Source organism: Columba livia, chromosome 4, assembly GCF_036013475.1.
Source record: "Columba livia isolate bColLiv1 breed racing homer chromosome 4, bColLiv1.pat.W.v2, whole genome shotgun sequence".
Taxonomy (NCBI): domain Eukaryota; kingdom Metazoa; phylum Chordata; class Aves; order Columbiformes; family Columbidae; genus Columba; species Columba livia.
This window is the reverse complement of record NC_088605.1, coordinates 13,987,146-14,058,419: the sequence shown is the minus strand read 5'-3', so window position 1 is coordinate 14,058,419 and position 71,274 is coordinate 13,987,146. Positions and strand designations below refer to the sequence as shown.

The following is a 71,274-nucleotide window of genomic DNA, read 5'->3' as shown; positions in this document are numbered from 1 at the left end:
ATTGTGTAGGCCTGGTTTGCTTTGCATTTTGCAGCATGGTGCAAAAGAGACAAAGCCTGTCTCCAAGCAGATGTCATGCAGAGACACTAACTTAGATTGATAAAGCAGTATAGCTATATTAGTATAGCACTGTGCCAAGCAACTAAGCTCTCTCTATCTGTCAGAATGGTTGGTTGTTTTGAACCCAAAAGAACACTGATGTGCCTACAATGTTTCTTTGATATGATGCTTATGCACAGCCTAAATGCTCCTTGAGTCTTCAGTAACCTCAGAGCCTGTGCCTTTCCATGTGTTTGTTCAAGAGTCAGTGAAATGTTCACCTATTTGGGCTGGTTCTGATATGACCACAATAACAAATCTGATCTCAAAAGCTTGCTAAGTCAAAAAGTTATAGAAAGCAATGACAACTTCTTATTTGTGTTTTAGAGGCCATCTGATATATTTTACTGAGATATACTGTGTGTAAGTAAAGGTGTCAAGGGCTAGGAGAGACATCCTGGAATACCTGAGACATTCACAAGAGGCTGGCGGATATGACACAGGACCTGTGTGAAACCCGTATCCTTCTGGAAAGATAGCTGAAGGCCAGAGAATATGCCCTGTGTCATTTTGGGTGATATTAGGAGCCTGTTTGGGGTAACCTAATCACTGGAGCAGGAACGTTATCTGTGCCTTCTCTTCAGTATTGTATTGGCAGCACAACTGAGTGTAGAGGATCCATTCAGGTGGCATGAGCTACCTGTCTCTCAACTGTGAGATGACATGCTGCAAACCAGATGTGAGCTGGAAGCTATTTAGACAAGTTTGGGTCTTGCTGAAAGGTAACGTAATGTTGAAAAGCAGTTCTTATTTGCTTGGGCACAGTACTGAGCTAACACATCTAAATGGCTTCCAGAGTACAGCTGGCTCACCAGCAAGTCTAGCTGGCAATTGTTTGCACATGGCGATGTGGTTGGACCCTAAGAGGAAAAGATCAGTCCGGGCTCTGCTCCACCTTCTGCGTTGCCATCAGAATCGTTCACTGAGTTCACATGACAGACTGTGATCATGAGCGAGCCAGGAGGAGCTGGACTTGCAAAAACTCATTTGGAGTTCGCAAAGGTCAGGACAAAGAAAGTAGAAAGAAAGTATGTGGAAAGAAAGTGAATGGGAACCTTTGTACTTTTACTTTTTATAATAAAAGACACCATCTAAGAAGAAAATTTGAAAAGTGTTAAGGGTGAAATTAAATTGTACAGATGAGATGCAGAAGTTACCCTGCACAGTTCTTCCATTCACCATCACAGATAAAGTAATTCTTCAGGGGCTTATGTGGCGTGTTTAGTTAAACAAATTCCCTTAGAGACATGATTGACTATTTTTAAGCTGAACACTCGCAGTAACAATTACCTGCGTTCTCAATGTCCACGAGCCTCAATAAACAGCTCATGGATTTATGTCTTAGTGAGAACCAACCTATTAGTTTCAGCCATAAATCTCATGTGCCTTGTGTGCAAAGTGAATTTTAATAAAAATCATATAAGGAGCCAGACTTGCTAGGCAGGGTTTCACATCGCTGCCAGCATTTGAAAACAATTAATAGAGACCTTTTGGGGGAAGGTAAGTAGAACCATGTCTTTAGCTCCTGTTGAAATACAGTGGACTCAGTGAACTTGCCTGAAGGACAGAATAGAGGGTTTTTTCTATTTAAAAAAAAAAAAAAAGGAAGAAAAAAAAAAGAAAAAATGGAGGCAATCACTTCTAAATAAGGGCAGAAGGAATGGAAAGGGTCATTCCTTTGAGTTTGCAATCTCATCCTCTCTGACACCCTGCTGCCAGGAAAATGGCAATAAGTATCTTGAAATTAAGCAGCAAAATAAAGTAAATATACATCTGTGCTCCCTGGTCTGAAAATAGATTCTTGCCTCTAATGAACAGAGGTAGCATATGTGTTCAGTTTCAAGACCCTTGCCTTCGGTGCTCATTGTGCTCTCCCTGTCTGAGCATACAGAATGTGTTGTGTCAAACAGAGTCCAAAAGGCTAAATTACGAGTCATTGTTCATTTTTGTGCTGCTGGCCATAATAGTTTTATAAGCAAATGGTTCAGGCATAGAAAAATAAATATAAAAAGTTCAAAGAGAAAAGGTTAGGTCCTGAGCTTCGGATGCTTTGTACTGTCTCCACGGTGCTGAGGGAGGAAAGGTTGCTTTAAAGGGGAGGCCAGGGATTTCTGTAACATGCAAGGAGCCTCCCAGGGTCTCAGTGTTGTGTCTGCCCAGTCCATATAGGAGTAGTTCAGCTGGTGTAAATTAACCCAGCTCACAGACTATAATGTACTGCTATAATACACTGAGGAATGGATGTCTTATCACCAGGCTGGTAAAGGACCTTGGGATTGAAAGGTACCATTTTTATCAAGTTTAACCAAATACAGCTGAGGGCAGGTCCACTTCATGTCTAATACCAATAAATATGTAGACTTGGACCAGGTAGGGAACTCTGGCAGTGATAAGGGGCTGCACTCTACCTGACTGCTTTTAAGAAACACATGACATATGTTTTGAGTTACTGAAATGGCATGTACCAGTACTGTGTACACTGTGTATACTGTGCTGCTACTCACCTACTCATGTTTAAATCCAGTCTGGGATGGCTATAATGAAATTAATATTGTAGTTGCAGATGGAGTCAATCTCTTCCCTATGGAAGATCTTGATGGAAGAAAGTGATTGGCACTTGTTTTATGGGCAATTTTCTTAAGCAGTCAAGCTGTGGGTCCCCTTATCTACTACCACGCATATATACATATTACACTGAAAACACTGAAGCTCGGGTAAATCGTTAAGGAGTGAAAAGATTAAATCTAAACAGATTGAATTTGACTTGAGCCAGCTGTACAACATCCAAACACAAAGAGCTACGTTCAGCTAGCATGTCACTGTGCCTGCAGGTATCGTTAGTCAGTCAAAAAGTGCCTTGAGTTTAGATAGTCCATCTCAATATAGGAAGAAAGACCATGCTATTTTCCTCTTCAGCTGAGTCTTCAGTCATACCTTCCTATTCTTTCAGGAGTGTGATAGCATATTTGTTTGACTTCGGTGTTTTCCAATAGCTGCAATGAAGATGTTTTCACATCTTAAAGCAGTTTGAGGATTGATTTGACATATACAGAAAACCTGTACTACTCCTTGGTGAGGAAATACTAAATAATAGTTTCTGCCTTTAGATATGCGTACACTGCACTGATTTGAGTTACTGCCAGCCAGGTATATGTAATTAATCTCGGATGGGACTGCAGTACTGCATATTGGTGAACATGGGGAAGACAGTTGGAGCAGATGGTCAAGAGCAGTAAGAAAGCCTGAGGAGCAGAGCTGAGAATCAAATCCAATTTGTGGCCCGGTCCAGGGTTTGCTTACTGTTGTAACATATCCTTTAAGACTATCAAAAGATTGATCAGAAAAACAGGAGGTGTCTTTCCATCTACTTCTGTGGTATTTTGGACTTGGGAGTCTTTTGCTATCTTGCAGTAAATGCTCAGGTATAAGCTGTAGTTTCAACCTTCCTTTTCTTGCCTCTGGAGATCCTACGGAGGTTGCTCAAATTACCCAAGAGGGTTGTGATAGTATATTGTTTTCTTGGACTTAACTTTGCGTAATTACACACAGGTAATCCTGGTTTATTTCTGTTATCCCTTAATTGAGCTATAAGATTCTTTTTAAGCTTGAAAAATGCCACAGGCTTTTTAGGGGCTCTAAATTATAATGCAGCAAACCGAAGAAAACCCTCCTTAGTTAATGCGATTGACTGATAATTTGCCAAATTTAATTGTAAAAGAAATGCATTTTTAAATTACAAAATCCCAAACAGGTTCTTCGAAACAACTGTATGGACTTTTTTTATTATTTTATTTTTTAAATTCATTTTTAGCTGCCCTGGAGCACTGTGTCTCTGTTTTCTCACTCTCAGTCTGAGGTATGCTTTTGTGACTAAAGTATCAGAACCCTAAACCAGAGGTTCATAACAGAAATCCCGATAGATCTTTAGCTGCATGGGTGGGCGCAGCTCTAGCAACATGTCTTTTAAAGTCTTGTTCACCCTATCACTGCCGTAAGTGGGGCACCTGTTAGCAGTGCTGCTGCAGTCTCTCACTGTTTCCATTATAAACCTCTCTTTTCATGAGTTCATTTTTTGGCTAATAAAAGTTTCCTCACAGCTGAAACTTGGCTGAAAGTGACTTTGCCTGGGAACAATTATTATTAATATTTTTTTAAATATAAATTTCCCTTTAAAATATTTCTGTTATTTTTAAATTAAAAGATAGAGAAATTTGTAGGGTTCAGATGCCTACTCCATGCAAATATGACCAGGTCTGCTGGCCCTATGTACAGTTAGATGCCAGCTAGAAATTAGAGGATCTGATTGTCCTGTTGGTGATATGGCACAAAGCTAAACTGAACTGCTGTCTGTTGAAGAAAGGGGTGATAACAACGTGCAAAACCTGCATGGAGTGCCTGTTATTCCTGTCTACTCGGATGACACCGATTCCTAGCAAGAGTGCATGCAGACTGTAGGCCAGGGGTTTTGGAAATAAGCATTTCCAGGAATTTACGTTTGAGTGAGGGAGGAGCACAATGGCAATAGGTTCCCTCTCTCAGAAGTGAGTTGTGCACACTAACTTGCTAAAGGAGAGCAATGTAAAGCAGCTTAAGGAGTATAACCTTTGTGTGTCGTGCCCACCAGGCGCACCTGTGCTTTTACTGGGCAGGTAACATCTAGTAGGGCCAAAGAAAGAGCATGTCCTGCCTTCTTATCACACATTACTCGGGGTTTGCTGATCTGTTTTTCCTCTGCTGTTCCCACAAATTCTTATCAGACGCTGAGTTTCCAGCAGCCCTCTTCTCTCATCAGTGCACTGATTTCCTCTCCTCACCTGATGCTCAGCACTGGGAGAACACAGCCCGGCTCCCTGTTCCCCACTTCCCGGCTCCTCGGCTCTCCGGCTCCCCAGCTGTATGTGCCGCTGACAAAGATCCTGCATCCAGCGTTTCTCATACCCTTGCTGAAGGAAGGTATGCTCTCTTCCCCTTCCAAAAAAATGGGCAGAAGGAGGTTGTTGTATTCAATCAATCACTGAAGTAGAGTGTGTATCTGGAAAAACGGTATTTAATCACTGAAGTAGAGTGTGTATCTGGAAAAACAGTATTTCCTCCCTCTCTCTCAAATAATTCTGAGTTAGAGCATATGCATAGTGCCAAAAAATTTAGCAATATTGATGAGTTTTTCTTTCCAGACAGGAAGTGATATGTAAATTAGAAGATTCCTACAAATCTACAAAGGCAGGGTCCCCACCAAGGAATTTTGGACAATCATACTTTGCTGAAATAGAAAATAATACCAATTTGAACTGAGGTATGCAATGAAAACTTACATTGTCTTCTCTTTATATACAGGATTTGAGTAGTAAACAGACCTGCGAGAATGGGGATTAATTTTATCCCCTTTGAAAAATACAAGCTTCTTTTTTTTTTTAAATAGACCAGGTATCAAGTAACTGAAAATCAAAGCAGTAGCCTTGCACTTTTGCATCAGTGGATGTGACCATTTCCTATGCAGTATTTCAGCGTACATTTTCTGGTACGTACCTACCAGATGTGCCTTCGGCTCTGCCCCATCTTTCCCTGATGCAGGTACCTCATCAGACACAGCAGTAGCTCTTGCTGGATGGGAGCGGGGGCGTGGTGTTTGGATACTTGGACAGGGGCTGAGAAGCAGCTCACAGACACATACTGTACTCACGCTGCAGCCAGGGGTCCTGCCGCAGGTGTCCCAGGTTGGGTATGTGTTGGTGCCAGCCACCCAGCCTGCCACTGAGCATCCTGACTGCTGGGCAGAGAGCAGCTCCCCATTTCTCTCTGGGGCTGGTTTATACCACAGGGAATATGTGGGAGCATGAGGGAGTGTGCTAGGGCTAAAGTGCTCAGGTGAGAAATGAAGTACTGATTTCAAATCCCTTCCAGCCCTCATTAAGTGTGGTTATTTGAATCGTCTCAGACACAAAACACAAGTTGGGTCTCCCTGCCCAGCTGGAGTTACCTGACTTGCTTTTTGACAAAGAGAGGGTGAATAACTTTCTTACCAGGCAATGAGGATGTTTTTCCAGGAACTAGGATCTCCAGCTTCCAGTCTCTCCCCAAATGTCAGGTTAAGTACATGACGCAGTATCCTGCACTTCCGAGCAAAGGGGCAGGGACTGTGTGTCTTACAGCACACAGGGAATCAGATTCTCCCTCACATCCAAACTATTGACCTACAGCACCCCAACTTTCCTCTCAGTGGCAGTGTGAAACTCACCCATTTTTTCTTTGCTTTTCTTGCTCACCCCTGAAATACTGTATGTTAAATGCAGCTATTTAGCAAAGGAGGAAACTCAATTTTCCTGTTTTTCATCTTGGCAAGAAAGAAGGTAGGTGTCATCTGGGTTTTTCATCCCATCTTCTTTCCCACCCTCCTTCTTCCTCCCCTTTCACTGTAAACTGAAAAAAAACCCAAGCAAATACATCTGCAGCAGTCTGGCCTCAGCTCCAATGTGTTGTCCCAAATGAGTTGCCTCTCTGCCTTGGTTTCCCCGTTGCTAAAATGAAGACCATGTGTCACAGGAGAAATTGTAGTCTACATACAGAAGAACTTGCTGATTTTTGCTAGGCGGTGTCCTGGTCCTAATGTACGTAAAATGTAAATTGCGTATTACAGTTTTGTTGAAGGAAAGGGGCTGAATCCTACAATGCTGCCTAGAAGAAGGATCAGCATTTTATAAAATCTTTATCAAATGGGGTCTTCCTCCTCTTACCCAGACACCTCTCCTGTTCCAGCATTACAGACATGGGCTTCCTCAGATGTGCCTCTGATTTACAGCTCAGCCTGGGGAAGAAGAGGAATCAGGCCCAGAGACTTCGGATTATGCTGTTTTTAACCACCAACAATTAGATGTTATGCAGTTAACTAACAACATGGTGGAAAAAAAATAAGAGGAATTGTAAATATATCCTAATAATCGTATTGCAGCATAGGATTTATAATTACTAAATGTGTGATAACTGCTTCCTAAATGCCCATGCTCTTTAAACAACCTAATTTATAATTTAAAAAGCTGACAACTCTTAAAGTGTTTTATTTTATCTTGTCTGAAATAATTGAAGAGTAAGTTATTGAAAACCTTTATTTTTCATTAGCCTTAAATTCAGCTACAATTAATGTGCCCAATTTGATTATAAACTGCACAAATTAAACAATAAAGAGCTGTCTAATGAGAAATTAATTATGAGGAACAGAAGAGGAGCTGGGCTGGATAAAAGCAATAAGTTATGGCCTATGGCAGGCTGTGTCAGGTTTTAAAGGAGACAAAGGGCTTTTTCCTCAATGTGTGCCAGTGCTGATAGGGCTCATCACAGATCAGTAGATCCAGAAGCCATAACAGCACGGTAATTGAAACTGCCAAAATCAATAGTGCTGACAACCTTAATTAAATTAAATATGTCTCTGATGAGCTCAAACAGCATGGCAACGGACCACTTGACCCTTTTTCGGAGCCCCGCTTGATAGAGTGCAGCATGCAGCATGATGGATTTCACCCCCGAGGACCGCTGGAGCCCTCGCGCTACTGTAGAAAATTGCTCCAAGAGTGATGGTCTCCCCAGCGCAACTGTAGCTTTGACTCCAAAGAGCAGCCTGGAGTTCGCCACCTGCCCCCGTTTTTGCTTTACTAGAGGGGCACGGGGGCTGCTTTGCTGAGCGCGGCCCAGGGAACTTTGTCATTGTGTCAATTTTCCACCTTTCTCCCAGTAAAAATTGCAGTTTTGCTTGCTAAACGGGCAAACAACTTCCATCACAGCTGGCTGGCTGAGAAGCAGTTTTGACTGTCTTTTTATTACAAGCAGCATAGCCAGGAGATCCACTTGGAATTGGTTCTAATTCAGGCTCAGTTTTCAGGTTCTATCTTTTTAAAATAAAAAAGGATGGGGCTGATACACCCTAGAAGTATCTGAAGGGTCATAATGGGATTATGAGAGGGAAAAAAATGAACTGTAAATGTACAGGAGACAAAGAAAAATTCTTGTTGTTTAAGCCACAGGGCTGGAATCTCATTTCAGCCATATAGTCAGCAGTTGTTTTTCTCACCAGCAAATTGCATGAGTAAACATTTTTGCAGAATGCTGTTCTCTTGAACATGTAGTGTTGACTTCCTAAACAACATTAAATAATTGCACCTCTAAGTTTCTGAAATGTTTATGTCAGCATTAACAAACTGTTCCTTCATTATAAGCCTGTCAAAGATCAGAGACTTAGATTATTGAAGTAGATTCCTTTCAAATGCTGAAGTTGTTGCTCTGACAACTAGTGGAGAGAAGAGATTGTTGGAGGTGGACAAACTGTGGGCTTTCCATACCAAAGGGGTTTGAATTACCCACCTCCCTATTCAGAAAAATACCTCAATCACAGTAAACACCCTCCAGCTAAGCACAGAGGTCTTGGAAGGTAAAACATAACATTACATCTAAAACCCTATAGTTTTAAATCATGCAGTTGAGTTTCATATATATATAAATAAGGCTAATGTTAATGAAATGTGATACAGACACTGTAATTCTGTTCTGTGTATAACATTTTATGAAAGACACCCTATTCAATATATTTTGGAGCATTGCTGCTCTGCTAGGAGCTTGGGCAGAAATTTATGATACTGGAAAAATTATACAAAAGACGATGTCCTTGAATCACGAACAGGCCCTCCCAGTGCGGTTTATGGCATTGCTAATTTAAGTATGGTTCTGTGTCAGGCAAGCTGTTTTATAGCAGCCTCTAATCCAGACTTGAAAGCTTTGTAATCCAGTGCAGAAGAAAACAGTTTGCAGGGAGTGGCAGGAGAAGTTGAATTTGGATATCAGAAATACCTTTCCCTTTCCCTTTCCCTTTCCCTTTCTGTTTCCCTTTCCCTTTCCTTTTCCCTTTCCCTTTCCCTTCTCCTTTCTCTTTTTTCCCTTTCCTTTTTTGTCCTTTCCCTTTTCCTCTTTTTCCTTTTCCTCTTCTTCTCCTCCTCTTTCCCTTTGCCTTTCCCTTACTCTTCCTTTTCCCTTTTTTCTCCTTTCAGTTAAACTAAAAATAAAAAAATATAATTTAAATGCTCTAAATGTTGTGTATTTCTTCCATTATTATTAGTGGAGAGTTATAACACTGTAGGGGACAGATAGATGCCAAACTTCCCATAAACATCTATAGGGGCTGGTGCAACATCTGTCTTTCAAAACTACCTGCCTTTTAGTGACAGTGTAAAATAGTATCAGTTTATTAGACAAATAGTATTAGTAAAAAAAAATATTAGTAACATTGTCAGCAATAACAAATGCCTCTACCCTCACTTCTCAAAGGCAGGATGAAGAGCATTTCTGCCTGTGATAGTGCTGTTGACAATGCTGGGTTGTGAAGGGGAAAAGAGCTTTTAGAGCAAAATGGACTTCCCAGAGTGTGCAATGGAGCAGAAACTTCTCGCTCAGGGAGTGAGGGCTATGAAGAACAGCCAAGTGGAAAACAGATTTTTTCCAGTCATCTGACAGGGCTGCTCGCCCTCGGCAGAGAGCCAGCATTAGGCCCAAAAGCCATTGAATCACAGCTCCTTGAGTGTCTCCTTCACCTTCCATGGTGGTGTTGGGTTTTTGGTCAGCTGACTGGTTATCTGCTTGCTGCCTGAAGCAGGTAATGCCGGCCTCATCCGATCCCTTAGGGCTCTCACCATTTTATGTCTTCTCCTTGTTTAACTTTCTTTTTACTACCATTTTCTCATTGCATCTGTGCCCCAGTCGGTGCTTTTGCCCCACCATACTGAGTGGTGGGTGTAAGGTAGCTGATCCCTTTGCTGGTGGGATGCACACAGGCAGTGGAGTGACGGGGAGCAAATGCAGCCAGCACAACTGCTCATCTTCCCAGCATTACTAGTGCTAGAACCTCATAGAGTTTCACTGCCTGAGAGAAACCTTACCAGGGCAGGACACTTGGGCTGCACTGCTTTGGACTCACTGACATAATGCATGGGAGGAGGGTGAAGGGCTGTACTCGCTGACAGCTTTTACTCAAGTCCCTCTGCAAGGAGACAAGTTTTCTGAGGCTTGGTGGAAAGAGCTGAAGGATCGGGTCCCATGTCCCAGTGTAATGCGTTCCCATTGCACCGGACCCCTAGTAAGCGATCTCAGCTGCCCTTTCTCTTGGACATAGTGAGAAGCTCAGTCTTTTGGGCAAAGTGGAAGTGTTTTAAGCAGGGAGAGGAGACTGCCGGGTATTTCTGGAAGGATTCACGAAGTTAGTGAAAGTCTCAATGCTCAGACTGGAGAACAATGTCGATGTTGCATTTTTCTGGAAGGTCTGAGCTGACAAAACAGGAATTTAAAAGCTTTGTCCTTGAGGATTTGTGCTTTTCATTTCTCCTGACCAGAACATCTGTAGCAAGCCAAGCATTCAAAGCTCACTCTTGTTGAGAAAACAGTTTAGAATAAGTGATTCTTAATCTGCTTATTCAAGATAGAGATACGCTCTGGAGCCAAACTTTTCTGAACATTCTGTTATTTTTGGCCGACCATACTGTATCTCCCTAATCTTAAAGAACCCAAAGTATTTACTTGTTGCCAAAGAAACACTTTATGTTTAGAAGAGATCTCAGCAGCTACAGGCACCTTCATCATTCAGTTTTCAATCCTCTATTCTGTCCCACAGCAGCTGACCTCCAAGTGACCACACAGGATGACCCTTGCCACTGAGATCGGTACATATAACCCCCCTAATTGAAAGTAAAAAAGTAGAGCAGCATAAAGGTTTTGAATTGAATCTCAGTTTGCATATTCTACTAATAATTCGGTCTTTATCTTCTGTATTGGTCTTTGTACTCTGAAGCTTCTGATTAATCTCAAGTGATGTGTCTGAGCTAGTCTTGTGTCACCAGCCTTTGCAATGGGGAAGAAAACTAAGATAGCAAGACAGATAGTTCAGAAGGAGCAATTTGTATAAGGAGGAGGGCTGCATTGATCTTGTCATAGTATTACTACCATTAACAGGTAGAAAAGATTCTCATTTTCACAAAAGACCCTTGGCTTGAATAACTGTAGAGAGTAAAAGGTGTGCAAAGGAGTTCCTGAGAAGTACAGTTTTCAGGAAAAAAAATACAGACGAAAATCTCTCTAAAAGGTTGCATGGAAAATCTTCTACATAGCATATGTAGGGATGAATTTCCTGGGTGGTTAAAAGAGACGACACTGTGAGGCCTGCAGATCTGGGTCATGGCACTAAAGCAAATGCAGGTGTGTGGCTGCACATCCCCTTTCATAATTATCCCAGCTGCAGCTGGCCTTGCCAAAGTCACCTCATGGTCCCAAAAACTCTCCTCTGCCTTGACCCCAACAAAACCTGAGCGATGGCTGGCAGCTGGTGTTTCAGCTGCTGTTTGCTGAACTGATTTCAATCACCCCATGTTGGCTGTTGTATTTATCTTACCCATGAGCCTGCAATCTAACTATATAGGTTTTACGTTCTGCTCGTACAGGACCAAATTCCTGAATCATTGACCTTCAAATCAGAGCTTTCTATTTTGAGACAGTGTTCAAATGTATTCAAGTTTGGGGTACAGTTGCATAGAAAGTGAAAACTTTTGTACTGAGCCTGATCATCAAAGATAGTGACCCATTAAGATTCCGCTCCAAGCAAAACTTTACTTGAAATACAGTTTTAGGTGCTGACAGAAAATCATGTACGTGAAAGGGTGATCATGCAGCCTTATGCAGCTGGAAACGGTGTTTGTGTCTCACGCACAATGTATGTCATCAGTCTGAATCCATTTTAAATATAGTCCCAACTCCTTTGCGCACTTCTAATATTTTTCATTTTTCTTGTGTTCCAACATTATTAAAAATTTATATCACTGGACCAGAAACTTTCAAAAAATTCTAAGATTGTTGATACAATATTAGCAGCTGCTCATCTGAAAAGTTAGCCCCTACTTCACATCTTCCTAGCTACAGAGTGAGAAGTCCATCATCATTCAAGCCATGTATAACACATGTGCTCCAGGGAATTTGGGGATTTTTAGCTTTGGTGTTTTTTATAAAATTTCCAGTCTTTCACAAAGCACAGCTTTATTACCAGCTTAACAAAGTTGATATCACCTTAAAGCTATTAGCACCTTAAAATGTTTTTATTACTTTCCATTTCCTACCAGGTTGTCCCAAGGTGCCAAGTGGAGCAGCAAACAAGGCAGATACCAGGGTATAGGAGACTTTTCCTTAGCTTCCTGAAACCTTGAAAATTGTGGTAGGACAGAAAAGGTGGGATCACAGAGTGAATTAAAAGTGCACCACTGCAAATAGTCCCTGGTCAAGGACTGGATGCCTGCTGGTCTGTGGCTTTCCAGGGAGATTTGTGAAGAGCCGCTGGGGTTTTCTACTTTGTGCTGGGTGCTGTGACACCCCTCAGCTCTGCTAGAGGAGCAGAGAGAAGGCTGGTAAGAGGCAAGCTGGGACATTGGTCCTATTAAAACTTTGTTATCAAACAGATGAAGGCTGCAGGAGCAGCTGCGTGCTTTGCTGGGTATCACTGAGTTCTTAGCTATGACTGGGCTCTTGGGGTGTTTGTCTAGTGAGAAAACAATATCAATGCTGCAAAATTCAATATTTCATTAAATGCATAAATAAGAACAGAATGCTCTGGTATATAATTTTCTCAGATTTTTTTTTTTTTTTCTGAAATTTCATGGTTACTATATTTTGCTGCAGAATGCCATGATGTTTAGTTATTCATTGTTTTGTTACAAAATGATAGAACACACTCTTGTTTTTTTTTTTTCCAAAAGGCAGAACTGAAATGATTTCTTACTTTTCTGCTTTGAAATTACTAAATAGAAATGGAAGTATTATAGTCTTCTGTTATTGCTAAAATATGTTCTTTTGTTTTACTGGCCCTAATTGAAACTTATTATTGTCTTTGGTTTTATCTGCATATAGACATAGTTAGATAATGTTACTTTTATTCTTTCATTCATTAGAATTTAAATTCTAGAAACTTCTGATGCCCTGATAGTATCTTTTCACAACACAGAAATGTAATGACTTGTGAATGCCCTGAAGCACCGACCTTCAAAATTTAGAATAACATGAGTTCACACTGAAGGACATTTTATTGCCATATTATTATACTATTATAGGAAATAGTCTTAGGAGGAATGAGAATATTAAGAAATTATTGCTCATTTGAGTCATAGGTCAAATCAGAGACCTTATTGCAAATGTATAGAAATTATCTTTACAGCTCCTAGAAGGTTAGATGGAGTTCAAGGCCAAGCATTCATACAACTGAGAAAGGGCAAATTGTACATATGATAATACTTGGTGACAACAAAGCCAAAGGTCAAGTCTGAGGCATTATTGTGGCACATACAGAGAAAATTACCATTCAGATATCATATGGCATTCCTGCTGGCTCCAGGGCCAGATTCTCATCTTGGTTCTGCTTTTGTATAACGAATGATCACAGTTATGCACCTGAGCATTTAAAAGACTGGTTTTATTCTTGAATCTTTAATCATAGTTCAATGAAGTATCCAGTAGAGAAAGTAAACAAGTTCCCCTTGATACTCTACCATTTCCATATTTTAATATGTGTAGACTTCTCTTCAGTAGACAAATTGGCCCCAAGAATCTCCATTTTGTTATTGTAAAATTTATACATCATGATTCCTAGACAAAAAAATAACTAAAACACAGTCTTGTAAAATCTATATAATTATCGAGAAAATTATGTATTGTGAGTTACTGGAAAAAATACAGATATGCTTATACACTTTTTATTGCACACTTTAGACAAGTGGTATTTTAGATATGCTGCAAAGCTTTTTTGTCTGCTATCAGAGTGAAACTTTTAAGTATACTAATTTTGAAAAAGTTTTATTTGAGAGTTTGTTGCCCTGGATAAATGCAAGAATAAACAAATTATTTTCAAAAACCCATTTATTCTTTTAAGTTGTTTAACAGTCTTTGAAAGTAGCCTACTCAGTTAACTAGTTGGAGAGTTGAAGGAAAAATTTCAGCTTTTAGAGCAAACTTCCTTTTTTATTGCAAAAATATGTAGTGTCAGCACAGATCAAATGAAATGTCCTCCCTTCACCAACAGGAGAAAAATGTTAATGATATAGTTATGCAAAAGGGAAATGACCATTTGGGAGCATATTTAAACAGTGGGATAACTTGTATTTTTACCCTAATATAGTGTTCTTGGCAACTGGAAGTAACAGCAATATTTCTAACAATACAATTAGTAAACACCCAGAACGGCAATGCAGGGAAAAAATTATCTGTGTGTGCTGGTTCTTTTTCACCATATTCTGCACACATGGTACTACAGTGTGAATGTTTAATAATAGTCGTAATACAATGCATGGAAATGTTTCTGTTAAACAGAAACTGATTCTGTATTAATATCTTGTCATTTGGTCAAATGTATTTCTCATTAGACTGGGGAGAGTCTCAATGAGATTGCTAAAGACAGAAAAATTCCATTGCAAGAAAAATGTGACATTTTACTCTATGCTCTTACACGTTTAATATCCTTTAAAATAGCTTTCAAAAAGCTGTATGCTTAGAATGATTTCAAGAAATAGTGTCTGTTATATACTGAATGTGAAAGTGATATGTATATGGAAAAAATTAAGCTACTATTTTGAATGTATGTATATATACACATGTACATAAACATATGAAATTTATTTCAAAATCCATTTAGTCACTTGTTTTATTTTAGTCATTGTATTATAGTAAAAGATGCCTGACATGAAATAAGAAGACATTTTCTAAAAATATAAAAAAATTACAGTATTAATAAAGTTGAATCTGATATTGTAGATTGTGAGTGATTAATATGGTGTGTCCCAGCAAATGCTCTTGCATTTCATACACTGATTTCTGCCCTTATTGTGGCTTCATCAGGACCCATCCCATAGTGTTCCAGCAAACCAGTCCATCTCAATTAATATTTAGCTGCAGTATCTGTTGAATTATATTATCTTCTGTTCAGTCCTCTATGAACATTTTTCCATTTCTCTACACAGCATCTGGTCCCTGTATTCTTGTGGTGCTGTGTAATTATACAGAGACAATGATCATACAAAACCACTCAGCAATTCTGGTACAGGGTGCCATCAGAAATCTTACTGACAGTATTCAAATCATGAGGAATCTATCATTCTTGGAGCAGGAAAGTGGCTTTTAAATACAATACCTTAGTGCACCTTTGGTGACAGAGTTTATACTATTAGAGTAAAAGCACTAAGTGTCACTCTGTGGAGATTTTACTCCTTGGACATGTGAAGATTTATGAAAGAAAGAAAAAGATTGTCACAAAGATAAGTTCAAGTATTCAGTACCTGAAAACAGAAAATGGAAATATTTTCTCTTTCCCTGACTGACAGACTTGCCAGCTCTGGTGTTATTATCTTGAGTCTTTTTTAAACCTAGCTGTTGCTATCAGTAGATGGTATGGGAATCTCAGCCTTCATTTATTTTGAGCCTTCCTGAGAAACATGAGAGAATATGACGCAAGTGCAACTTACAGCTTCAGAGGTAGTATCTCATGATCTTCATGTGAAGAAATCCTTGCTGACTGACCTCCCTGTGCTTTAGATGGGCAACGCTATGTCAGTCTGCCAATAGCTATTGTGGTCTAAATTATACCTCCAGCTTTTATCTGGTTTAGTCCAGTTTCAAAGACTGAGTCAGTTTAGTGCTGAGTTAACTGAACAACTGCACTGCAATCATAGTGTAGTGGTATGAGTGACTCAGTGCTTGACCATCTTCTCCACCAGTCATTACTGAACCAGCCGGAGGTGCTGGTGCTGGTAGTAGTGCTGTACCTTGATGGGCACAAAGGTCACATTCAGTTGGGATGTGAAAGTTATTTAAGAACCCAAGGATTTTTATTTTTCCTAGAGGAGCAAAGTTTGTATAAGATTATCTATCCAAATTCCAACTCTCACCCCTCCAAATGCCCCTCTAGTTTCAGCTGGATCTTTCAGCCATCTTCTCCCTCAATTCCAGGTCCGTTACTCCTGGCTGTCACCTGGTATAAGCATTAATCTCTCTCTTAGCCTGTCTTCCAGGGCAGCCCTGGAACAGGTAGCGAGGAGAACAGGGGAGCAAACCACCACAAGTGACCCTGCTTTTCCTGGGGCAGAACAGCCAGCCCCTTCTAGCGATGGCAGGATGCTGCTGTGCCTGTTGCTCCTTGCCCTCTGTGTGCGGGAGGAGGGCAGGACAGACGAACACCCGCCAGCTGGATGGCTGGGGAGTGCAGCTACATCCAGAGGTCCTCGCAGGAGGCTGGTGCCTGATGGGGCTCAGGCAGGGATTCCCTTTCACCATTTCATTGGTGGTGCTCCCCGCACCAGCCCACGCAGCCCTTGCCCCCGGTCGGCCCCGCCACTGTGCTGGCGCAGCTGTTTGTGCAGCTGTGCAGCCAGCCAGATGGGAGAAGAGATTCTGGCTGGAAAGAAAAACATGTTGCTTTTTGCACGGTGTTTAAACCTTTTTTTTCTTTTCTGGACAGATCAGTTCCCTGATTCAGTTGGTCAGGGGGCACCGAGAGCTGAGCTTGGGTGGCTGCAGGACAGCAGGACAGGTGAGCTGATAGCGTCTGCCCCAAGTGCTTTGCATCAATGGAGATACACTTGTGGGACTGACATTGTAATTCAATAAGGAGTTATATTGACACTCAGGAAAGCCATCCTCCTCCTGACTTCCTTCCCTGTCTGAGCATTTCCAGCTCCTACGTGGAAGTGCTTTTCCAGCCAAGCAGATGGGGAGAGAAGCAGGCTGGCTAACACACCGGGATAAAAAACCAGCCCCTTATCCCACAGGATCTTCCTCCACGAGGTCAGGCTCCCTACTCCTCTTCCTGACAGAGCTGCAGAAACTCTTTCCCCAACAGCAGGGGACCTACTGCAGACATTAGGTCTCTGCCTGCTGTAGCCTACCAGATGTGATTCCCACTGCATAAACTAGAAATAATGGGGACAACTAAGAAAGTGAAGATACTGTGCACTGGCCAGTATCAGGCAGTATTTCACAGACTGTCTTCACTTGCAAAGACTGGTCTCATTGGTAAAAGGCTTTCTCTCTCCTCTCCTGTACTATCTGAGGCATTTGGCCTGCTGCCATTAGATGTTGGGAAGAGCTGAGGGTGTGTGAAGAGCATTTCTGTGCTGGTGCAGGTCACTGGTTTCATTGCTGCCACAGTGCAGGACAGCCCTTCCCATGGTGAGCAACCATTCTTTCCGTGCAGGATGAGATACTGCCCTTGGCAGGAGCAACTTCAGGGCCAGCCTGGTTCACTCATGAAGCACCAGGAGCAAAGCCAGTGTCTGACTGTCTTCTGCATGCTGCTGCCTTACTAAAATGCCTGCTCTGTCTAAATTGAGCGATCAGTTTCTGAAACGATATTGTCAGGCAATAATCAGAAAGAATATCCTCTCCCAAGTCAGCCTTGCTACTTATTTCACATCCAGCCCAGTGTTTTTGTGACCGGTTACACTGGTCTGAAAGCCCAGGGAGCAAACTAGGCTCTGTTCAAGCATAGGCAGGAAGCTGTCGTTGATGTCTTGCTGGTGGCGAAATCAGCTGAAATCAGCTAAAATCAGTGCAGGGTTTGAAACACATTTAGATGAAATCCAAGTGAAACCGAGAAATAGCCTTGTTTCTCTTCTCAGATCTCATGGAAAGTTTACAAAGCTGATAGTTATAAAATCATTGTGTGACACCAGGCCTTACCCAATATTTAACATTTTCAGCCTCTTTTGAAGTCAGTGACCCAAAACCACACTAATTCCCGGGTAGAGATGACATTGCTGGCCAGAGATGGGTAGTGATTTGGGCTTTCTGCACACTTCACGGCTAGGTATTGAAATGCCTCAGAGAAACTTTGATGGTCAGGAGATACTAAGCACCTGCTACCTGAATTTTTTTTTTCTTTGTTATGAATCAAGTCAGGATCCCAAAATCAAAGTACCCCCCAAATCACCTGTGGATTAAGGAAAAGAAAATGTTGATTTTGAACAGCAAACAGCAAATCTTATATAAAAGCCATAGAGAGAAAAAATATGCCATTTTTTCCTGACTAGTGTCATGGATTTCATGTGAAAAGTCAATATTTTGCTCATCCTTTAACTTTGTTTTACCTGTTTTTAACACTAATAAACATCCAGTAAAGACATCTGAAAGCTCTCTCCATCCTTCCTTAAATTAGTATTTTGAAAGGGGTTTATCCTATATCTAGCAAATTCTAATCCCTATGAGCTAAACTTTGGAAGAGAGCAAGGAATGTAGGTAGAAAGCTTTTCTCTTTCAAAGTCGAAGGGTAATAGCATGTCCTTTCTATTCCAAAGTCAGAGTGAAGACAAGTTCCTCTTGATGAAAGCGCCACAGTTAATCCGTCTCAGGATTGGTGTCTCCATGTAGCACCCTGGGGAACTAGAATAAAAAGAAGTGTTTTTCGCCTGGTGAGCTGTAGAGTTACAGTGCAGGAAAATCCTTGTTGTACAGTACACTATATTGTTTCGCTAATGTATTTTTTCTGTGCTCTGAATGAATTGCTTATATGCAGGGAAATTGGCTTTGAGGCAGCGGATGAAATCGTAATGGTGTCAATGATCTGCCTTGCAGCAGAACAAGCGATCAGCTGATGGATCATGTTAAACCGCAGAAGACCAGATCCTGCAACTTTTTCTCATGGTAGCAAACTGTTAACATCTGTGAGACTGCTCCCAGAAAGGAGGATAATTCTAAAACATTTTATTAAGGAGTCAGGCTCCATTCTTGTTGATTGATTGTGATTATTTGTTGAAGAGAGTTAGCTTTTATTTTTCTCCTGACCTATTTTTAATTACATTGCAAAATGCTCCCAAGCCCCATGTTTTTCAGTTCATTGCATTTTTCAAAATGTTCAGAGTGGAAAAAGGCAAGGTTAGTTTCTTTGGTGGATGTTGTCAGATAGTGATTTTCTCCCTTTTTGCTCTTGTCTTCTTCAAACAAGCTGCTTTTGAGGGTGGGAGCTAATTTATTTCCACAGTTCTGAACACGAAAACTATTTATTTATCATAGAATCATAGAAAGTTTGGATTGGAAGAGACATTTAAAGGTCACTTAGTCCAAGCCCCCTGCCATGGGCAGGGATGTGCTATGGAGTTTTTGCTGCCGTGCTGTGAAAGGCCCCTACCAGACATACAGGACCATGGTGCAAATGGCTTGCACTGACAGACACAAAGGGAGAGTTCCTGTTTCACTGATTTTATCACTTTATTGTTCAATGTTTTAATTCTTCTGAACTCCAAATGAAAGCTGACATTCTGTTGTGAGGTTTTGTTGTTTGTTATTTGTTATTACAGAGCTGTTCAGATGTAAGGAGTCAGAGAGAGCTACAGTTTTAAAAGACACAATTGCCATAAGGTATTTGTGTGGTCAGAAGATGAACAATAGACATGCTGTTTCTCCCAACTTCAGAAAAAAAACATTTTCTTTGAATACTCTCTTCTGCTTTCTGAAGAGTCATCATTATATCTAAACCCAGACCATATACAAAACACTCAATACTAGATGATGAAAGATTTTCATGATGCTGTTCTTAGGGACTAATGGGACAGTACTTCACCAGTGTTCACTGTTAATCAGTTTAATCCGGCCTTGCAGCTGTTGTGATGGGGTTTCTAGTCAGCTGATACTGTGTATAATGAAACTTCATGTGAGGCTCGGACTGATGATACAAACTGATTCCTTCCAAAGCATGTATGGCACGGGAAATCCCAAATGAATGACCACCCAGCTTTAAATAACCATCCTTATACTAATTTCCATTAAATAAAAGTGTCTGTCAGAGCATCAGTACAGTATAAACAAGCCCATGCTTTTGCATGCTAAAGGCTTCTGCAAAGGCTGCTCTTTGCCTTCCATTTGATCCTTTAAGGAAGCATCAGACTGTAGCCAAGGTTTTCTAGCCTTCCTTCCCCTCTAAGACTCCTGTTTGCCCAGTTCAGCTTTTCCATCAAGTCATTAGACTAGCATTCATTCTGATGATAGGGGAAGTTAAGTGGCTTAATTTGTTCTAAAAAATGGGAAATTTCCTCATGTTTCGGGCCTGTCCCAGTAAAGCTGGCTCCATCCCTGAAAAATTAGTGTAGTCTGTTTTGCAAACCTCATCATGTTCACCGTTCAAAAGAACAGTCTGTGTGATGGCTGGTGAAATCAGCTATTCTTAAGTTTCATTACTACAATACAGCTGTTAGAGTAATTTCTCTCCTTTCTGTTCAAACATTTCTCTATTCTCTAGAGCAGAAATTTCACTGAAAAAAAAATTTGTTACAACTCCATTTATAGATGCCAATGAACTGCTGTAATATTTGATACATATATTTTAATCGCATATATTATCTTGAAGACACATTTGTTCTTACTCTCATCTGACAATTACTTCCTACATGTTTATTGTTTTAGTAATAGTGTCCTCTTCATCTTCTTATGATTGTTATTACAGATTAATTTTCAGCTGGTGTAAATACAATTAGGGTGAGCAGTTAATAATGTTTTAGGATCAAGTCCCTAGTGCTTCTAATCTGAGGATCTAGAAGTACTGGAAAAATGTTCACTGGATTTGCTGAAGAAATATTCCATTTTTTTCTGAGATACTCAAGTCTAAGTGTATTTGATCATTCCTCTTTGTTACTCATATGGCTTACTGAGCTAGGTAAATAATTTACAGTTATGTTAGGGAAATTAATTAATTGCTTAAATATTTTCAATAGCTTATGTGAAGGGATTTTTGTTTTTAATTATTAGTCTAACATTTAAAACAGCCTGAAATAGGAAAATATGACTGTCAGGCCTTTTGAGGTCAAGTCTTTAAACTTGTAGCCTGAAGTCTAGTCATTTACTTCTCTGCAAATGAAAACTGCTATGAGAACAAAACTTTGGCTTCAACTGACTTCTATATTCCGGCATGTGTTATGAAAGTGCTGTTGTATTCCATTTCTATCAACTATTTTTGGTTTAAATGCAACTACTTGACCAGTAATTAGCACGCCCGTGTCTTTATAGAGTCTCGGTCTTGAAGCAATATATGAAATGTCAAGGAGGTAAAGGCAAACGTTGAAGATGCTTCGCGTCTTTCAGTTAAAATGGTGACAAAATAAGATTTGTATCTTTTTGCAGAGAAGGCTGCTATTTCTTTCAGAGCAGCTCTATAATTTTTTTTTCCTTTTTTCATCACAACTCTGCATGCATTAGTCTCCTACAGGGCAAATTGCTTTATTTAACATGCCACAGAAAGCTACCGCTGTTGCATCAGGGAGATGGAATGCTTCTCTTAAACTGTAATGCCAATAATTGCCTTTGGACCTCCACACAAAGAAAGTTTTGGTCTTCAAACTGTCTGGAAGGGTTTGTCTGTAATTGCCGTAATGTACAATCACTCCTAGAATGAAAAGGAAAATGACATATAGTTAGAAAGTTCAATAAGAGCAGTGCAAACAAGCAATGCTATTATCCAAGATGGTGAATGAGCCCCATGTTCTGAGGCTGAGCCTCAGAAACTGTTTTATTGCACATGGTGAGTACACACACTGTTAATATAAAAGTATAATGAAAGCAGTTGGAGTAACCACAAGAACACCCTTTAAAGCATCCATTTTTGGTTAAAACATATTTGTCTGAATTCATACCAGGCAACCAGGCTGACAGATTATTTATGTCTGGATTCTTCCCCTCCACACTGATTCACAGCAGAATAGCTATATCCCATTTGCACATGGAAAAGTTCATTGCCTTTGACCTTCAGGGCAATTAAAAGGCAAAATAATAATAGAATACTTCCAGTTAGAAGGGATTTTCAAAGGTTATCTAGTTCAACCCCCCTGCAATGAGCAGGGACATCTTCAACTAGATCAGGTTGCTCAGAGCCCCATCCAGCCTGGCCTTGAATGTCTCCAGAGATGGGGCATTCACCACCACTTTGGGCAACATGTGACAGTGTTTCACCACCCTTATCGTAAAAAATTTCTTCCTCATGTCTAGCCTGTTTCTCCCTTCTTTACCCCTTGTCCTTTCACAACAGGTCCTGCTAAAAAGTCTGTCCCCATCTTTCTTATAATCCCCTTTTACATACTGAAAGGCCCCAATAAGGTCCCCCTGGAGCCTTCTCTTCTCCAGGCTGAACAACCCCAACTCTCTCAGCCTTTCTTCATAGGAGGGGTGTTCCATCCCTCTGATCATTTTTGTGGCCTCCTCTGGACCTTCTCCAACAGGTCCATGTCTTTCCTGTACTGAGGGCTCCAGAGCTGGATGCAGCACAGCAGGTGGAGTCTCACCAGAGTGGAGTAGAGGGGCAGAATCACCTCCTTTGACTTGCTGGCCACACTGATTTTGGTGCAGCCCAAGTTATAATGGGCCTTCTGGGCTGCAAGCATACATTGCCAGCTCATGTGCCAAGTCCTTTTCCACAGGGCTGCTCTCAATCCCTTCATCTTGCAGCCTGTACTGATATCAGGGGTTGCCCTGACCCAGATGCAGGACCTTTCACTTGGACTTGTCAAACCTCATGAGGTTCACATGGGTGCACTTCTCAAGTTTGTCTAGGTCCCTCTAGATGGCATCCCTCAGGTGTGTTAACTGCATCACTCAGCTTGATATCATCCACAAGTTTGCTGAGGGAGCACTTGATCCCACTGTCTATGTCATTGATTAAGATATTAAACCATACTATAGGGACCCCTGAGGGACACCACTTGTCACCAGTGTCCATCCAGACATTGAACCATTGACCACTGCCCTCTGGATATGACCATCCAGCCAGTTCCTCATCCACTAAACAGTCCACCCATCAAATTCATACCTCTGCAATTTAGAGAGAAGGATGTTGCGAGAGATCATGTCAAAGGCTTTACAGAAATCCAGACAGATGACATCTGTAGCCCTTTCTTTGTCCACTGATGTAGTTACTCCATCACAGAAGGCCACTCAGTTGGTCAGGCAGGACTTGCCCTTGGCAAAGCCATGCTGGCTGTCTCAAATCACCTTCCTGTCCTCCATGTGCCTTATCACAGCTTCTAGGAAGATTTGTCCCATGATCTTCCCAGGCACAGAGGTGAGGCTGACAATGCATATTTTCTATGCATCACAACTGCTAAAACTCTAGATGTACTTTCAGGGAGTTACTTTGACCAAATCTCTTAGCATTCAGTAGGTTGCTTCATGAATTTGACCTTCTTCACAGCACAGTCAGTCATGGCCTTGACGTTGACGTGCAATCCTGAAAACCTACACATTTTCATCTGTGTGCATTGTCAGAATAAGAAAACCAGATAATTAAATCGCTGGTATGGGTGAAAGACAGCAGTGACCTAAAATGCTCACTATTGTTTAACAGGATTTAATATAATTTCCTCCAAGCAGTGGAAGGTTGACTTACTGGTCAGCTGCAGCATAGATACCTCTTAGTGGGCTCAGACTACCAGAGATAAAAGCTGGGAAGGATGGAGACTTCTCTCCTGATATTGTGCAGCTGCAAGAATAAATGGAAACTCTAAAAGGAGGAAGGAACAATTCACCCTTTTTTACTGAAAGGGGCATGAAGAGAGTTGTTAAAGCTCTCTGCAAAAATAGTATTTTGGGCAGGGAAAAAAATTATTCATCATATGTTTGCATACAGCTTATGCTATTCCCTTGGCTTTTACTCACACACAAAATAATTATTTTCTTGTCAACCTATTCATTGCCAAGAAAAAAATAACTGTGTTGTCATAAATGACAAGCTATCTTCAAATACAGAATAATTGAGTGAAGCGTATGAATTCCAAGACAGAGAATTATCATGTCTTTTCATGAAAAAAAAAAAAAAGTTTTCTTAGTATTAAAACTAAAGAGAGAGGTTAAAAAAAAAAAAAAGTAAAGAGTAAAGAGGTGTGTCAACATATTTCTGACAGTGCCGGGACGTTTATGAGTTTTTCTTCCATGCAACCTTTCAAACCTGTCTTTTTAAAATTAAATTTAAATTTTTAAAATGGCTAACATTGCCTCAGTGGATGTGTAACTTGGACTGGCTAATGAATAATTCTCCTGCTAACTGAAGTTTCATTTTGTGGTTTTGCTAAATCAAAACATTGAAGGCAAAATATAGTCCTTAGGAATATCTAGATATAAATCCTTTTACACTGCACTTGCACCTAGGAAGCAATATCTTTTACTGGTCCTTCTGTGGGTGTGTCATAGGAATTTGTGTCATAAAAAGATTTTCCAAATCACAATATACAATAGAGCTGCACCTTCATCTGGATTATTTAAGAAATAACAACAATCTGTGTAAAAGAAATTCAGTCCTCTTTTTGAGAAGTCACTGCTGCAGTACTTTACATAGGAAAGTTACAACTTGAAGTACATTTCTGGAAATGGTGTAGTTAATATCTATGTGCATTCTTTAAATAATGGCATACCTAGACTAGAAACGGCAAATAATTTTTCTCCATTTGCTTCTTTATTTGCTTGGATTAAGTTTGCCACAGCTGTCCTGCAAAATGAAGTGGAAGGGCAGGTAATAAACCTTTTGATAGTTCAGCTCTCCCTGCTTCCCACTCAGCAGCTCCCTATCCCAGGCCCTGCCATCGCCTGGTCCGTTCCCCAGCCACAGCTCAGCATCCTCGTCCCCACATACAGATCAGCCCCTCCACCTCTGCCAGTGTTTACTGATAACAAGTTGGAGTGTTTTCACAACTGATAAGGCACGTTGTAGCTTTTGTAATTCATACTATAAGGAACTCTGCTTGCAGTTTTGTCATTCTAAGAGTCCACAAGGTACAGGGTCAGACCACAAATGGTGGCTTTGAAATGTGTTTTCTGATTCAGCATCTGAAAATAACAGGGTCTATGTGATCTCTGGTAGAAGGACCATCCCAACGTAGTGTGTTTGAGGTTTTGTTGTAGAAATGGCAGCACTGAAATCCCAAAACATTGTGCTCCTGAATTATTCGAATGATGAAAGATACACACAGAAATAAAAGTTATGCTGCAGGAGGAAAGGTCTAGGGTGTTGTGAAAATAATTTATGTTTTGCCAGCAAAAATTCAGACAAGAAGGACGCATTTTAATTTAAAATTTCTCTTGGCATATAAAAAAATTTGAAATCTGTAATTTGTTTAAGCAGAAAATTGAGTTTAGTTTTTTAGTTTCTCTTATGTTAAAAAAAAGTGACAAGTATTAAAATAAAAAGTAGTTTTGGACAGAAAAAATATATTCATATGTCTTCCAAAGTAGAAAGAGAAGAGTTTGACTGAAAAAAAATGAAGCAAATTTGAAAGCATTTGATTTTGCCTGATCAAAGTGTACATTTTTCAGTGAAAAAGTGTTTCAGACAACAGCTCGATCTACTCAGAGGACTGTTACCATATGTGCAGTTCTTACCAGCTCACTTTCCTTATACAAAAAAATCCCTACAATCTACATTTCCCTTTTCCTCTTCCCCCATGAAAGCAAAACTAGTGCACATCCATATTAATCTCCTCGTTTTTTCTTTCCAAAGTTCTGCTAAGTCCATCCTAGTCCTGCCACAAACTCCCTTTGTATCTGTATCCTCCCTTCATTCCCTTAAACCTTGCACCCTAATTTTCTCCAAACCCTTCATCTCTCCTTCTAGCCACCCTGCTTCTCTGTTCAAACAAGACATTTAGGAGAGCAGAACAACAGAAAACAGCAAAGCAGTCCTGGAAAACTTAAAACACACGCACATACATGTTGTTTCAAGCAGACCAAGTTTTCTTTTGGTTTAGAACAGGATAATTCTGCTGACATGATAAAATTAACATTAATTTAGAAGTTTTCCTATCACAATTTCAAACTGGCTCACACCTAAGATACGGACTGCATGTGTGTATGTGAGAATAAAACCCAAAATCTGGTGCAATTAAGATGATTAGTTTTCTTTCTCTCTGAAATGTAGGAAAGTTGAGCACTGCCAATGTGGAACACCATTGTTATCTCAAAAAGGAACCAATCACTTTACAGAAAAAAAACAAAAACAAAACAAAACACCTACCTCCCCCAAAATAATTGTATTTCCCAGGGAGGGACACAATATCAAACCAGAACAGAAAGTTCCAGGCCTGATTTACAGCTTTAGTCCACCCTTAAAGCAAGTCTTGGTGCACCCTGACTTAATGTGTTGTGACTGCCACCTATATGAAATCACCTGCTGGGCATTGTTGTATTTGTTATTTTTGCTAAAGCTGTGTATCTCACATTAACTACAATTGCTTACATAGCTGGTTTTGCTGTATCCAGTGGAGAGAAGAGCAGACTTGCTCTGGACTTGGCAGCCAGAATGAGTCACATTATAGACCTAAAAACACTTAACTAGAGGTGATCCAATGATGTGTGAAAAAATTTCTTCAACTCATGTTTTCCACTAACACATGTCATGACTGCTGTTTTCCTCTTTTAATTTGCTAAAAATCCTTAAGTCCCTTTGTGATTTTTATAGGATTATGCTAGGAAACATTCAGCATTTTGGAAGATTGCACACGGACTTTAAAATTTTCTTCCCGTCACCTCCTCCCTGCCCCCCCCCTCAATTTACACAAATCAAAGCTGATGAAAGAGTAGCAGTGGTATTTCCACTGCTTGGTTAGCCACTCTGATGTGCTAAAATCTAGATGTGGAGAAAGGGAATCTAAAAAAATAAATAAATTAAAAAATCTCAAAGAGTGGTTCTCAGGCAGCTCTTTTGTGTGGAGATCATATACTTGACACCATGCATTATGTGGAATGCACATCAAATCACCTGGAGACTCCACATCAATAGTAGTTATGTGCATGCATGTACCACAAAGAGAACAGACCCTTAAACCAGTCGGGTGCGTGAGACAAAAAAAGTCTAAAGAGTGTAAATCTAGAAGCATACATCAACTTCTTCTTTTGATTTACCTCTCTGCTCTGCCTCATGGCTTTTTTGTTGTTGCTTTTTAATGTTTTAATGGATGAATTTCAAAAAAAGGACTTTCTCAGCGAAGCCAGTATTTTATTTTATAAGGTTCTGTCTTTAATCTATCACATCTGTGTTATCTGATCCAAGGCTGCCCATAGGATAGAGGGCCAGATTCTTAGCTCCCATGAACTCGTCTCACAGACTTCAAGGGGGTTACACCAACAGCAACAAGTCGATGACTTGCTCTTGTTTGTTGTTGAACTCTTAAGTGTTACCATATTTTTCCTTTAACTGTTACTGATGCACATACCAAGTACCCCTCAGATAAAATGATTTCCTCTCTGCTGAGCTGATTTTTGCTCCAGGCTGGCATTTACTAATTTCAGGGAGGTTTTGCTATCACCGTGAACAGGAGCAAAACAAGTCTCTTGAAGGAGTCAATGGACTTCAGTATTTAAAAAACAGAGTTTTGTACTTCAGAACTGAGTCCCAGGTTAAGATCCATTTGCTCCTTTCAATCTAGGAATGACAGGGATGTTATAATAGAAACTGGAATAAAATAGAACAAACAAACAATAAGAAACTGTTTATATTGCAGGATCAAGCAGGTAAACTCTGAGTTTACCTTCCACAACCCACTTAAGAGTGTAAGGCACCACCTTTCCCTAATTCTAGCTATACTTTCAGCGTTGTGTACAAGCCCAATGGACCTGCCTGCAAAATTGAATGAAGAGTCAGTGAAACCAAGCGTGTGTTCACAGGCTCCATGCCTTTCCTTTTGCTCTTCCACCAGCTGCTGCCAGACCACTCCTGGGTTTCTGACCACCCTGCTGCTGGGTTGTTCTACTGTTAAGGCAGTCCATCTTACACAGGGATTTCTGACTACACCAAGGAGTCAAATTTAACAGGACTTTTCTGTGATGTTGGAAACCAGGGTCTGCTACTGCTGAGTATGGCCATCCTCTCCCTTCTCGGGGTCCCTACCTTCTCCTCCTGACCCTCCCTCCCCAGATTGCTTTCTGAGGTACAAAGAAATGTGGGCAACAAGCAAGGGCAACCAATTCCATGTGTCATGCATCAAACATCGGCTTGGTTTCCATCTGACACAAGCCCTGACCCCAGGAGACAGCAGCCCATGCACTGGCAGTACACCATGATGGCTATGTGCCTGGCTGGGACCAAATGCTCAGCAAGGGAGGCCATGGAGACAGAGCAAGGACATGGTCCTCTGCTGCTGCAGGACATATGCCTCCAAACAAGCCATTGGTCTCAAATGCTGGGAGGCAAAAAGTGAAAGGAAAGCCTGCAGTAAAAGTATGTTTCCACAGAAGTGGATAATGTGTGTATTGTATGCTGTGTGGTCTTTAAACAGAATCTCTGCTCTTACAACCTATTTAATGATTATCCTCCGCACAGCTGGCAGGTACACTGAGCATAGAAACTGCACAGACATCTTAAAAGAAGGAGGAAAAGTGATTAACAACTCAGTGCAGGGTGTGAAGTAGAGTGTAATAGATTAGCTGTTGATATTAGCTCAAAGATCTACAAAGAAAATGTCCTTCCATACATCTACAAGCTATGGTACATCCCCTGATTTTTTTTAGACACACTTGATGAATGGAAGTCCTTCCATGACATTCAGGTCTGTCAATGTGACCTCAGTGCTGGGCAAGGTTAAGGAACAGATCTTCTTGTGTGACATCACATGGCACATGCAGGACAGCCAGGTGATCAGGCCCAGTCAGCATGAGTTTATGAAAGGCAGGTCCTGCTTGACCAACCTGATCTCCTCCTATGACAATATGACCTGCTTAGTGCATGATGGAAAGGCTATGGACGTTGTGTACTTAGACTTCAGTAAAGCCTTTGACGCTGTTTCCCACAGCATTCTCCTGAAGAAGGTGGCAGCTCATGGCCTGGATTCATGTACTATGCAATGGATAAAGAACCAGCTAGACGGACGGGTCCAAGGAGTTGTGGTGAATGGAGTCAAATCCAGTTGGCGGCCAGTCACGAGTGGTGTTCCCCAGGGCTCAGTGTTGGGACCAGTTCTGTTTAATGTCTTTATCAGCTATCTGGATGAGGGGATTGAGTGCACCCTCAGTAAGTCTGCTGATGACACCAAATTGGGTGGGAATGTTGATCTGCTGCAGGGTAGGAAGGCCACACAGAGGGATCTGGAGTGTATGGATCATTTGGCTGAGGCCAGTTGTACAAGATTTAACAAGGCCAAGTGCCGGGTCCTGCACTTGGGTCACAACAACCCCAGGCCGCACTACAGGCTCGGGGAAGAGTGGCTGGAAAGTGCCTGGCAGAGAGGGATCTGGGAGTGTTGATTGACAGCCAGCTGAATATGAGCCAGTGGTGTGGCCAGGTGGCCGAAAAGGCCAACAGCATCCTGGCTTGTATGAGGAATAGTGTGGCCAGTGACCGACCACCTGTAATCAGCACTGGTGAGGCCCCACCTCAGAGACTGTGTTCAGTTTTGGGCCCCTCAATACAGTGAAGACATTTTGGTGCTGGAGTGAGTTCAGAGAAGAGCAACAAAGTTGGTGAAAGGTCTGGAGTACAAGTCGTATAGAGAGTGACTGAAAGAACTGGAGTTCTTTAGGCTGGAGAAAAGGAGTCTTAGGGGAGGTCTTGTGACTCTCTACTACTACCTGAAAACAGGTTGTAGCCCAGTGGGTGTCAGTCTCTTTTCTTACGTAACAAGCAATGGGACATGAGGAAAAAGCCTTCAAGTTGCTTCAAGGGAGGTTTAGATTAGATATTAGGAAATATTTCTTCACTGAAAGGGTTTCCAGGCGTTGGAACATGCTGCCTAGGGAAATGGTTGAGTGATCATCCCTGGAAGTATTTAAAAGTCACGTAGACATGGCACTTAGGGATGTGGTTTAGTAGTGGACTTGGCAGTATTAGCTTAATGGTTTTACTCAACGATCTTAGAGGTGTTTTCCAAACTAAATGAGCCTATGATTCTGTGATTCTATAATCAAATGTGGCCTACAATTGCTTCAGGGTGCTCCCCTTCAAGGCTGGTGTCAAGGGTAGGGGGAAGACCCATTTGTGGAGATCTTACCTGTTCTCCTGAGGCAGTCCATGACACTCCACATCTCAAGCCCTGTGGAGGACTGTAGGCTGATTCTGCTGTTAGTATCTCTGCCACTCCAGTCTGCTTCAACATGTTCACAAGTTTCTCCCTCTCTCTGTAAGTGATTTGTTTTCTGATCCCTGCAAACTGATAGAACTGCTAAATAAAAGACTGAGCACTTCACATGTTCATATATCAATTCCTTTCAGACATTGTTTAATTTAAAGAATCACATAGAAACAGTATGCAAGACCTAGTCAGTACTTTATCTCAGTCTTCCAAAGTATGACACAAAAATAAATAAAACTAGATCAAAGGGAAAGGAGGAAATCATCTGTATCAAGCAAAAAAAGCAGGAAATAATAGATTTTATTGCATCTTTACAATTGAGGGTAAAAAGGGGTTAAAAAGGGTAAAAATAAGGAAATTAGTAGAAAATATGATCTTTCAAAAGCAATGACTGTTTATTGTACTTAATTTGGTTTTCTACATGTCTTACCAGTTCTTCATATACTTTAGCAGAAAATGAATTTTGTCAAGCCACTAAAGATAAGATTATTGCATATTCTTAGAAAGGGAAAGCATAAGAATACTTAAAATCCCAAAGGCCTATTTAAATACTCCACTCGAAGTGTTGCTGTGGATTTCAATGAGACCTACTCCCATGAAATTATCAGAAAGCTGAAAAAGACCTTTACAGGCACCCAGGGACCAATCTGAAACCTGAGAGATGGAAGGGAATTGCAGGTCTCCAGGACAGCTTTTGCCTAGAAGCTCCAGCGCGTTGTAAAAGTGGGCTGGATGATGAGGATTTAGGCTGCTTTAATGACCTCTCTGTCTAGTGGATACCACCTCAGAGGGAGCCAGTACTCACAGGGTTCAGCAGGCTTGGGAAGGCAAATGGACAGAGGCCAGGACAAGAAGTTGGGTGAAGCAGAGACAGGTTGGGAAAGAGGTTGCAGTAGGGCTGGGCCAGCAAGGTGGGATGCTGCAGGACCAGGTGAGGGGTAGGGATGGGGCAGAGTTGAGCCAGGAGGTGGGATGCAGCAGAGTCAGCACAGGAAGAGAGTTGCCATGGGATCGAGCTGAGAAGGTGGATGCAGCAGTACTGGGAGAGGGAAAGCTGTGATGCTGGGTAAGGAAGGGCGATGCAGTGAGTCCAGGCTGGGAAGTGACTTCTGTGGGGCCATGCAGGTACCACCTCAGCAGGTGGGCCACTCTGGGTGGGCAGAGCTGGAGGAGGATGCTGCAGGGGATACCTGGCCACAGGTGCATTTCATGACCAGCTAGATGACAGCTCAGCTGCAGGGGACACCCAGCTGGGGCTGGGCTGGGGGTGTGGGCTGGAGGTGGTCACCATTACCCAGCTTGGGGCTTTCAAGACAAAAACACTTTTTGAACTCCTCCGAGTAAGATTACACAGAAGTCTCACAGTGCCTGTTTAAATAAGTGTGTCTGAACAGGAAAATCAAACAGACAGGGAGCGACTTCAGTTTCTTCACTTATACGATGTTTGAACTGATAAGCAAGGATATATTTTCACATAATTGGGCTGTGTCAAGGTACTGGCTGTTTGATCAGATAGGGGCTCTCTATGTAGTCTCACATCAGAGGGCTAGTAAACTACAAATTAAGGCAGGCTTCAGATTTTGTCTGCGAAGTAGCCAAATAAACTGAATTTTATCCTTAAAGGTCATAAGGGGGGGCGGGGAGGAATACACAAAAAGGGCACAATAAAGTACCAGGAAAACTGAGCTGGAAAGAGTAAGGGAACAAAAGTGTTGGAAAGGGCTCAATCGCTCTTGAAAATCCATAAATATTGGAAAGATGCTAATTTATAACTTTGGATCTGACAGGGGGCTTTAAGAGCCCACACTATCATCACTCCAAAAAAGGTCTGCAGGAAAGGCAGGGCTGGGGGAGCAGGGGAAATGTGATGCACTGTGGCTCCATTGAAGGCTTTTGGTTTGCTTCTGTTCTGTTTGTTGGCAGTTTTTCATTTTATTTGGTATTTGCATACTTGCAACAACACTTTGTGGATAACTGGACACACTGTGACACGTCACACAGGCTGATGGGATGAAGGCCAGAGAGGTCTAACCAATCCTCTCCATCCCTCCATCCCACCCCATTTGCTCTGCCATCTTGCACCTGGGGACAGGCAACCTGCCCTTCCTCCTGCTCCCCAGCTGCCCCCAAAGTGGGAGGAAGCTCCCCTGCCCATCCATCAGCACCAGGGGAGAAGCCCCAAAGGCCTAGGGGCTGCAAACTCCCTTTCCCCTATGGCTGCTGCCTAAACCTCCTGCAAACCCAAGTCTGGTCCCCTCAGCCTTGTGCTCCAGACAGATTCCCAGGCTCCAGACAAAAAGGCCAGGGGGCTCCAGGGGACCCAGCTGGCTCCCAGCCAGCCCTGCTGAAAGGGGACCACAACAAGCCAGATTTACTCCTAAGAACAAAGTTTCCGATTACTTTCCAAAATTCTCATCGTACTCCTTTCTGCTTTTTTTCCTTTTCCTTCCCTCCCTTATTTTTCAAAATCTCAGCTGGAACAGAGGTGTTCCCTGCCACTGCCAGTGAACTTAGTGCTCCCACACTTGTCAGCTCTGTGTATGATCCTGTGGCTTTTCTTTTTCTGTCCCTGGTTTTAGACATTGCCAGTATTCAGCTACTTGTGTAAGCAAACGAGGAGGACCTGAATTTGTCTGCGAGGCTGCTGCATACGGTTTTTCCTGTAAACAGCTAATGCTGGGTAAAGCAAATGGTGATCTGTGCCTCCCTCCGCGGTCCCCCTCATCCCAGACCCAGTGACCACAGTGCGGGAGTCAGGATGCAAAGTGTGGGAGAGTGTGTGTGTGCATGAATGTCACCTGCTGCCAGGGCTCACAGCTCCAGTAGTAACTAATGAAGGGTGGACTCTTATGGGAGATTTCAGTGTAAAAGAGATGAAATTACTTGCAGAAGGCCACCAGCAAACCTACAAGAGATAATTCTGTGTCCTGAATGCACCCCTACTCTCTCTGCCTGTTCTCAGAGCCTCCTCTTTGTGTCTCTGTGTTATTAATGTGGCACCATTAGCTCATTATCTCTCTCATGTTGTTATAGAAAAAGAGAAAGAGGTATGAGCACTTTGTTGGTATTCTTTAAATTGTCTTAGAAGTAAAAATCAAATCAACCCAAGTCCAGCCCAAGTGCAATAGGACTGTTAACAGCAATAGGACTGTTAACTGACTTCGGTGCCATCCCCAATCAGTGGAGTTCACACCCGATGGCAGGATGGCACCCTGCCCCACTGCTGGTGGGAGAGGAGGTGGGAAGCAGCCTGCACACCTGAACTGAGCAACCTGCAGCCACCCAGTCTGGGCTTACCCCTGCAAGGGATGCTCGGCTGCATGGAGGATCTCGTACCTTCAAGCCATGGATTGCAGGGAGAAGTCTGATGCTGTTTGAAGAAGTGAAAGAAGTTCTGCTTTGAGTTACAGAAAAAACAAACAAACAACAGCTGTTGAAAAGCAAAGTGACCCAACACCAATAAAGAACCCACACTTGCTACATAACTAGTGTCAAAACCACGTATGCAGGGAATAACATGAAAGCAGCTCAAGGCAGACCGATGTCTAGAAATGTTATCTCTTCTGTTCCAAAAGCTAATCAGCCCAGCAGTGGGCAAGCCAGGAACATTTTAGATTATATCGATGCTTGTGGTTGATGGAAAGTCTGATGGGAACATAAGCTTTCTAAAAGGAAAATTCAGTTCTCCTACAAAATATTTGGGATTTTTTTCTCTCCTCCTCTGGCAATAAAATTGTTTGGTTACATTGATTTATTAGAATGACGTAACTCCCAGTATCATATCTAGCCATCAGCTGCCACTCAGCAAAAGGATGTGGTGAGATCCCATCTGATGTAATTTGCATCTATAAGAATCTGAGGCCCAAAACCATGCCCTCTGAAGTTCATGGGAACGGACTGGGGCAAGATACTTCTTTTCTTCCTCAGTTAAGACGGTTTGAAAGTGATTGCCTTAAGCAAAAACCTGCCACTCAGAAAAACGTATATTCATGCATACACACATTCCTTTGAACAGGAAAGTTAAAATCCTTCTATGTGTGTATGCATGAATATACGTTTTTCTGAGTGGCAGGTTTTTGCTTAAGGCAATCACTTTCAAACCGTCTTAACTGAGGAAGAAAAGAAGTATTTGCCCCAGTCCCGTTCCCCATGAATTCAGAGGGATGGTTTTGGGCCTCAGATTTTATAGATGCAAATTAAAGATGGGAGGAAGGGTAGAAATCCTGCCTTGGGAAGCTGTGTGACACCAGCAGGAAGGTCCAAAAAAAGGTGTTGGAAAGAGGAGGCTTGCCAAGTTCAACCCCAGTGCCCACAGGTTGAGCTGCTGTGTCGACCAGCAGGGCCGTGGCTCCCGGCCCTCCTCCAGCTGTGCATCTGGTGACAGCAGCTGGAGGGGAAACCCTTCTACACAGACACAGCACTGCCGTACATAGGGGCTTGTTCTCCCTTGATTTTTCCTTTGATTTTTTTTTCCTCAAGAACTGACTACCATGTAGCTGAAATGTATTTCCTTCTGAAAAGCATTGGTGGTTTTCTTTTCTTTTTCCTTCTCTTCTCTTCTCTTCTCTTCTCTTCTCTTCTCTTCTCTTCTCTTCTCTTCTCTTCTCTTCTCTTCTCTTCTCTTCTCTTCTCTTCTCTTCTCTTCTCTTCTCTTCTCTTCTCTTCTCTTCTCTTCTCTTCTCTCTACTCTCCTCTCCTCTCCTCTCCTCTCCTCTCCTCTCCTCTCCTCTCCTCTCCTCTCCTCTCCTCTCCTCTCCTCTCCTCTCCTCTCCTCTCCTCTCCTCTCCTCTCCTCTCCTCTCCTCTCCTCTCCTCTCCTCTCCTCTCCTCTCCTCTCCTCTCCTCTCCTCTCCTCTCCTCTCCTCTCCTCTCCTCTCCTCTCCTCTCCTCTCCTCTCCTCTCCTCTCCTCTCCTCTCCTCTCCTCTCCCCCTCTCCCCTCTCCCCTCTCCCCTCTCTCCTCTCTCCTCTCTTCTCTCTTCTCTCTTCTCTCTTCTCTCTTCTCTCTTCCCTTCCTTTCTTTTATTTTCCCTATTGGCATACACCTCTCTATTGGGAACAGATTTAGATCAAGACTCCTGCAGTTTGCAGAGTTTTTTTCAAAATGTGGTGACATGTGTTTCTTTTGCTCTATATATTTTCTTACCATCCTTTCCATCACATATTTTCCAGCAATTTAGAGAGATGTAAGGAATAGCTTTTACACAATAGGCAAAAAAGCATGGGGATTATTCCAATGGTCTTGCAAGTTTAGAGTATTTCATCTTCTTCAAAAAGGGAGGAAAAAAAAAAGTGTCCTTGTGAGCAAATGATTAGAAGGAGACTGGGAATACAATAATTACCCCAAATGGAAACCCAGACCACAGTCAAACAATACAGCTTTTGTAAAACGGCTCCGCCTGTAAAAAATCTAGGAAATCTCATAACTAGAGCTGGTGAAATCCTTTTCTTATGCAACGATATGTAAAAGGCTCCTGAGAAACGAGGAATAAACATGGAAATGCTGTAAAATAACATGATAATGAACTTGCTCTGAGCACTGGAGATCGCCTTGGCAGCACCAGCACGGATTCCTTCAACCACAAAGTATTTTCTCATGTTAAGGAATTTGGGACAAATTACATTTCGTTACATCTCGCCAATAAACAAGAACGTGAAGAGAAATAAAGCGGGACTTGCCATAATCTACCTTGATCGTTGTGGAATTCAAATGGACCAAAGGAATTGGGAGTAAGACAGAGCGCGGCTTTGAATGAATGTCCTTTATGTGAGAGTGGAGAGAAGATCATTTATATCCTTCATATTTTATAGTTTTGCCTCTAGGAAAGAAAAGACCAGCAGAGTCCCGACTATCATTTACTCATAATGATCGCATTCAATCTAGTGATTCACAGTGAATCATATAATAAGGTTTCCATTTTGCACATGGGGAGAAGAAGTAGGGTGGTTAAACTTTGTTTAGTTCATATTCATGCCCCCGGTCTCCTGTTTCCCTTGAACTGTTCAGTTCAAATGACTAACCCATGGGGCGACGCTTTTTTCGTTGTGGGGTTTTGTTTTCTGTTTATTTGCCTCATCGCTTCTATTACCCCGCCAGCAATAAAAATCCCTGGAAGGAAAGCTTGCAGGTTAATTGTACAGTTACTCATTTTCCTACGGCAGCGTTTTATCCAAACGTAGCTCTGCTTTCGCGGTGTCCCGAGGCCGGGCCGGGCCGGGCCGGGCCGTGCCGCGCCGCTCCGGCGGTGGCTCTGCTGCCCCAGCGCGGCGGACGGAGACCCCCGGCCAGTCCGGGCCCCGCCGCCCGGCCCGGTGCGGCCCCTCTGCCCGGGCACGGCCCGTCTGCGGGCGGGGAAGCAGGAGAAGCAGCCCTGAACGCCGGCTTGCAGCGGCACCGGGAAAGAGAGAAAAGTTGCATTTCGGCATTTTGGCCTAAACCCACACCCACTGGCCCCGGGCACGCGGGGACAGCCCGCTCTGCGCACCTCTCCTGCGGCTTTGGGTCAGGACGAGGGGATTTCGGCACCTGAGACCCTGCTTCCCTTCTAGATGTTATTGCAGACACACCGGTAGGCACATAAACAACCTCGCCGACTCGCTGTTAAAGCAGCCGGCAGTCGGATGCTCTCTTTGCTCTCGAGACTTTTGCCATCTGCAAGCGGTTCAGGTAAAAAACGAGGCGAGGAGACAGTGAAGCTTTCGTGGTTTAGAGGAGGCGGCTGGCTCGGCAGGCATGTCTGCGCCGGGGCTGGGAGCCGCATACCGGCCCTATCAACTACTTCTTCTGCAGAGCCGCCTGAGAAATAGTGGTAAACACCCCAAAGAGCGAACGAAAGAAAGGCGCCAAGAGGGGGACAGGCTCGGAAAGCATCCCGGAGCGAGCAGGCGAGGAAAGCTGGCTGGTGCTAGCGGGCACGGGCAGAGGTGATGCCACACAGATACCGGCCACAAATGAGCCTGAAGGAGCCGTTCTCTCCTCCAGGAGAACCGGTGCTCTCCTCTAGGAGAACCGGCACCTTTGCAAGAGGTTTTAAAAACCGTATAAAATGAAATAGTCGTGTTGTCACTGAAAGGAAACCACTGCCATAGCCATGGGGTTTTCACCAAGACAGCCAAGTTCCCTTTTGGGCAGAGCAGAGAGTCTCGAAGTCTGCTTGACATCTTGAAGCTTAAATAACCGTAAGGCATTGTTACTCCCTGGCAGCAAAGTGCCTCGTTACGCCTGATTGAGCTAATTGCTTTGAAATAGGATATATTATCTATAATTATAGAGATCTTGGAGGAGACGGCCAGCTTTTTCTTTCATCTTTTCCAAGTGCATCATAATGTCGCGATCAAATTAATTTGGGCCACTTGAAATAGTGCCTTCCTTTCAGCCCGGCTCCTCCGACCCTCAAAGAGCCGGGGACGCCTCGGCGGCTGGAGTTGGGCCATCCAAATCACAGCTCTTGGTAACCTCCCGAGGACCAGTCCAGGTGCCTGAAGCCTTAGAAGTCGTCTAGTTTATGTTTGATCTGGGCAGAACGGGAAGGGGAAAATAAAGGGGGGGGTGGGTGGGCAGAAAAAAAGAACGGAGATCTTGTCGTATTATTCAACGCTTAGTGGAGGAGCAGCGACGGGAGCAGGGAGGGTTGAGACTTCAAGGGCTTTGAGGGCTTGTAAAGCCCGCGGGACATTTTTAGCACTTGCGATAGATCTCTTTACCCCCAAGGGCTGAGCCGCTCGAAGCTGGAGCAAGGCTGTCTGAAAGGAGCTCAGACAGCGCGGAGAGAGCGCGGAGGGGGCGCGCAGATGAAGCCCGGAGCGTCAGAGCTTCCGCGGAGCCACCAGTCCCCAAAGCCTTCTGGTATCCTGTGGGGCTGTCTGGTCTCCTGAGAGCTGCTGTCTCAGGGGAAATAAAATAGAAACACGGGAAACAACAACACCCATCTCCTTTCTGACTTCTGCCTTTAAGTCAAAGATAACGTTTACAAAAGGCGGACAATGCCCTGAATTGGCTTAGAGCTGCCTCCTGTCGTCCCTCCCCATCCCCCATGCACTCCTCCCAGCCCTTGTTGTTGTATTCCCACCGAAATAAAATGCTATGGGTAATGGCTTTGCCTAGCACATTCATTATATTGAAACGGGACTGTTTAGGATGCTAATTGCCCAATATTGTTATCTAGCACAAGTGCCTTCAGGGAAGCGCCACGATTCCAAATAAAAACATTGGACTGGAACAAACATCAATAAAGTCACCTATTTCTCCCTCCTCCCCCCCCCCACGCCCCCCGCCCTTTCACTTCGTTTTTTCTTACAGCACAGGGAGGAAAATGAGAGACACCTAAAAGAAAGTCAGAGTATCAACACAGTGGAACCAATAAAAAAAATTCCTAAAATCCAGTGACGTTTTCGTCACCCAGAACGCTGCGAACAAGGCGAGAAGAGTTGGAATAGCAAATTTTCCCGCTAAACAAATAAATACATCTTGGGGAAGATTTCGTTTTGTAAATTCGATTTCTCCATTCCTAACTTAGAATCTGTGGGTTTCATTAAGAAAGAAAGGATAAAAGAAAGAAGGACGCAAGAAACGAAAGAAGCTTTACTGGCTTCCCGTTTTCAGCCCAAGAGCTTGCCAGCATGTGAATTTGAATCAAGTCCTTGCTATGGTACAGTGATTAAAATACCACCGAGTATGACAGAAATGTAAACACAAAGCATTCATTGCTGGGAGATAAATAAAGAGCTAATTATCTCATTCTGTCAACTCTCAATGAGAGCTGGATCTCGCTCTCAGTATGGGATGCACACTCATCTCCTCAAACCTCAGAAACATCCCAATGTTAAAACCATTCTGCAAAAGAACTGTGAGGAAAAAAGCCCCCAGCAGCTCTATTTTTGTTTAGCATATTTCCATCAAAACAATGAGATCGAAAGCAGCCTAGGGGCTGCCCGAAAGTCTAATAAACACATCATGCTTTCCTTTGCCAGGTTGCTTTTCGGATCGGGGAAAAAAAAAAAAAAAAAAAAAAAAAAAAAAAAAGATCCTACCTGTAGGATCGGGTGGACGGGACACCGTGAAATACAATGCATCGATATTTGTGAGTGCTTTCTTGGTCGGGGGTGGGGTGAGGTGCATCTTCGCGTCAAGCACCGGGCTTTGGGAAAATGTCGTGTGATTGGTAGAGCAAACTAATTTTGTCAGGCTGAATGTGCCGATGTCCCAGGGCTAAGGCGCCTTGCTCCCTTGATGCGGGTTAACGTCCTCAATAGTCCCCCTCCAGCTGAAGCCTTTGATCAGACCGCTGCTGGCGCCTAAAAACAACATCACTTGTCTGCCTATTAGAGGCACTGACTAATCGTGACAGATTGTTTATTCTCGCAATTAGCAATGCAGCCGCTTCTCCGAGCACCCCCTTCCACACCCCCGCCCCGGCGGGGCCCTGCCCGGGCCCCCGGCCCGACGGGGCGCGGCTGCGGGCAGCACGGGCAGCACGGGCAGCCGGGCTGGGCGAGGCGAGGCGCTGGCACCGCTGCTCTCTGCCTCGAAGGAGCGCTCACCAGGGCGGCACGAATCGCGAGGGGAACTGAATGTATCTACTCGAGCTATACTTCTGCGAGTAGGTCTGTGCGATGTGCGTTCACCCTAATATATAGGAGAGCACGGGGGTAGGCTGCAAGTCTCCTACAAATCATCTTCACCTATAGGGACCCTTTATGAGCACAGCACGACCCGTGCGAGGCAGGTACGTGCAGGACAGTACCCACAGTAAGCACACCGTCAGAGTGTATACCCACGCGTGTGGACAATACGTGTGTGTGTAGCTGTGTGAAGGACAATTCATTTAAATCAGGTCCCGTCGCTTATCAGTTAATAAAATGTCTATTATATCAGTTCATTTCATAATCTATATGCTCCTAATCTCTCATCTTTATTGGGTCCAGTTAAAAGAAAAGGGAATTCGCTGTCCCTCCCCGTTTAGATAATTACCCTTAAATTACTGCAAGAGCCTCTTGTGTTTCGAGGAGATTAGAGGGAGATTAGAGCCCTGCAGCTATCAATAAACTTTTCTCAGCGAGCGGCCAATCAGGTTTTTAGAGAGAGGCTCCGTTTTACTGCACATCCGTCCTGCGCGCAGGGATAAGGGTCGTAAAACAAATTTACAAAACAAAATAGCCGGGACTTTAATGGGTCTGAAGCTTAGATGTTCCTTTTTACGTGAATGAACATTTCATTATCTGGAGACACGCACACATCTATCCCACGAAACGTAGCACAATTTGAGTTCATGTATGTATGTATGTGTGTATGTATATACGCGCAGATATCCGGAGATACGTCGAACACGCCACAGCGTCGGCCTTCATTTAAAAAATAAAACACACACACACACACCCAAAAAAAGATCTTTTTTCAAGGAGCAGCCAGGCTGCGGGACAGGCAGGGGCTGCCTCTGCGAGGTCACACTCAGGACAGCCCCACATTTGTTGGTTTTCCAGAAGAACGCGGCTCGCGCCCGCTCCCTCGCGCTTCGCCACCAAAACTGGCTTTTTTTCGTACATTAATACAGTTTTACCCCGACCTTTGAGCCTCCGTCCGCCAGACCCGTGCCCACCCCCGCCATGTGTCCCGCCTGCGCCGCGCGCTGAGCCACGGAGCGGGGCTGGGGGGGGCGCGGAGCGGGGCTGGGGGGGCCGCGGAGCGCCCCGACGGCCGGTCCGGCTCCAGCCCCCCGCCCGCTCTCGGAGCCACCGCAGCCAATCGGGTGTCGCCGCCCCGCCCTCCTCGCGCTGGTTGGGCGGTGCCTTCCCCCGCGCCGCTTTATCAGGCGGTGCCGCGCGCCGCGGGACGGAGCGCGTGCCGACGGTTGGTCGCGCCCCCTCCCCCCGACACCCCACCCTCCCCCCAGCGCCACCCCCGGCCCCATGAGCCGCGGCGTCCGCTCTCGCCCGGCGCTGCGGTGGCGACGACGGGCCGACTCTGCATGGCCCCGGCCGTGGATATGACCGCCGCGCCCACCGGGGTTCGCAGCGACGAGCTGCCCGCATCCGCCTTCAGCAAGCCCGGCGGCGGCGGCCTCGCCGTCGCGGCGGCGATGGGCGGGGAGGAGGAGAGCGACAAGCCCAAGGTCTCCCCATCCCTTCTGCCGTTCAGCGTGGAGGCGCTCATGGCCGATCACAGGAAGCCGGGGAGCAGGGAGAGTTCCGAGGGCGCCGGGCCCCCGCCGGGCGCCGGGGCGGCCGCCCGCACCAGCCTCAGCCCCCGCCTGGGCACCCTGACGGCGGAGGCGCCGGCCTCCCCGCTGCCCCTCGGCGGCCACTTCTCCGTCGGGGGGCTGGTCAAGCTGCCCGAAGACGTCCTCGTCAAGTCGGAAAGCCCCGAGAAGCAGGAGCGGAGCCCCTGGATGCAAAGTCCGCGGTTCTCGCCGCCTCCCCCGAGTAAGTAGGGGCCGGGAGCGGGCGGACTCGGAGTCTCCCCTGAGCCGTGTGCACCCTTCCCGCGGGGCCGGGCAGTGCGGGGGCAACGCTGCGAGGGTGGCCGGGGATTTTCTCTCGCTTTCACTCAGGCCGGCCCCTCCTGGCATGTTTTTCCCTTGCGGTTTGCGCTCTTTGCCAGGCCACTTCGGCCACTTCAAAATATTGAACCGGTTCAAGTGAGTGCGAAGCCGGGGCAGAGCCGGAGGGTGGCTGCGAAGGAAGAGCAGTCGCGCCAGGGCGAGATCTTGTGCCAAACGTTAACCCAAGAGGGGGCAGGGAAAGAAAAAGCAGTTCGGCCTTCCTGTTAGCTTAACCTAGGGCTCGAACGGGCCACGCAAACCCTGACTCAGCCTCAGCAGTGGTTTTTTCAGAAAGTGGCTTAATTTCATAAGGACCCGCACAGACCGGGCTCCCAGGCGAGGTGCCTTCGGGCTTTACCTCACCGGCTGCTATCTCAAGTGTTGCATCTCCAAACTCCGAAGAGCCGCAAATACTGATATATTCCTGCCTAACTACGGATAAATTTAAATAATGAAAATAGCAGAGGGAGGAATGAGATCAGAAAAGCCCGTTAATCCTCTCCTGCGGCTGTGCTGAGCCTGGGCCGCCTGCCCTCGGCCGAATCCCGCTCTCTCCGCGCCCGGGCTCCCGCGGAAAGGGGCGAGTTTGGGGTGCTCTTAGCAGAGCTGCGAACAGAGCTGCTTTCTCTCTCCCTTGGAAAAAGTCAGGTTTCCTGAAGTGATTTGTAGAGTATCGCAGTAGTTTGAATTATTTAAATTGCAAAGTAAAAGTTGTTCTTACTAAGTAAACCCGGGACAGACCGAGGTTGTGGACACTTAGAAACGTTAAATAAGAGGAGAGCGGTGAAGAGAGGTAGATAGAGGTTGAGTGTGAATTCAGACCTCGTAACTAATTACATGATTGATCCGGTTCCCGGGGGCCTAATGAAGAGGGTGTGAGTCTAAGAAGACAGCCCGTTTTGTTTATTTTTTTTCCCATAATCCAATAAAAAGGACAGGACGTATATATATATTTTTTTTTTTTTTTTTGAGGATCACCTGCTTCACTTATGCCTCCTCTGTATGAGCCGGGAGCTGTGAAGGCAGTCGGTGGAGGTGGTGTGAGTGTCTGGCTCCTGTCATATGCTGAGTTTTTCCATGGAGTCAGAGAGGTTCTTCCCTTGAAGCACTGCGAGTAACTTTGTTCCCAGGAGCCTTGAAAAACTTAATTCCTTAGTAAAGCACCCATTTACTTTACTGGAATGGGAGACCTCAATTTTAAGCATGCCCGGACAGCCCTGGAGTTTTTGGGCCATCTCACTTTGCGCGGGACCTTATTTTCCCCCTTTATCTCCACCCCAGCTGCTGTAGTATGTGGGCTTTGCGGGGTGTGAGGGTTCAGGCACTGCTAACTGAGGTGTCTCTCTCCCCCTCTCCTCTGACTGCTCCTGGGTGCAGGGCGGCTGAGTCCACCAGCCTGCACCCTGCGCAAGCACAAGACAAACAGGAAGCCCCGGACGCCCTTCACCACGGCACAGCTGCTGGCTCTGGAGAGGAAGTTTCGGCAGAAGCAGTACCTGTCCATCGCCGAGCGCGCCGAGTTCTCCAGCTCGCTCAGCCTCACTGAGACCCAGGTGAAGATCTGGTTCCAGAATCGCCGTGCCAAGGCCAAGCGGCTCCAGGAGGCCGAGCTGGAGAAGCTGAAGATGGCAGCCAAGCCCATGCTCCCGCCTGCTGCTTTCGGCATCTCCTTCCCGCTGGGCGGCCCGGCTGTGGCTGGTGCCTCTCTATATGGTGCCTCCAGCCCTTTCCAGCGGGCAGGGCTGCCTGTGGCTCCCGTTGGACTGTACACAGCGCACGTGGGATACAGCATGTACCACCTCACATAGAGCTGGGCCCCACCGAGCTCATCCCGCTGCCTGTCCGCTCCCATTGGCCCTGCACACATTCCCTCCCTGCTCCTCGGCTCCTCACTGTGGACTTCTCCACGGACCCTGTGACAGAGTCTTCTCCAGTCCAGCTCTGCCTGGCCTTTGCTTCCCCCTGTGATGCTGGTTCCCTGGTCCAGCCCTGTTTCACTCTCCTAACAGTCCTGGAAGCTGTTCTGCTCTCTGGCTGGCAGAAACCTGAGGCATTGCCCCAGCTCCTACCTGGCACAGGGTGATGGGTCAGCCCTGCCCCACTTCCCTGGAACCCGCTGGCAGCTTGGGAAGAGCCCCTCACCGAGGGGGAAGGAACTGTGGAAGAGAAATGGCAAAAAGGGAGCTGAATGATGGGACGTTTCTCTTACTTTCTGCAAGGCGAGGTCAAGAGGCATAAGTGTAGAGTATCCTCTCCCATTCCTGTGTAACAGCACTATCTGTTACCTGTGTTTGTTCTTCCACCAGCTCCTTTGAAAGGGGCTCTGTGTACTATGTAATATACTGTATATTTGAAATTTTATTATCATTTATATTATAGCTATATTTGTTAAATAAATTAATTTTAAGCTACTGTTCGATGCAGTTTATTTGCTCCTTGCCCTGACAGGAATGAAAGAGAAGACTAAATTTGCCTGTGTATCAGGGAACAGGAGAGAGGGGCTGGCTGTACCAGCTGCTTGTCCTCCTCTTCAGCAGACTTCAGCCTCAGACAGTGAGGCCTCGGCAGGGTTTTTAGCTTGCTGTTTTATTCTAGAGCTGCCCCATCATCACGGCTGTCTGAGGTTTCCTCCCTTTTTCCCCCAGCTGCCCCTCACTGGCAGATCCTGTTGCATCCACTGACCCAAGGGTGTAAGTGCCCACTGCTGCTCCTTCACAACGTTCTCAGGACCGGCATTTCCCTGGCCGGGCTTTCCAGCCCCAGGCAGGAGAAATGTTGCTCAGCTGGCAGTCTTTTGCTGGGAAGCTCTTGGCCTCAGCCCCTGATGGCTGCCAGAGGCTTCGGGGATGTGGTAACTTGTCCCCCACCTCAGGGCCAAGCCTAAAAAGAGACCAAGGACTTGTCCCACAGCTCCCTTTGGCAGCTTGAGAAAGGGAGAATCGGGGGCTTTGGGGTGGAGGGGAAGGGAGTAGAGGGGGCTGCCGCTGTCGGGATGATGCGGGAGAAGAAGAAAATGTCACTAAAAGTGGAGCAGAGGCAGCGCTGCCCCCGGAGCCGAGGGGTCGTGTGATGAGGACGGAGATGTTAGGGTACGGGGTGGTGAGGATGGGGTGTGACAGACAAGCGTGTTTGGAGATGGGTGTGGGGCCGCGGCAGGCAGCCGGCGGGACCCGCGGGACTAACGCTCGGGACCGCTCGGCGCCGTCTCCTGCCCATCCCCATGGCTCCGGGCGCCCCGCAGCCCTCAGCGGCCGGCTCCGCTGGATATCCGTCCTGGTCGCCACGGACCCGTGGAAACCGCCGGCGACGGCCGAACACCCAGCGGAGGAGGGCGGCGGGCCGCTCCTCGCCGCGCAACACTGCGCCCGCCGACCCCTCCAGCACCGGCGCCGCAGACTCGTCGTGTATCCCCGCCGGCTGTTCCCCCGAGCCCTCCTCAGTGCGCCGCTACACTCGATTTCGTTTTGCGGATCGCTCGGGTAAGGAAGAGCGTTGGTTTTCCCTTTTTATTTAATTTTTTTCTTGCTTTATCTTTGCACTCAAGGAAAGGGCGCTGAGAATTTGGGGCTCTATATTTTATTTTGTTTTCTTCTTCCCCACCCCCCCGCTGCTTTTATTTCCAGCAATTTAAAACGTTAAGGCTTAAGCAAAGTTAGAAGGAAAATAATTGCTGTAATGAGGCTAGGCAATCTTCTGCAGGCACTGTGGCTCCAGCGAGACTGTAGCTAGGGGCGAGGCGGGACTTTTATCATCTCCTAAGTATCAATGATGCTTTCAATAACTCAACGAAACAACATACCTGAACCCAGGCACTTTCTCCAGAGCTCGCTACTCTAATCCCCCTCTTCTCACATCTCGCTCCGCCCTGGCCGCCCAGTACTTTCTGGTCTGGGATAAGTTTTGGCTTTTTGTGGTTGTGTTATCGTGTTTTTTTTTTTTTTTTTTTTTTTTTTTGGTATGAGTGTGGTGTTTCTTTATTCCACACATCCCCCCCCCTTTTTTTTTTTTTTTTTTTTTTTCCCTTTTTGGTCTGGCTTTCTTTTCCGATCATTTCTGTCCTCTGTGCAAATGACAGTGTCTGTGATCCTGACCCCAGCGCCTAACGCCGGGCCGGACTGGAAGAGCGCAGTGCCGGCTTTTTCCCACGTTGTGTCTCTAGCAGAAAAAGGCTGGAGATAAACTTAGCCTCTGCACGATTAGACCAGGGGTTTGGGGGGAAGATCTAATCGTGCAGAAGGCCAGGTTTATCCTATTAAAAAACCCTTAAAACAAACAAAAAAAACCCCACAACAACAAAAAAGAGATTTTAAACAGCGAGAACCTCCTCGAGCTGGCTTCTGCAAGCCTCGGTCCCCTCCGCCGGCACCTTTGGGCGCTGCGGCGCCGGGCTCTGGGCAAGCCGGGACCCTTTCATCTCTGCGCTTTGTTTGTTTGTTTGTTTGTTTTTGTTGTTGTTGTTGTTGTTGTGGCTTTTTTTTTCCCCTGTGTTTTTGTTGTTCTTGTTGTTGTTTTGTGTGGTTTTTTTTTTTTTTTTAACATTATGTCAGCTCGGGATGGATATTCGAAGCGCAGGATTCCTATTGAACATGTCTTTGCTTTAAGTTTTCCCCCTGACCCTTGGGCTAAAGTCCTTGGTTGCTCAATTAAACCCAGATGAGAACAATTAATAACTAAGTAATGACAATAAGTTGGGAATCACACGGATGAACGCTCCATGTGAATAGGAAAAGCTCACACAAAAGAGCAAAAAGGATTTGTCGGCTCTTTTTAAGGGGGAATTGGCTTTTCTTTTTTCTTGCCTCTGGCTTACCAGCAAATAAAACTCACTTTTGTGTCTTTGTCGCCTTAAGGATCTCAGTGGGCAGTTGGAAGTGAGAATGGCTGTTTTCCTTTCAACTTGAGGGTGCTGGCGCCACGCAGCCCCAAGGATAGAGGGTAGCCAAAGCAAAGTTTCCTAATAACTCCTCTCTCCCCCGCCACCCCTCCCCGGTCACGCCGATACCCCCCTTCCCGTCCCCCCCCCCATGCATATCTCCACACACACACTCCTAGAGAGCCTCGGCAGACAGACGAGAGAAAGCAGAGGGGCCCCGAGCACATCCATGTACCGCCACGGACAGGGAGACGGGGCGATCCTGCGCCGTGGGAAAGCGATAGCGCCTCGATACGACACTTTCTACGGAGGGTAGGAAATAAAGCACACAGTAGCCAGAGCACGGGGAGGGAGCAAACACCCACAGAACCACACACAAAAATCAATGAGAAGCCATTTTTCTACTCGTTTCCATAAGCGAGGGGAATGACTCCGTTATCCGCACACGAACGCAGCCTCCAGGCCGCCTTTGCCCGGCACCGGCTCTGTGCAGACTCCGAGATTCCCGGCTCGGAACCGGCGCCACATCGGCCCAACCTCGGCTTCAGCACAGCCCAGCTTCGGGCCGGGGCAGAGGGCTTGGCAGCTGGTGTCTTGGCAGTTAAAGAGTAAGGGAAGGCTCTCCTCCAGTTTGGCTCTAGAGAAGGCGGCTATTGGGGAAAACCTGCTGCGCAAATCTTTGGTTAAACCGTGGATTTGTTGCCTGTTCTGAATTTCTGGTGTTTTCAGGGTTTCCTTCTGAATTTGCTGTTTAACTTGAAAGACGAATTCCTGCCCTGTTAAATGCTTTATCTAACGTTTTCCATAGTGCTCAAGTGAATTAGGAGCCCAAAACCTGTTTTCAAAAGTGAAGGCAGGCTAAATTCAGCGAGTGAGTTAGGCACAGCAGCAGCAGCCTCCTGCTGCTCAGAATTGTGCCTGAGAACACAACCTTCAGAAACCAGAAGCAAAGCAGGGAAGCTGCCTAACTTACCCATTGTAAAGGCCAGGCGGAGGGGAGGGGGTGAGCCTGCTTCTCAGTAGTAATCGTGTGCTTAAATCCAGGCTCGTCATCTTGTGTGAGTCTCCGGAGTCACATCAGACCTTCTTCCTAAAGATCTGGGAAGTGAATGGTCTGTTGAACAAACTGCCTGGACACCTTCGTGGAGAAACAGGATACTTAGCACTAACTCCTCCATACTGCCTCATTCCAGGTAAACAGCAGAACTCAGGTATTTTGTAGGCAAAGTGAAAATCCCAATCATCAACTTATTAGGGACTCAGAGATTATTGTTCTTCATCTCTCCTAATAATGCATTTGATTTTATATTACACACAGACATGGCCAGAAAAGCATGGCAAGAAAAAGCAGCGGCCAGGACGCTCCTAAGGGTTGTAGTCCAGCAAAGTGGTGACTGGCAAGTAAGTGTCCCATTGCTTTGGACATAATATACTGTACCTAGTGAGCTGTTGGATATAATGAGGTGGTTCTCTCTCCCTAGCTTTCCACAAAAACAGGCTGATGTGGTTTAGGCATTTAACTGCAAGACAATTTGTGGCAGAGACACTTTTTCCTTGCCTATCACAGTGCTGAGTCTCACTATACATATATTAAAATACATTATTTTTTTCTAAAACAGGGAGTGTGCAGATTCCTGAAGTTTCCTTTCATTAGTTTTTAACTCTCTCCACACCTTGTGTGAAGCACAGTGGTGTCTGTCCCTGGCCCGAGCAATCTGTTCCGCAGCAGGAAGCCTTAAAATGAGGCATTGCGATAATGGGCATTGCAACACATGGCTCCTTGGGGCTGGCCCGAGGCCCCTCTGCAACACGGACCTATTGTCTGTCCAGCTCTGCGGCAAGAGAAGCTGGAGGCAGAACCAGAAGCAACAGCTCTGACTCATTTAACTGCGAGCAGTAAATTGTAACATGCTGCACAAGAGAAGTTTGGTAGTGATTTGCTTACAACAGTAAATCGTTGACATTAACTCCGCTCCATTGTACCTCTTCATCGCGCAGATCTTTTATCCCTCCAGGCTGGATCCGGTTCCCACCCTGCAGCGATTCAAGGAAGAGCGGGAGAGGAACTACCTGGACACAGTATCCCTCGTGTGACCAGGAATGTGCGATAAATCTACCATGCAAAACTGTCCTTTTCATCTCAGGCAGTGGGTGCAACTGAGGACCCCGCGGCAGCACGGAGCAAAACTTCGAGGCGGGGGCGAGTGCCTGCAGCTGACTCTGTGCTGCTGCCCGCTCACCCCTGCGCTGCCACCCGATCACCCCTGCACTGCTGCCCGCTCACCCCTGCACTGCTGCCTGCTCACCTCTGCACTGCTGCCCACTCAGCTCTGGTCCTGCTGCCCGCTCATCCCTGTGCTGCAGCCCGCTCACCTCTGCACGGCTGCCCAATCACCCCTGCACTGCTGCCCACTCAGCTCTGGTCCTGCTGCCCGCTCATCCCTGTGCTGCAGCCCGCTCACCTCTGCACGGCTGCCCGCTCACCTCTGCACGGCTGCCCGCTCACCCCTGCGCTGCAGCCCGCTCACCTCTGCACTGCTGCCCACTCAGCTCTGGTCCTGCTGCCCTCTAACCTCTGCGCTGCTGCACAGCGCAGAGTCCCTGCAACCGACAACTGATTCTCGTGATGGTGTGAACAACAGTCTTAGCATTTCTTCTTGCTTAGGCCTGTGGAAGGGAAACAAAGCTTTGCATACAGTCCCACAACAACCCAAGCTACTCAGTTAAATAGTACAGACTCAGGAGTTGCCAGTGAGCTGTAAGACAAATCATGGGAGGGCGTTTTGTAGGAGCAATGGTAAAAAATTGAGAGATTTTGTGTCTGTGGCCCACTCCCACTGAAGTTGTGGCAGACAATGGGACAGTAGGGTCAGGGTGATGTGTGTTGGGCAGGACTGAGATCCAGGGACTTAGGCATAAAAAGATGCAGCCCAAACTAAATGTTCTTTCAGCACGACTGGATGCTTTTGTTGTAGGTGTTTTGTATTGGACACACAGAAATGGGAAGGGCATGATGTGCATTCGATGTACGTTGGAGAAGGAGGTACCATACAATACAGTGACTAACATATTAAAGACGATCTGACCACCACTGCTGCTGCCCAGTGTCAGGGTAGAAAGAGCACCCAGGGGAGACACTGCTTAGAGGTTTCACTGTCACTCAGGCTCTGTTTATGCACCAGAGAGAGACAAAGCTGCAGTGGGAAGGGAAGAGGTCTGGTAGCAAAGAGTGACAAAATTATGTTAACTGGAAGACTGCAAGTGGTGTGGGGAAGCTCTCAGGAATGGAGGGAAAGAGATTTCCGAAAGACGAGCTGTCAGAAAGGAACAACTTTCTTTTGATGTAATGTTTTGTGTGCATTGGGCATTGTTATGCAAATATCAGCTAAAACAAATACAGAAGTAAGGATGGGGTGATTGTTTTACCATGTAAATGCATTTAGATGTAAGCCAATGGACCTGTTGCAATTTACATCAGCAAAGGACTGGAAGAGATTTTTCTAGGGCTCTGAGATCTGCCCTCATGTTATGCCAAGCTTGTGTGCCTTAGTCCTTGGGAGCATCTGCTCCTCCTGCTCTACTCACTAAAAGCCATCAATGCTTTTAAAAACCTCGTAATGAGCTTTGGACTTACTGTGAAAGCTGCCTCCGTGGTATACCACAAGAAGAGACAGTGGGATGTCATAGATGTTGTCAGTCTGACCAAAGATTTTTCTTTCTGTGGTGTTGTTTATCATCTCTTTGGGTAGGAGGCTACAAAAACAATACACAATAAATCACTTTTTTAAAAATTTGCAAAATGTATGTTCTTTGGGGTTGGAACAGGAACAGAAAGAGTATCCAGTGGTTTTCAAATGCTTCAACACTTTAAGAACTAATTGCCTCAAATTAATTGCCACCTCTGGAAACACTTATCTGACCATGTAGAGACTGTAGGCTACTAAGCAGAGATGTTCCTGGTTGCCTCTTAGCCAGAAGCCTGAACTCGAGTATCCTGCAGGACACCCAGCAGCTGAGAGCCTGTAGTGCCAGAAGGCAGCACGATGTCTCCACAGCAGCAATTGTATCAGATAACAACTGTATCAATATAAATAGTAATACAAAAGCAAACTTTTTTTAGTGATTAGCACAGCTAAAATCTTCAGCCATATCCTTTTTATAGACAGCCTACGTGTTAACTGCATTCAGAAAGCTTAGACATAATTTAAACATTATTCAGAGCCAGACTGACAGCCTCTTTAGTCAAAAGACTCTTTAAGAATAATTTCTTAAAAATGAAATGTCTTTAACTGCATTTCTGTCAGCTATGATATGTGATTTAGGATGAACTTAGCAGCCTTATTAGCTCAGAGTTCAAATGCAGATCCTTAGACAGCTGTCCCTTTAATTCAAGAAGCTTGGTGCAGGCATGTTAACTTTACCTCTAAATAATTGTAACTTTCAAGAACAGACTCAAAATCAATCCAAGTCAAGAAACCTGGAAAGAAAATAGAAAGTTGTACAGGGCATATAATAAAATGAGAAAGCTGAGATGGATGTGTAATCTTAAACTATTCTTACTTTCTAAAACACCAGGCTGAATTTCTTTAAATGTGAATTGTTTTCCCTTCCTCAAAGATGGCTTTAATACCAACCAAGTTTGAAGTTTCTAATGACATTTATTTCTGAGCTTTGTATGTATGTATGAGAATTTTACTTTGGATAGTTGGAGACTGTGATCTTTTTCAAGCTTTCATAATGTTTAACATGATGGAATCAGTTTTCAAAACAAAGAAATGCGAAAGCATTGAAAAATCGCCAGAAAAAGAATGGGCACTTCCATTCCATAAGGAATTTGTTTGGAAAAACTTATAGAGAGTTATTGGAATTAGAATCTCGGTTTATTTTCAGTTTGCTGGAAGGGAAAGTTATATTCTACAAGACAATTAACCATTGGCTTCGGGTTTGGTCCAAAGCTCAATAAAGTCAGTGTCATCTTTCCACTGGGTAACTAACAGGCTTTGGGTCTGACTCATAAACTGTAGAGCTCCACAGAAGATAATAGTTCTACACCGCTTATGTGAAAGTTAAATATAGCCTGATGTTTGTAAGTGTGTGCATGTATTATGATTAATTTAAAACCCTGGCTAAGATTGGGTTACAGTTTCCATTTAATTCATATGCATGTGTTTGTATTTGTATGCATGTACACGTAAAGACAGACATCTGTGAATGCATAAGCGCATATACAGCCAATGTCATAGAGATGACTGAATCAAGTACATACACATGATGGAAAATATCAGTGTTTACTATAGTAGATATCGCCACTGCAATATATACACTCTGACAGATCTGAACATATACTTTCAAAACCAGCAGCATCTGTTTACATTGAACTGCAATAAAAACTGAAGGAGGCATCAGTTAGTATTAGAATTTTATCTTTTCAATGTCCAGAAACAGTTTCTGTGCCTTTGATGTAGGCTGTCAAGCACTACTGGAAAATTGCATCTCTCTAATTGCTGTATTCAGAGCAGAGGAAAGGGCATGACTGCCTGGCAGCATTTGTCAGTGGGGACCCTGCAGAGACTAGCTTTTTGGGTACTGATAAGCAAAGTTAGCTCACATTCACAGTAAAGCAATCCTTGCTTAAAGGGAAAAAAAAACCCAGAAGGGGCACTATTTTGGGTGATCTAATAGAAAGCAATATGGCTCTTCTCTGTTCCAGCTGTGATTAACCCTTATCTCTACTGCCTGCTTCCTTCAGGCTGAGCTCCCTGCATCCTCTGTGAGAGTTTAATCTGAATATAAACTCAGTAGCACCACTGCTTACGCAGATATGTGCATGTTCAGGCAGGTTACAAGCACCTGATGAACCTGTGATGATAGTTGTATTATGCCTGGTGATGTGGCTTCATATTTTGAATCCTTTAGAGGTGGTACTGGTTTATCTGTTCCTAATTATCCCCGTTCCTCATTTCTCCTCTTATGTGATAAAAAGCTCTCTTGGCTTTGTGTCCTAAACCATTTTACAGTATTTTTAACCCTAGATCAGTTGCCTGATGAGATTTAGAGATGCAGTCTTGCTAACGGTTGTGGTGGCAAAATGGAGGTTCTAAGGGAGGCACGGTTAGAAAGCCACAGTGGACTGAACTTTGTAAGGTGACAATGCCACCAAGAAAAGAGTGTTACTTGTCCTTTTGTGAAACTCTTCGTTGATATGAATAGTGTCATTTGTTTTAAGGGGTTGCTAAAGCATGTTCATATTCCTTTCCTCCTGTGTAAACAGAAAGCAAGCATTTGTATACTTTATATATTACGTATAGGAACAAAAGACCCAGTCATCAGCAGTGTGAATCCTGGATGTGCTCCAGGAAGAAAGGCCTGTCAAAATAATTGCACCTTTTGTAATATTCCTACCATACTGTAGTAGCATCCAGAGTAGAAGTACTTGCAGGAGATGAGCAGGATTTATGACATCCAAGCACAGCCAGAGGAGGAAAAATGCAAAGGAAAAATAGCCAGCTAGCATGCAGTGGATCTGAAGTTAGCATATTGTGGGCGATCACAACATCTTCCATGTAGAGACTGCCAAAGCACAGGTCAGGGGCAGGAAGGTGAAGAGCAAGAAACACATCCCTAAAGATGCAGTTTGCACTGAACAGCAGAAAGAACACTGCAGAAGACACTGGGTGCATTGTATTGTGCCTGGCAGCAGCATTTATTTCATACGGGCAAAATAAGTGCAAGAACACAAATATTTGCAAACCACCTACTTTATTGGCAATTCGTAAGGAGAACTTACTGCTTCCACAGCCTGGCCCAGGGGAACTGAGGTGTTAGTGCACGTTTTAATAAGGAGGATGGGTCAAAAAGGGAATTATCCAGTCCCTCCCAGCTGCAGGGCTTCACCATTGTGGGAGAGCTGTTGACCACTTGGATTCTGCTTCTCCTGGAGCACAGGTAAACTGCAGGTGTCTAAATCTCAGAGAACAATTTGGCACGCTCTCTGCCATCTAGAGCCAGCTGGTGCTCTAATGTAGGACTGCACCTCCTAAAAGCCAGAAACAAAGCAGCTACATAACTGACTCCCAAGGAAGCTCATCTCCAAGTGAAGGTGTGGAGGCACTCTCTCCTCACTCAGTCCCTGGGAAACATTGAAGTCAAGTATCAGGCAGGTCAGTCAGCACCACTCAAAAAAATATGGCTGGAACAGGGCACGGAAGCCCAGCTGAGAGCAAGTGGGTTCCTGCCCATGGTCTCCTGAAGAGTTCAAACCCAATGTACCCGCCTCCCAGAACAATGTCCTCTTCCCCTGCTGAGGTCATTGCCCCCCTTCTCCCCACAGGAGCTGTGTCCCTCTTCAGGGTGCAGTACACAGCAGCGGGGATCACAGAGAGAACAAGCGATAGGGGTGTGGCAGAATGCAAACCCCCCCTCCCTCCTTCAGTATGGCACATCTCCCCCTTTCTCTGCTACTTGAGGCTAACAGCTTCTTTTGTTTGGCCCCAGAGCACCCTGGCTTCTGGGCCATTAGGAGAAGGGAGTGCCAGGCACACTGAGCCGCGCCCAGTGTGGAGGATGTTTGAAGGCTTCAGGGGCACCCACACTCAGTGTGGGGGTGCAGAGAAGCTCCTAGAGTGCCTACAGTCAGATCTGATCAGATAAAAACGGGATTCTTGTCGAGACTCTGCCCATTTCGTATGGGTCTCTCGGAGCACGAGCAAGATGCTGCCGCCGAGAGCCCCCCTCCCCGGGATGGGGACTCCACTTGCCTTGCTGCCACGTGTGTAAGTAAAACTGCTCGCAGGATTGCGAGTATATTTATACTTTTGGTGCACATATGCACGTATAACTTTCTGTGCACATTTGCACGCGTACTTTAAATTATTTCCTCGCACAATCGCAAGTGTATTTTCCTTCCATGCACATATGCACGTGTAACTTTCCGTGCACATTTGCACGAGTACTTTATTTCCTCGCACAATCGCGAGTGTATTTTCCTTCCATGCACACTTGCACGCGTAACTTTCCGTGCCCAATACAAGCACGTGTATAAATTATTTCCTCGCACAATTGCGAGTGGCCGCCGAGAGCCCCTCGCACAATCGCGAGTGTATTTTCCTCCCGTGCTTCCACATAAGCACGTGTAGGATTCCGTGCACACTTGCATGTGTAAGTAAATTAACTCTCACAGGATTGCGGGTGTATTATAAATTTACCCTCACACAATCGTGAGTGCATGCTTCCTGTACTCACTACGAGTGCGTGTATCTCTTTAAAAATAATCCTGCACCGTGTTTAGGCAAGTGTGTATTCCTCTGGGACTCAGGAACGGCTCCAGCATTGTTTTGGGTGAAGCCACGTGCATGCACACTGTGGACCGCCTGTTGTATTAGTTGCTGCCTCAATAATTTTCCTCGACTGATATCCGAACCTTTATTTAAGTCACTTTTGGAGTGCTAAAACCCTGTTTCTCACCGGTTTAATAAAAGTTGGTTTTGGACCTTGTTGTCCCTTAAATTAACCTCAGGGTGCCTCCGTGACAAGGGGAAACGTGGCTTTGTTTTAATGTTATAGCTAGTGGTCATCTGATATTAAATGTACAGGTAATTTCAGGGTCCTGAGTGTGGTACAAGGCTTTTTTAAACTTAATCTTTAGAAGTGCCTACTTCTCACTTACTGATCACATCTAAGCATCTACCCTAGGTGCTCTAAAACATTTTGAGAGACCAAAGAAGTGCTCTTTAGACAGTATTAACACCTGCATTCAGTGTCCAAAAGGTGGTAGTCACATGCAACCCCCCCCGCTTTGTTTTTTTTTTTTTGGTTTCCATATTTCCTTTAAATATTTATTGCCTCTAAGAAACAACTTAATTAGAGAGAAACTCAGACATGAAGAGAGTTGCACTGTGTTCATTTCACCTCTCCATTTCCTTCTACCTCTCTATTTATTATCTGTCAATTATAGGTAGGACCTGTGCATCTTCAAGCCCGTATTTGTGTTCATGCACTTATTATTTAATATATAGTTGTTAGAATGTTCAATAATGTGTAATTGCTTTTCACTATGTATTCATTTGCCTTTTCTTCTAGATGGGAATTTGTATATGTGTTATATTTGGCTCCAGTCCTGCAAACAGTTGTGCCCATGAATAACTTTACCGGCATTAGGAGCTCCACGGATCACAGATTCTCTCTCACCCACTGAATTCTATGAAGTTACTCATGCAGTTAAATTGCCCATAAGCATATGTGTTTGCTGGATCGGTGCCCCTCCATGTAAGTTTGATCTTTATAATTAATTTAAGATATCAATACATATTTTTTTAAATAAAGGAAGTAAATCCTTGGAAAGTGGTAATAAATTTTTAACGCTGCACATATTAGTGCAATAAAATGTGCTTTGGTTTATTGATTAATAACTGTTTTTTAATTTGGCACTCTAAAACCAAAATAGCATGGACATACTACTAAACCATTTTATAAAAGAATATATTTAATAATTTGATATAATGCAGAAACTGATAGGATTTCTTTAAACAGCATAACAAGGTAAGAACATTTTCTTAAATGCTATGTCAGCAGAAGCTGCCATTTTCTGCTAGTCTGTCAGCCAACACGTAAATACCTCAGGCTTTGATCCTAAAACCTTTGCCAACTGGACACGGTAGTGCCTGTCCCCAACCCCACTAAGTGTCCTGGAACACAACAAGTGATTGGTTGGATCCGGGCCTTAGATCTGGATATGCACTAGTCTTAAAAGTCCTGGTTTAAAGTAATTTTCTGTTTTCTTTTCCACTATAATTACCTGCAACTCTCTTTGGACAGGATACTAGTTCCAGCACCCATAATAACCTGTGATTGATATGTGATTTGTTTTCTAGAAGGGAACACGTTATCTGCTCAAAAGAGACCTCAGATTATTTTGTTGTAACTCTTACATCATTTTAATGTTGGGCATGAAAATACAAGCCAAACATTTTTATACATTTCTAGCTATAAGAAGGGGCATAACTGGCAAGATGTGAGCTGTGGAGGTCGAATGGTTCAGCATCCTCACAGAGACAGATGGATGTGAATCACAGCCCACATCCAGGAAGACAGTCCCTGGTGGTCTACCCACTCATGACCTCAACGTTCGTTCATGTCTCTCCCCTCCCAATCCTTGTGCCTGACCATGCCCTACCCTGCTTCTATGTGCTTTCTCTCCTGCCTGTCTTGGGCATCACACTTGGCTTGGTGGATGTGCTGGTGTGGTTTGGTTTGGTTCTCCTTGAGTGATTTTATTGTTGTGAGTGGCCATGCGCATTGTATTTAGGTCTGTGTCCTCATCTGCAGCCCAGCCCTGGTGGGGTCTCCAGGGGAGCATGGCCATGGCACTTGTCCTGCCACTCTCTCTCTGCTCAAGGCACCTGGATGCTTCTCTGCCCATCTGGTCCATCTTACCATGTTCCCATGCCATGGACACCAATTAAAGCTGCAGCTTTGATGGGGTTGTGCTTCCCAAACCTGTTTCATTCCCTGTTGTTTCTCTCCAGATGTCTCTCTTCTCACAAACTTTCTCCTCTGTTATCGGGATGTGTTCACACGCAGGTGGCATTTGTCTCTGTCAACAGGTGCAAGGGCTGTGGTCATGCTGCAGTGATGTGGCCACTGCAACACCAGGCTTGGATTTCTGTCTTCTCCACCTGTTTACCTTCAGCTGGGGAACTGCTCAGTTTTACAGCATCCCTCACCATGCCAGACCAGACCTCCCTTAGCCATTTCAGCCCTAGTAATGCCTGCTCCCACCTCAGCTCCATTTCCACTCTTGACTCCTTAAAAGTACACTTCTGTCCCCAACACAGACGTTCCCAGGACTAGTTTCTTTTTGCTCAGATGCAAAACTGGTCCTCCTTTGCTGCCAGCATACTGGTGTCACCAGCACCCCACACTCTCTAACACCTGACATGGTTTTCACTGGGGTCTTTTGTGAATAAAGTGGACCGAGAAACCCTGCAGGAAAATCAGATGAAAACAAATGTTCACAGCTCTCTAGAAATTGGTGTCAGCTCCCTGATACAGAGAGTTTTACAGCTCTATAAATCAGGCTGAAAATGTAACCAGAAGCCCTGTTAGCTTTCTGTTTCTTTTAGCACATCCGTTTCTTGTAAAATTCCGATTAGAGGGACTGGTCTCTGTAGAAATCATTCACTCTGAACCCAACAGGGCTATAAATCAAAGCACTACAAATCACCACAATTTGCAGATTCTGAGTTTCATCATTTTATTGCTTTTGGAGAGGTTATGCAAATGTTTTTGGAGAATATTGAATCTCTAAATCCTCTGTCATATCTGGAAGGATGAAGAAAATAAGAACATTTTTCTGAAAACCAGGTATTCATACGTCTGCTACTATACTATTTCTCTAAAGGATAAGGTCAAGAGTGCTTTCTCATATGAAGAATCTCACCAAAATCAGTGAGACTACTCCCATAACTTGAGGCTACAGGAACAATTATTCTCTTATGAAAGCAGCAGAAGAGAGAATAATTTTACAAGGGTCTTTGTGAAAAGGGAAAAATGTGATTCAGTGATGATCGTGCTAATAACGCCATTTATGACTCCTCTTGCCCCAGCCTGGGTTTGGCTGTACAAGATGATGATTATCTGCTCCAGCAGGCAGAGATTTAATCACCTCTCATTATGAATGACAAAACTGTTCCCAACAAATTTTGCCCTCGCAGTGACAGTAAATTCAATCTAGGCATGCAAACTCCAGATAACCCTGAGCTGAGTCACACCAGCCTGCTCGGCAATGCATCAGACCCTGCGGTGACCACAGCTGCGATTCAGTAAATGATGTGAAAGGGGAATCGCTGGTGAAGTGTTTTTAGACTGGGCTTAGTCACGAGTCAGGTTCTGTGTAACACTTTGATGGCCTCGAAGCATCTCTCACTTTTACCTACATACTTCCTGAAATCCAGTGGCATCAGCAGACTTGTAGCTTCTTAATGTAACAGATTTCTGTTCAGCATCCAGTTCACCTCGTTAGTCACAAAGTACTGGGAACTTCTGCAGGTCCCAGAGATCAGGGAAAAAACAACCATACAAGGAAAAATGGCTTTGGATACAGACTGAAAGCATTAAAATATTTCCTTTAGATTTAGTTTCACAGCAGCAGCATATCATTTATCAGGGATAAATTTAATACCTATGGATTTTTAATTGTACTACGTTGGTATCTGAGAGCTCCAATGGGGACCAGATGCCCACTGCACACGATATTATACAACACAGAAGAAAATATGGTCCTTTCCCATCTGAGCTCATAAGTCTTTGCATTGCCTTCACCATAACAACTGTAAGTTTAAATTTCTCATTATTATATGAAGATAACACACACTTCAAGGAGGAAATTTTCAAAGGCACAGTTAAGTGTGAGGCATCTGACTCCTCTGACCCTCAGAGGGATTCTTAACTCTTATTTGCTCATGGTGCCTTTGAAAAGGACTGGTCAGGCACCTAAGTGGTATGATCACATTTTTCAAAAGGTCCTTTAAATACTGGAAAATACTCTCAGAAATGGGACCTCTGTCACTGCTTTTGACACAGTAAACTTTTTAATTCAGCCTAATGTTTAAACAGATCCATCATTTTTATTCTGTAGCCTATAAAGCCAATTAAAGTAATTAAATGGAAATTGGAGAGTATTTTAAAGTCTGGTTTAAGATTCCTCTTTGAGCACTGTAGCTTAGTGTTACAGTAGGACACCATCTGCTGTCCAAGTGCAGTCTGACTGCAGCTGGCTCAACAGCACAGTGCAATATCCTAGCTACAAAAACAATGTGACTCACATTATCTCAGTAATGCTTTTACAAACTGAATTCCCTGTCAGATTTGTGAGTCTGTGTTGTATTTCTTTTAGGACAGGTGATTGAATTTGCTCTTTTTTGCCATTACATTGTAGGAATATGTAAAATGAGGATTTCTTCATGAAGCTGATAATTTATCTTATTTTTATTTTTTTTTTTTTAAATAAAAATGCCATGCAGGTACTCAGGATGTTGAGAAGTAAATGCTGTAAACAGAAATAAATAGTAATACTTCAAATTTTGCATTTGCAAATAAATTGTGCAGACATTACTGTTTAGTTTACTGTAAGATCAGCACAGCACATCCAGCCAGGTGCAAGCTCTGCATCTGCAACCACCCATTGAAGGTGCTCTTCCCATCCATGTCTAGCTCTCAGGAAAGCATCCAAGGCCTTGCTGGTGTAGCTGCCAATTACTGTTAATTATAATTTATATTTCCCCACTGTGGCCACCTCACAACTGGAAACCGAGCTGAGACCATCCATTTATCTTGCACAGGTCATTGAACTGATTGCCAGGTGGTAATGACTTTGGGTTATTGTCAACATGGAGCACTTCCGAGGTGACCTCTCTGTGAGAAACTCCATACTCCCTGACAGGTCTCCTGCTTGTATTGAATTAGTCTCAGGCTTTGAAGCTAGATTGTCAGGCCCAATTATATTACTTGTTGACAATGTATAGAAAATGTTTCATGGCTTACGTAATTGGCACATCTGCATTTCTTCTCTCCATTTCTTCCTAGAAAGAGGGGAATTTTCTTTAAAACAGCTTTTGTTTTCCTTTGTTCCAGAATTGTTTATCTGCTTATGCTGCTCAAAATAACAATATTACTCTAGAATAAAATTGTTGGATTACCGTGTTGTATCCTAAATACAATGTAGTAGAGATACCAGTTCAACTCGTAAGCTGCAGTTTAAGTCAGCATAGTAAAGCTCTGGCCAGGAATTGAAACAAGATATGCAGGAAAAAGTTGTTGGTATCACTGTAGACTGAGGGCCTCAATAGCATCTTTAGATTATATTCTTTAAATTCCTTTCTTAGACCTGCATATTTAGAGCTTTGGGTTAGCTGAAGTGACAAAGTTAGGAATAAAATTGCATTTAATTCCTCAATTAAGCTAATGGGCAATTAGAGAGTGATTTTCATGTTACTCTTTGGAGAAGGGTCCTATATTTCTCTGTTGTCTGTGTACGAAACCTCAGTTTGATGATTCAGTTAGCAGGGATCCACCTAGGTCTCAGTGTGCAGTGTACATAGCCACATCTGACCTCCTGAGCAGCAACAACAAATTAATATTTTGCCTGTTTTTGAGAATAATCTAGAGATTTTTTATCGATAAAACACTATTATGGGGCAAAAGGCTTGGCCAATGGCCTAATCATCTCTTCCCTCTTCCATCTTCATACCTGGCTCTAGCAAGAGTGGCACATACAAAACCACACAGGGAGCAATAGTTTATCAGCACTAAGCATTGCCATCCCCAGCCTCTTTAGTCATTGTTCTGGGAAAATACACAGAGGACAAATACTTAATACTTTCCTGTATCATTTCTTGATATATTTGGAGCACTTGTAAGAAGAGTTAAATTAAAGAGGAGGTTGAAATTTCTCAAGAAACTACACTAAAGCATGAACAAAAAGAATTACAAGTGAGGAGGAGAGAATGGGAAATGCTGTAGATGTTTTGCTGTGTTTGTTTTACAAATGCCTGTTAATAAATTTGGTATAATTAATGTCATCGAGCAATTCCCATATTGTTCAGGGATGAGCTGAGATAGATGAGTAATGATCATAAGGTTCATTAAAGGAATGCCCAGGTATGCTTTTCAGACCAACACAGATTCCCTTGGTTCAATGCTTACTTCTATTGAAGATTAAATCAATAAACATATCTGTTGGAAAATATACATTAAAACTTGGGTTAAGAAATTACAGTTCATAAACCACTATTCCACTGACAAGAAATAGAGAAATTCTATGAAGCAGATTAAGGTCAATTCTGTAGCACGGGGTTCAATAAAATTATTGGATTCTTCTCATTTTATCATTTGCTCAATTTCACCATTAAAACCATGGTTCTTAGTACCCAAGTAGTAGGTGGCTTTTTGCCTGATGGACTATCCTGATGTTATATCTGTGTTACATTTACAGACTTGGATGCGATGGACAAATACATAAGCTTTCTGTGTAATTCATTTGCCATCTGCCTGCTGTTCCCAGTCTTGAGGAGAAGAGGCTTCTGAAAGACATCCTAGAGGCCTCAAACACATCAAAGCTTTCTCAGCGAGGAAGGGGAAAAGTGCTTCTGTGTCTGCTGTGGGTAAAAGCAGAAATGATGAGCTTAAATCACCTAATTTGTGTGGTATATTGGGAAAAAAAAAGTCTAATAGGAAAGACTAAAGCAAGGCAGAAATAAATAACTACGGAGACTGCAGTATCTATAATTAGAAATTCCTTAAGGACTGGGATGGAAACATCTATCGTAAGTAGACTTTAATATGATCCTACCTTCAAAAGGGGGAGATGAGAGTGAACTAAATAACTTTTTAAGCCCCTTTTCATTTTGGGGGATTCTGTGATTCCCCCCTCCACCCCCGCCCTGCAGCTGTGGTTACCGCTGTGATTACTACAGCTTTGCCCCTGCTCTGGATCTGTTGCTAGTGAAGGTGCATTCACAGCTGGCAGACCGAGGGGACTGCCATCCTTCTGCCAAACAGCATCAACTGGTCCTGGCCACTACATCGACATTACTTGAGATGAGTGGAAGGAGGCGGAAGACATGGTGCAGAGGCTTCCCCTTGCTCCTGCCTTTCCGTGGGCCTCCCCACTGGCTCTCTATGCCTCCCAGCCATGAGCACTCCAGAGGCAGCATCAAGTTGAGGGCTTGTCATCACGGTAAAACTTAACCAGTTACTGTTGTATCGCAGCTCCAGTGTAGCTGTATCAGTACAGCACCATCTGCGGATACGCTTGTTCTGTGAGAAGAGTCCATTTCTTTTGGCTTGCTTTAAATGCATTTAGTTTCCAAAGAGACATCAGGTCCCACTGTCGGTCTGAACATAGGCAGGGGTTTGTATGGGTAGAACCACTGCTATAGGATTTGACTCCCATCACATCTTGCGGCCATCAGCATTTTGCAGCTATTTTGCCTTCTCACTCTTGGGTCAAAGGCACTTTTACCACAAGGCCTTGAATTCTCCCTTCAGTTCACACAGCATGAAATGATAGGGTCTACCATGGAAAAAAGAACCTTTTAAAATAAAGTGAAATAATACAGTAAAAGATGACATCAGATAATGGTATAGGTTTGAGCTCCTTCCTCAGCTCACGCTGTGTTGCTCTCCCCAGCAGCAAGCCCTTGTGTCAGCTCCCTATTTACCTTCCTCCCAGACCCTGCAGGGGCTCTCCTGGGGCTCGGCCGAAAACCCTCGACCACCCCTGGGATCTCCTCTCCAAGTCTGGGGGAGCACCAGGACAGATCGCATCCTCAGGGATTGTGCAGGATGGCTGCCGCTGAGCCCTGCCTGGCATGCTGTCACTTTGCCCTGCTCTCTGCTTCCTCTTGCCTCCATCCCCATGGCTTCCTTCATACATTCCCCAGCCTGCGGCTAATTTTGAAGATTTAACTGGAACTTACGCAGTACATTGACTTCATATTAATCCTCTACGCAGGGTTGAATTTTGTCCAGGTCAGGTGATGAGTTCAAGTGAATTCTGTTTTTCCAGTGTCAGAGAGCAAGAGACTCCACTGACATGGATCTGACCAACATCCCAGTTACACTCCTTGATGGTAAATCCTGCGGATGAGAGATATGAATAATAGACAAAGCAGGAGTGGTCACAAAGTTCAGAAGGGTGATTTTTCCTCAGTCCTCAGCATGCACATATAACCACACAGTGCCTGAGCACACAGCTAAGGCCCCCCACCTGGATTTGTTATTATACAATCAACAAACTCAGAACCAACGTGCTCGTTTTCTGCAGCATCCAGCGTAGGTTATGTGAAATATTAAAATATGTAATTTTAAATGCATGCCCTTTGTGGCTTTATAACTAAGAAACCAGATCTTTTCCCACTAACTTTCCAAGCAACTTTTCCCTGTTCTCATATCCCATGTGGCTCTTAAGTGCACATAGGCACCAGTATTAAAGTTTATAAGATATTTATATAAATCAGATGCTTGGTGAGTATTAAATCTGATTTTTCTCAATAACCCGAGGGGGAATATTAAAATATTAAAATTGTTTGAATTTTTAAAACAAATGGGCTTTTGAATAGTTTAGGCCAAAGCCTTAATTCTTGTACGCAAATACATTCTGGCTGAGGATGGAGTCCTTGAAGTTTTAATCTCGTTATTTACATCTAGCGAGACAAATGGCAGGCTTAGTAGAAAGCCTGTTCTCAAAAATCACAAACAGACTAATACAGGAAAATGAACTCTATCTTCTGTTTTCAGCATATGATTTACATCTTGAGAATGACACATATCTTGTTCTAAACAACCAATGTCATAATGAAGAAATTACTGTCAAAATCATCTCATGGCATTGCTACCTTAGGAACCATTTTTGCTTTTGTATTTCAGTAGCTTTAATGCATCTGTGAACTCTGAAACCTTGCGTGAATTTCCCATTTTGAGAAAACTTCTTTTCAGCCTCTTGATACAGCACTCTCCAGGAATTCTTCCTGGTTTCATTTTCTGTCTTTGCTATTGATCGTGTTGCGAGCACAGCATTTACAGTTGTGGGTTGGAACAGTGCTAGTCTCCCAGTTCTTTCTTTAAACAAATGAAGAGCATTTGCCTTCGGGAGGCTGCATTATTGCTTCTGAGTTGTGCAAGGGTGTGTGTAGGATAGTTGGAGGAGAGGGAACTGTGTAGGCAAAAGGAATGTTTGCTTTTTGCTTTAGGCTCTGATTAGGTCAATGCCTATGACAGAGTTATTCCCACAAGCCCACAATTACTGCTAGGCTGAATTTTCTGGAAAAAGGGATTTATTTGCATACTGTTTGACTATCTTCTTGCATGACTGGTGGGTATATGTACATGTAGGCAAGTAAAGCAAATTACAGTAGGAATGTACTCAGACTCTATAGCACTGTTTTTTTCCGTAGATGAGAAATCAACCTCTGGCCCAGAGATCTGTGCACAGAAATAGAGATACTACTGTGAGAAAGAAATTTGGGGATCAGAAGAAACGGGAAACAGTATATTGAGAAAGGTGACATTTTTGTTATAGTTGGATGTTTTAATCTTTGTGTTTCAGGCTTCATTTCATACTTCATATCACAAAATGAAAAACAAACATATTTTGGATGAAAGAAAAGAAATGAGTTCTTTGCCTTTTGAGCTGCTACTCAAATAAGTTCCTATTATAGTTTTTAAGAACTACATTTTAGGGAATGTAATGAATCCTGACACGTAAACAAATACACTTTAGATCAAATCATTGCAATATTGTTCCTGATATTTATAATCTCTTGGCCTTAAAGTTTTTTACTAGAACAGCTGCAGGGCTTTTGGGAGGGATGGGTATCTCTTAACTGAATGGCTGAAAAACTCCCAAGAAGTGATTTGTCTTCTTAGACAACAGATTTTTAAAGATAACCCTAGAGCACATGAAAAAAAGGTCTAAATGATATTATGATAAAAGCCACTTAAGCTACTGTAATCATCCTATGTATATTTGCACTCCACTTGTTTACATGAGAAACAGATCTAGACATGCTTCCATTACCTTTTCAGTATATTTCTGAATACTGTTAACATTATGAAAAATGTTATATATGTAAATTACAAAAAATCCCTGTGAGAAGGGTATATCCGTCATCATTATTGTTGGTCCTTGTCAAAAAAAAATCTCGTTAAGGTAGATAATTGACTTTTTAAAATTAGGGGTGAAAGAATCCTATTAGATCATTTTGTTCACCATGACAAACTGGGCATTCTGCCATTATATTTTGTCTAGAAGGATATACTAATTCTCTGATTCATAACAAATACCCATTTTCAGCCTCAAATAGTGTGCTCTTCTGTTCAGCAATGCTGATGAGTTCTCAGTCTGATTTGATCACCTGGAAGGTGTTCTCAAGACATATTCTTACCACTAATTATCGTTATAGTTCTACATAGATTACCTTTTAATCAAGATTCTGGTCTTCACACTGATGAAGAAGGAAGACCTTGTACAGAAGTAATTTGGCTCCCAGAGACCTGGATTTAACACTAGGTTTGGTTACAAAGCTCTCAATGTTACTCTGACGCACTCACTGAATTTCCCAGTTCTCTAGTGTCATTAATAAATCTTTACTGAGCTTCTCTGAAGAACCAATGGGATTGATCCAGGTGCAGAAAATCTTCATGGAGGCCCTCAGAGATGCCTCTCTATTGACTATATAGAGATTCCAAGTACTTACTCTACAAAAGCTGGTAAAACCTGTTTCTTCATCCCCAAGAGGAAGACACCTATAATTTAAACCTATCTGAACACAATGTGACTCCTGTCTTGTCTTATCAGACTTGAACCTGCTTTACAAAATTAAAACCGAAAGAACGAATGTAACCCACTTATGTCCTAAAAAATTCATTATATGAAGTCAGCATATAAGTTAGACCCAGGCTGCCAGGCTTTGTTCTTGTTTGCAGCACTGTAAATCTAGATCATCTTCCCAAAGGAAGTATAAGAGTTTGCTGACTCACAGTGCTTTTAGAAACTCATATCTAGTGCCTTCAAAATATTGAAGTGATGAGATCTGAACTGTAGAAGGTGGAAGTAATCAAGGCAGTTGTAGCTTACTTGAACATTCCCTAATGGGCAGGCAAATTTAGATGATAATGCTCTGTGGAAGATCAGATATTTAATTTTGTATTGAAACAAATACTGACTTTTTTTCAGTTAAAAGTGTTTGAAATCACGTGCTGCAGCCATTATAGAAGTACTTTTGTAGCATGAAGCTGAGGATATGGGTTGCACTCCCACAGAGTGGCTTGAAGAGTGGTTAGGAGGCGAAGTCTGCTGGGATAGCCCTGAGGAGCATTAGAGATGGAAGGAATCTGGTGTATTTCGTCCATAATACCTACTAGGAAGAGCCCTGTCTATCCCTCACACTGTGCTTCACACATAGGCACAACAGGGACCATGTTAACACTTAAGTGACATGGACAACCATAGAATCATAGAAGAGACCCACAAGGATCATCGAGTCCAAGTCCTGTCCCCGCATATAACAACCCCACAGTTCACACCATATGTCTGAGGGAGTTGTCCAGTCTCTTCTTGAACACTGTCAGGCTTGGGAGCCTGTTCCAGTGCTCCAGCACCCTCTGGGTGAAGAACCTTTTCCTAATGTCCAACCTAAACCTCCTCTGGCATATCTTTCTGCCATTCCCTCAGGTTCTGTTTTTGGTCACTCAAGAGACGAGTTCAGCACCTTCTCCTTGTCCTCCCCTTGTGAGGAAGCTGGAGACAGCAACGAGGTCTCCTCTTAGTCTCCTGAGAACTAGTGACCTTGTTCTGGACTTTACTCCTTTAGCATTATAGAAACAACTTTTTCAACCAATGCTTTAGTGTTGTGTCCATCTGATGAAGACAGTGGCTATGTTCTCCTGTTCTTTGCATTCATTTGTAGGCAAATGTGTAGACTATTTTTGGCTGAAGTGTTTGGACAAGAGATAAGATATGGAGTCCTAGAGTGCTAAGAGGGGAAATGAAGTGTTGGAAATTACAGTGAATCAGGTAGGCTGAAGTTAATATTTTGTCTCTATAAACCTAGAAAAAAAGTTGTTATAAAACAATGGTGAGTCTTATGCTCACAAAGATTATGATTCTCATTCTTCAGGAGAGAAACTCCTGTCAATAGCATCTTTACATTTGTAAAGAAACCCACACGTGGGCATGTTCTGCGACACCCTTCAGTCTGCGCAGGACATTGGACTGGTCATGATGGTTCATTTATCACCTCTGTGACAAAGAGGTTCTAATTTCAGCTGGAATTGTCTGTGCAGTAAAAAACATCAGTGGGTTAAGAAGTCAGTTATACACCTTTGTACTGTCTTCTTCAAAAACCTTATTGCTATAACAGCAAACATTAACTCAGCTTAGTTTATTGTATATTATCAAAGATTAACTTATTGACAGCTTTCCAAGATAGACAAGTTGCTATCACTATGAGCACTAAATAGACCCTGGGCATTAATAATTATGGGGATAATTAAAGCTGTACTGATTTTTTTTAATCAATTTTCACTGGTGCTACCAGAATCTTCAGAAACTATTTCTGAATAAGGAAGACTCTGAATCATTTTAGGCTTTTCTGCAATTTGGGTTGTTTTAATTTTCATTTATGTCAATGGGGCTCTTGGCTTTACTTGATTATTCTATATTCAAGCTTATCATCATCATCAGAATAAACAAGTGACCCAATTCAGTTTGGTCTTCACCTTTCACCCATGTAAAATTTCAAAAGGAGACTCATTGTTTTTGCATGTGTTGTAACCCTGTAATTATGAAGAAATTCAGTAGCAAATTACTTCCATGGCTTTTCCCCTCCATTCTCAGCAGTTGAAAGCATTCTTCCAAGAGACATTAAATAGCCTCAATTTCCCTGCTCTTCTGAGAATACCATACTAATGAAAATATACACTAAATATTTTCCTGAGAGAGACAAACTGGTAAAGTCAGTGGAAGTAAATCATTGTCCATTATCAGTTACAACTTGACATGCATTCCTTTTATTGCTCAACATCTCATTAATGTTGGAAAAGTACACACTGGGGAACATCTCACAATTTTGAATAACAGTTTTTCTAGGTTCCTAGAGCTAGATGGTCATAGACTGCTGTCACCATCTAAATATGGGGAAATAGTTGGAAAAATAATGGAAGAAATTATAGAACGTGTCAACATAGGTCCTGTGAAATAAATTATGTGCTTAAAACGTAGCAGCTTGATGCCAACTTTTACTATATTTTATCAACTACCAGAAGAAATTAAAATAAACCTAAATTTATAGATTAGGAAATACGATCACCGAGGATGTACTTTTGCAATATGTTTGTTTCTACAATATGTGTAGAAAAGGCTGTTGTCCAGTCTCCACAACAGCTAAACCACGAAGTGGACTCATGATATTCCTCACCTAGCTGAGCCTCAAGTAGCTGACTTGTGAATGCATAATCAGTATGACATTTTGGAAGGCTGCCTGTATTTACAACATGTTTTCCTATGCTTGCCAGCTCTGAAGACGAAAGACAACTTGACAGTATTTTAAATAATGAGATCTTTGATCTGAGAATGTATAAAACAACCTTTTTTTCCCCAACACATTTTTGGTGAATTTGTCTGAATACCATAAATTGTGTATCTAAGGAACAGGCTTCAAGCAATTCCTTTGAGTTCCTGCTCTGTTAATAGCAATGTACTTTCATTGACAGGGTAGAAGCAAGTTAGCCAAATACTGGGAAGTTCAAATGACATCTGATCTTCCTCCTTTCATAAATCAATGATTTCAAGCCATTTTACAGCGGGACAGTCAAAATCTAGAGCCTGACATTGTCAGTGATTTGGTTATACTCGGAAATAACTGGGCTAGACTTCGTATTAGGGTTCTCTGTACAAATCTGACATAACTGCTTTGAAGTCAAAGAAATATAATAACACTAGAAGAGAGTAATTGCAAAAACAATGTCTGTTGCACCTTATTTAATAGAATGTATATAATATTTTGTTAAAAGTTATTTTTACTCTATTTCCTTATTCTGGTAGACTTTGCATACCTACAGGTTTTATCAAAGCTAGGCTTTGCCTGACCTAACATGGCTGAGGTTTAAGATTCTTGTTCTACTTCTGCCAAAAAAGGACTGTTTAGAGTGAGAGATATTCTAAGTAATTTCTTTGTGATGACATAGAATAGTGGAATTATGGAATAATTGTAACTTGGATTCATGCTGAGTTTATATGTGCTGGCTTATTAAAAACAGCCTAATTAAACTCTATATAAAAACAATAATAGTGGAATTATGTGGGTTAATCTATGTTCTCATATCTCTCATTTATTTGCAACTGACTGTATTGTCTGCACATGCTCATGGGGAAAAAAGAATGTAATTACAAGAATTCCAGCTGACCAGTGGCATACCGAAGGCAGATATTCTTCAGCTTCCCAAAGGCAGTAATGGGTTCTTGTCACACCACCGGCAGTACAGAGATCCTCTATGGTGTGCTGTTTTGGAAAGCTGTGGAGAAAAAGAGGATGCAAGGAACCTTTCTTTCGTGAGAAATGCTCTGCATAATGCTGATGAATGAGAAAGAAGAAATAATTGGGAAATGTTCATAAGAACCAGCCCAAGAGTTTAGCATCCAGAACTCTCTTGCTCTATAGCTCTTTCTTTGTGCTACTCGACTTTGGCTCCTGATCTTCAACATAGCTCCTGATTCAATGACTGTGATGCCACTTATAGCGAGGAATTTACAATGCCTCTGTCCATGACATCTTTTTATACAGTTCATATAGATGACCATCTTTATTATATTGAAATATCATGCAGTTATGCTCAATCCCTACATGAACTTGAGCTCCAGGAATTGCTCCCACCCTACTGCAGGGAGCACTGCTGATCTGAGGAACTCTCACATCTGTGCTTTAGTAGTGAGAGAGACAGCAGCAAACCTGCATGCATCTGGGTGGTTTTCCTTCCATATCAGGTGTCCTCACTCTTCTCCATTCATTTTATTTGGCAGTGCTCAGATGCATCAAATTCAAATCAGTCACGTGTAGCCTTTTAGTATTATGAAGTTGCCTAAGAGAGATGCTAGAATCCAAAAATACATACTTTGGCAAGGGTTAAAACTTAATCTCAAAAGCTACATGCCAATTCAAAGTGTATTTTGTGTGCAGATTTATCTGAGGGTGGCTTGGCACCAAGGGATTTTCCATTGGCGCTAGAAGAGCCCCTGCATGCCAAGAAAGCAAATATCAAACAGAAATGTGCCAGTATTTCCTGCCAGTCTCACATTTTTGAAACTTTTTCCATCCTCCAGGCCATTGATTTCTGATATGCTCCCAGGCTTCCTAGGGAAAGGCTTTTGAGTGTCACCCCAGGATGCTGAAAGTCTTCTAATTTGAATACTAAAAATGTTAAATTAAAAAGGACCCCTTCCCCCTCCAACGCCCCCAAGTAAAATCCTTGAATCTTTTCTTGTGAAATGCTGGAAAACTTCAAGCGGTTTTCAGCCATCCAGAATACACAACAGATGGAAACTGACACTGGCTCAGGATGGCAAACACTTCTTCCAACTTTTGTACAAACAAGTCAGTAAAGCCCCTCCGCCTCTTTTCGGAGTCTCTTGTGCCACACACTTCTGATCGTACTTCAATATAGATTCTTGGTTCTCAGTTTCCCACAACTAGCTTTCTTATTTTTTTTTTCTTGCTCATTCCTACCCTTGGAGCTTTCTGCCTGCTTCTGCCTGCCAAGTTCCACCCTTGAAACTCTGTCCTTTGAATGCTCTTTCTTTCACAAGTGGCCGCTGCTCCATTGACCACTCAGTCCTGTGGCTGAGCTGCATTTCTTTTGCCTGTGTTGCATTCTCTGGGGCTCAGACCAGGAGTTCCCTCTTAGGCTCCACTCCTGGAAGCAGACGACATTGATCAGTCTCTCTATCACTAGATTTCTTGCAGGACAGACCTCAGTCGCAGTAGGATCTTGTTTAACAATATGGCATGTACCAAAACAGCAGTAATACAAGTATCCAGATTATGCTTTTTAGCCAATTCATTGGAGGAAAACAGGAAATGGTATAACCCACAATTTACTATATTTTATAAAGCATAGATTATTTTGTTTCTGTTTCTAG

At 43.6% G+C, this 71,274-nt stretch overlaps 2 protein-coding genes and 1 long non-coding RNA gene across 4 annotated transcripts; 2 read left to right on the top strand and 1 right to left on the bottom strand.

The window, feature by feature from the left end:
• Window positions 1-19,334: 19,334 nt before the first annotated feature.
• Window positions 19,335-39,355, bottom strand: LOC135579331 (uncharacterized). The gene is made up of 3 exons (XR_010472118.1): window positions 39,204-39,355; window positions 30,096-30,254; window positions 19,335-21,520 (listed from the first exon to the last, which is right to left on the bottom strand). It is a non-coding gene; the product is annotated as an uncharacterized LOC135579331 (long non-coding RNA).
• A 1,644-nt stretch (window positions 39,356-40,999) lies between these two features.
• MSX1 (msh homeobox 1) lies at window positions 41,000-44,122 on the top strand. Its single transcript, XM_005501399.3, has 2 exons — window positions 41,000-41,591; window positions 43,088-44,122. The coding sequence occupies exons 1-2, from the start codon at window positions 41,138-41,140 to the stop codon at window positions 43,516-43,518; spliced, it is 885 nt and encodes a 294-aa protein (XP_005501456.2). The 5' UTR covers window positions 41,000-41,137; the 3' UTR covers window positions 43,519-44,122.
• Window positions 44,123-44,585: 463 nt separating this feature from the next.
• LOC135579330 (uncharacterized) lies at window positions 44,586-51,520 on the top strand. Of its 2 annotated transcripts, none has more exons than XM_065060510.1 (4): window positions 44,586-45,189; window positions 47,628-47,776; window positions 47,902-47,984; window positions 48,599-51,520. In XM_065060510.1, the coding sequence occupies exons 1-4, from the start codon at window positions 44,780-44,782 to the stop codon at window positions 48,692-48,694; spliced, it is 738 nt and encodes a 245-aa protein (XP_064916582.1). In that variant the 5' UTR covers window positions 44,586-44,779; the 3' UTR covers window positions 48,695-51,520. The 2 variants fall into 2 exon arrangements, with proteins under 2 accessions (XP_064916582.1, XP_064916583.1); XM_065060511.1 differs by having other exon boundaries at window positions 48,582-51,520.
• The last annotated feature ends 19,754 nt before the right edge of the window (window positions 51,521-71,274 follow it).

Bases quoted from the DNA above. Each gene is read 5' to 3' on its own strand.
- MSX1 (XM_005501399.3), top strand. From the start codon at position 41,138: ATGGCCCCGGCCGTGGATATGACCGCCGCGCCCACCGGGGTTCGCAGC. The intron at 41,592-43,087 runs GTAAGTAGGGGC...TCCTGGGTGCAG, and splicing joins GTTCTCGCCGCCTCCCCCGA to GGCGGCTGAGTCCACCAGCC.
- LOC135579330 (XM_065060510.1), top strand. From the start codon at position 44,780: ATGAGGACGGAGATGTTAGGGTACGGGGTGGTGAGGATGGGGTGTGAC. The intron at 45,190-47,627 runs GTAAGGAAGAGC...GCTTAAATCCAG, and splicing joins TCGTTTTGCGGATCGCTCGG to GCTCGTCATCTTGTGTGAGT. The intron at 47,777-47,901 runs GTAAACAGCAGA...TATTACACACAG, and splicing joins TCCATACTGCCTCATTCCAG to ACATGGCCAGAAAAGCATGG.